The sequence below is a fragment of the Salvelinus namaycush genome, chromosome 28 (assembly GCF_016432855.1).
Source record: "Salvelinus namaycush isolate Seneca chromosome 28, SaNama_1.0, whole genome shotgun sequence".
NCBI lineage: Eukaryota > Metazoa > Chordata > Actinopteri > Salmoniformes > Salmonidae > Salvelinus > Salvelinus namaycush.
Genome location: NC_052334.1, coordinates 20,473,968 through 20,546,056, shown reverse-complemented (window position 1 = coordinate 20,546,056; position 72,089 = coordinate 20,473,968). Strand labels below are relative to the sequence as shown.

At 44.6% G+C, this 72,089-nt stretch overlaps 3 protein-coding genes across 3 annotated transcripts; 2 read left to right on the top strand and 1 right to left on the bottom strand.

The window, feature by feature from the left end:
* The first annotated feature begins 17,088 nt into the window (after nt 1-17,088).
* LOC120023255 lies at nt 17,089-24,829 on the top strand. The gene is made up of 3 exons (XM_038967299.1): nt 17,089-17,121; nt 18,080-18,562; nt 23,861-24,829. The coding sequence occupies exons 1-3, from the start codon at nt 17,089-17,091 to the stop codon at nt 24,827-24,829; spliced, it is 1,485 nt and encodes a 494-aa protein (XP_038823227.1).
* A 1,740-nt stretch (nt 24,830-26,569) lies between these two features.
* rrh (retinal pigment epithelium-derived rhodopsin homolog) lies at nt 26,570-30,956 on the top strand. Its single transcript, XM_038967109.1, has 7 exons — nt 26,570-26,675; nt 28,751-28,941; nt 29,610-29,709; nt 29,886-30,039; nt 30,145-30,313; nt 30,522-30,700; nt 30,851-30,956. The coding sequence occupies exons 1-7, from the start codon at nt 26,570-26,572 to the stop codon at nt 30,954-30,956; spliced, it is 1,005 nt and encodes a 334-aa protein (XP_038823037.1).
* Nucleotides 30,957-40,740: 9,784 nt separating this feature from the next.
* On the bottom strand, nt 40,741-71,856 carry LOC120023665 (glutamyl aminopeptidase). The gene is made up of 20 exons (XM_038967718.1): nt 70,872-71,856; nt 65,268-65,409; nt 64,540-64,674; nt 62,769-62,889; nt 62,502-62,656; nt 56,026-56,139; nt 55,781-55,915; nt 55,615-55,680; nt 55,324-55,389; nt 55,042-55,202; nt 54,839-54,921; nt 54,578-54,714; nt 54,414-54,469; nt 54,158-54,308; nt 42,569-42,642; nt 42,366-42,470; nt 42,015-42,188; nt 41,662-41,802; nt 41,388-41,469; nt 40,741-41,204 (listed from the first exon to the last, which is right to left on the bottom strand). Exons 1-20 carry the CDS (start codon nt 71,516-71,518, stop codon nt 41,055-41,057), a joined length of 2,895 nt encoding a protein of 964 aa, XP_038823646.1. The 5' UTR covers nt 71,519-71,856; the 3' UTR covers nt 40,741-41,054.
* Nucleotides 71,857-72,089: the final 233 nt, after the last annotated feature.

Here is a 72,089-nt window from a genome sequence, read left to right as displayed (position 1 = left end):
GAGGGGCTCTTGCTGTCTTGTCTTATCTCCACAGAGTTATAGCTTGGTCGGTTCAAACATAGGTTAATGATCCACTTAGTTTTCTTTAGGCACACACATACATTCCTTTCTTCCCATGTACATGCTACATAACCTCTTTCTTATGAACTAACATTATTTTATCAATATAGAAAAACAGGGTAGAATTCAATCAGTTATAGTTCTAGTTAAATGTATACATCGTTTAGTCATTTATTCATAAAATGCATAACAATCCATACTTTGACTAAATATTATACTCACAAGCACACATCTATTTTTATTAGATAACAATATCTATGGTTATACAAAATCAACCAAACAGATACCAACATCTGTATTTTCACCGACTGTTCTAGGTCTACTTCAGAATCATAACTCTTCTTATCAGGATTTTCGTTACAATCTTCATCAAAGAAACAGTCTAAACATCAAATCTGGAAACCTAAAACCTAAAAACCTAAAAAACCCTAAACATCAAAAATGGTCTCATCCAGCTTAGGCTCCTCGTATGTGAAGGAGCCGGATCCATCCTCTAGGTCTGGGGGCATGTATTCATCATTCCACTGGTCAGAGCTTGGGATCAGTCCGTATCTCACCATTTGTTGTGTCATCGATTTCTCCAGAGTCCTAGAAATGAGACCTCTCACGCACGGAATAAAGCAACAGCCGCACAAAACTAACACAGTCACACAGGTGAAGGTAGCCCACAACACAGTGATCATGACATTTTTCCATTTTCCAAACATATGGTCAAACCCATTAGTCAGAGAAGTATCCACCCCAGAATTTTCTGCCAATTCGTGAGCTAGGGTGGTTAAACCAGCTAGGGCCTTGGTCACTGATCCGTCTGGAGCTGTGTTATCGGGGATGAAAACCTCATACACCCCCCACCCTTTACAGTCAGTAACATATCCAAGGCTATTCTATTCTGACATCCCATCAACCTAGTTGCAGCTGTTATCACCAGAAGATGCTTGTTTCCAATCCTGCTAGTATCTGATTTCTAGCTTAGAACTCGTCTGCCCCCCCCCCCCCCCCCCCCCCGCCGTAGAACCCCAATGTTATCAATATATACTTTATCGTCAAAAGACCCGGATGGAGTACTTCTTTTCTCCCGTTTGGCCAACAAATGGATGAGGGTGAAGGGCATTCCCAAATGCACAAGAGCACATAGCCCTGTCCAATTTGTAGGTAAATTTGGCCATAATGTCATTCCCCCACACAACCACCAGATGTCAGCCCTACAATAATAATATCCTCCTGTAACTGTGAAAGGGGGAAGTCTGGATGTAATGGACACATGGGGTTACAGATAATGCAGATCACTGCAACTGTCATTGTCTGGCTTCCCTGCCTTCATGAACAGCTTTACCATATAGGCCATTCCCCTGGGTATATCAATTCCATCAAATGGAACGGGATTGGTTGTGTAGGAGTTATTACTTAGACATATATAGACAGATATCACACTATTGAGCAAAAGACAGGTGTACATTAGAATAAAGGAGGAGAAGGCAACACGTGAGTGCATTTGCCATTCTGGTAAAAACAGGAAACTAAGACATAACAGACATAATGGCCAAAGCCATTATAAGCATAAAGGGTAAAAAGGAAGATGTGACACTTAAAGTACATTGTCTATTGTCTAGGACAGGAAACTAAAGCAAGGCCATAAGTGCATAGAATAGCTGGACATACCGAGGTCAGAGAGACACACAAAAGAGGGTGCCAGCCAAATTACCAACAGATGGACTATAGGCATAATACATATTTATTTTAGGACACTGAGAGGGTCCTGGCACCATTATAATCTAATCAAGAGCGGATACAGGCGTTATTGGGCGTGAACAAGCAGGAAGCCTGAAAATGAAAGACAATGGTGACAGATGACGTATGAGAAGTAACTTAATGTGCATATGGGATGGACTCATTTTGATGTGGGTGTATAAGAACAGAGCCAGTGCTTATGGAAGTTGGTCTTTCCGCGGACTGACACGGCTTCTGATATTTTATATTAAAAGCCTATATTAAATTTACAAGTTCTTGTAAGAGTGTTATATTTCTGAGACGATTATCCACGACATATTTGGCGAGCTTTGCCAGGCGGGACAGGGACTACAGAGTGACGTTCCGGGCTGGTGATAGTTTCTTTGGACAATTTTGCAAACAATGTGGCCACACAACTATAAAAAGGTAAGCTTGTTCTTACGTAGTTGAAATGTTTGTATGGATTGCTTCAGAGATCCTGTCTCAGCGAGAAGGGCGTCACGTAGGTCTCTCTTTTAAATTTCCTAAAAACCCAGTAAATGCTAAGAACTTTTGAATTCAATGAAATTGCATGCATGTGAGATTTTGTGGGTTGTGAAATGTAAATATATATGTGCATGTGTAGGAACTAAGTGAGTAGGGGCTGTGAACCTTGCGGTGTCAGGCGTTTAGCGGAGGGGGCATGCACTCGTTCTGATCGGACCGTTCGAATGTGTGGCTTAACTGGTGCGGTTGTTTGCGCCCTCTGGCTGAGATGCCTGGCTATAATGTGGGACAGCCCATACCGTCAAAACCGATAAAGTAGGTAGAAAATCCTGTAATACCTCTTCCATAAAATTAGTAGAAGGAAAGCTTGGACAGGTTACTTATGAATACAGCTCTAAAAAGAATAGAGGACTGCATAAATAAGTAGTTAGAAAGTCCACGATACCGCCCTTTAAAAAGGAACATTTTAGAAAGGGGTCCGCTTGGGTGGCATAATTCACGGCTACCGCTCCTGTTGAAAAGAGGAGGACTGAACGGGTGAATATTTATAGGATGCGGAAGAAACACTGGCCTGATTGTGCTGGGTTCAACTGCAAAATAAATCCTGCGGATAAAAACCCTAGCTAAACGGGGGTCTGTAAATCGGTAGGTCACGCCACGATATTGCTCTAATACAGAATAGAGGCCAGTATGCCAGTATTGGGTGGGTGAATAGGGTATGAAGACAGGCTGACCCGGTTAGGCAGTAGTCTCGTCATATCGTGAAAAATCCTATAGTATAATTCCGGCTTATGTTGAGAAAATGAAATAAGTTAGTAGGAAAGAACTAGAGGTCGTTTTAGGTAAAACAAAGGGTATGCGTGAACAAATGAATGACAATTCTTTGTGATGAATGAGCAGATTAGAAAAAATAGGAAAATAGTGTGTGTGTGTGTGTGTCTGTGACCAACTGGTAGGAAGAGGAATGCGCAAGCCTCTCTGACAGTTAACTGAGTGTAATTTGAGAAGAAGAGTGCATTTAACTCTCACTGGGAAGAGGAACAAAATCGAAAAATATTGGGCAAAATAAGTTATAAATAAGGATAAAAAATGTACGTGATAATGTGTTAAAAGACCATTGTAAAAATACAATAGGTGTTAAAGAGGTATTAAACAAGGCACGAATAGTATATAGCAAAGTAGAAAGAAAAAAGTTAAAAAATAAACTGAAATTATACTATGAGGTTAAAATAAATCTAGGCTGTCTAGAATAAATAGTGACAAAAATACACAAGAAACACCATAACAGAAGTCTAGAACACATATTGAAGATATCACGAGCAGTGTAACGAAATGGGAGGAAAACAGCAGGAGACCAGCCACTCTGTGCCAACAGAGACTGCAGTCTAAAAATAGCCTGAAGAACAGGAGAGACATTGTTTCACTAAAACCGTGAATCAGGAATTAAACAGTAAAATGGGCTAAAAGACAATATAGCAAGCGGATAAATAAAGAGATAAGACAGTGTAGACATTATAAATAGCTGAATTAGAAGGAAAAATGTATTACATTGGATTTAATACACTGAATAAAGTTAAAGTGATAGAATAAGCAAAAAGGGAAAAACACAGCGATATTTGAGGTACTGTACTAGAATAAGACATTAAGTCATCTGTAGTATTCAGAAATATAGTACAGACATTATAAAGTAGGCTTTGATAGGAGAAATTAAGTGATGTGACTAATGAATTATTATCTGGGAAAGTGGGTAGCTCTACCTTGGAAAATAGTAAATAAAAGTTGTGTAATACGATGGGAGTGTTTAGGAAAAATAAATAAATAAATAGTGGCATGAAAACAAAAGGACTGTTTCTCCCTAGCATAGAGAGATGAGGGATTTAATAAAGCCATGGAGTCACTGAAAGAAGCGCACATTAATTCTACCGAATTCGGATTGAATATGAAAAAAAAAAATAATGGAGGACGCCATTACCCGGTAAACAGGATAAATAAAATAAACAATTCAGGGAGGCAATTGGGAGTTGGAACAGTCGCATGGGACCATAATGTGAAGCTCGATTTGCAGGCATTCTTATGTCAACATTCTATCATCAGAAAATACATTACGATGAAAGACAAATATGGTTCTGCTCGTCCTCGCAGACGTGCGGGTGGTTAGCAGAGCTATGGAGAATATCTAAAAGCATAAAGAAAATAGCTCCCTGTTTTGGATATGGGAATATCAGGTATGGGAAAAATGAGTGTAAGGTGACACTGGAACTTAGTGTGGTAGCAGGAAATGCCGCTATACAAGATTTTGCATCTTTGTCAAAAGAACAAAGAACTAATCGGTTTGAGGTTAGTAAGAATGGAATTTTCACTTGGCGGTGTATAGTCTCTGATCGATCAATGAGTGGTTCATAGAGATTACAGTTTATATGTGATGAAAAAAGTATTAGATCCCGTTTTACCTGACTTCTAGTAGAGTACCGATGGGATTTTAGTTGTGTTAGACATTCTATACCGTCATTCTCTGAAACTGCTAAGACGCCTATAGAATAAAATCTATGTATAAGTAATACTATTGGTTTGCTGATTAAAAGGTAACATTGTGAATATTAACGATATGTACACTTTCTTTTCCAGAAAAAGGGGGTTTAATCTTCTCTGGTCAAAATGTCATTGGAGACTGCGATACTGTGGAAAGCAGTTAGTTAAAGTCAGCCGCTTTAAAAAATAAAAATATCTGGATAAGGCTAAAAAATGGAGTTCCAGATAAGTGAGGCCAGTTCCTGTGTGTTCTTGGCCTATGGTTCACTAGTAAGAACACCCCATATTACTGGGAATGAATATGCGTTAGTTGATTTATTTTGGAAGGGCTTTTTTCAATTCAGTTTCAAATTGGGTATGCAAAAGGATGGAAATGTTTTTGAAAAATGTATTTAAGTTGTTTCTAAAGAAAGGGGAGTGGAAACATTATAATGGTGTCAAAATGCCCTGAATCCTAAGAATTTCCCGTGAAAGACTGATCACCTTCACTAGAAATTGTTGGAACAGGTGGGATTTAATTATAAAATGATTAAGAAACACCAGTCTCTATTCAAAGTGTATAATTACTTTGAAAATCTATTATTTCCCTGGGAAAATTATGAAGAGTTGTAACCTTAAATTGACTAAGTTATTCAAATAGGTTTATTTTTTTGATTTAACATGGGTTCATGGGTAAAATTATCAGTTCCCTGGGGTTATGGTCTTTGGGTAAATACACAAATGTGCTTTGTTCATTCTGCATATAAAAGGGAAATATATGTGAAAATGGGGTGATGAAAGTTACTCCAAAGGGTTTATTGGAATGTGGGTCTCTGCGAGGGTTATGTTGATAACTACATAATCTGTAATTCGTCTGAGAGATCACCAGTAGAATAAGGGAGTTATCATGGAAGGTGACGTCAGAATGCTTTAATGCATGGGAGACATTATCACCACAACAAGTGTGTGTGGAGCTCAAACCCACCCTAACCGACTGAATAGTGAGGGACAACTGTGTCTGATGACCTGTGAACTGTATCTAAAAATAGATATGCTGGAATGATATGTGCCAGGGAGGAGAAAGACTAAAGGGGATTGGGGTACTGACCTTTTATTACCAGGCCACTCATGACAGAAAAACAGAGACAAAAGGGCTATTTGGAAAATAGATATTACTGGTAATAAAAGTTTTTTGTATAAATGTTAATTAAAGGGATGATGTGTATTGAATAGATAAGGTCAAATTTGAGTTAAAGTAAACACTAAGGACTGTTATCCTGAATATTGGGTTGGAAAATGTATTTAAAAAAGAACGGTTTAGTTATGATTTGGATATAGAACTGTTTAAATTTACTAGGCCTAGGGAAGCTCTGGAAACTAATCCTGAGACAGGGTGGTTGACAAAACTTACAGAATATTAGATTAAAGGTTTTTTGTTTCTTTGTTTTATAATGTCATTGGAATTGTAATGATAAATTGTAATAATATAAGTAATTGAATAAAAGGTATAGTCTGTTGTGCGATGACACTCAAGGATAAAGGAGAAAGAGACCAACATAACATGGGCATAGAATGAAACGGATGGACGTTTTCCCCAGGTTTAATTACATTACAAATAGTTGTAATTTATTGCAAATGTGCAGTTATTATAATTTATTTTTCTCTTTTTCTTGTTTGGTCAATTTATTTTTGTTTTAAGGAACTTAAGTGTATATTGTTCCTGAGGAGGGAATGATATAAATGGATTAAAATTGATTTGAGAATGTTTAAGTATGTATCAAACTATGGAAGGAAATTAGGAGTAGTGACTCATGTGTTATGGGTTAGAAAAACTGTGACTACATTGGGGATATGAGGGGGCTCATAAATAAAGGTAATGGTAGTGAAGGGGTGTTATTTCTAGAAACTATGTATAATATTAGAGGAGATAACTCACAGAAAAGGAAAGACAGCTGGCCTTGTAAAATATAGGGACAATTCTAAAGTAAATAGAACATTACACATACCTAGATTATGGTAAAAGTAATAAGTGGTGGCATTTTGAACACTAGAGCAAAAGTTTAAGAAACTTATGACTTAGTTTTGTTAGGATTGGATATTCTTCCAACTGGAAGACACTTGACTGGTTACATGTTATTTTACAGCAGTTGCTGTAGGGACCATCATTTGGCTATCATTATGAATATTTCTGTGGCAGGAGGACAGGTATTTGAGACAGAATGTTTACATAGGGCTGTTATTTAAAAATTAAGAATTAGTGATCTTGCTATAAGAAGAAAGTCTGCTGTCAGGAAATAACCCATGTGTTAGTGTGTATGTCCTCAGGAAATAAGAGGCCAGATGGAAGGCCATGGGCTGAATTCTGGAGACTGAGTGTACATCAAGATACACCAGGCTGGGGGTATACTTCTTACAGCACCTGTTGTGGTAAAGATCGTCATGTCTCTCTTTGGTGGGTGCATAAGTCTCACAAGAAGTATGGTCCAGCTGAATAATGGGTGAGCTTGAAAACACCATGACAGAGGACGTGGAACCAGAGAGAGAGAGAGAGAGAAAGACTAGATTCCACTATAGACATACTGGGTTGAGTTTGGGGGCTACTTGTTTTATTTGTTAATGCATCATGTGAAAAAGGATAGATGTTAGGGTAATTGTACTCTAAACAAACATGTTGAAGGCATTGATGTGAAAGCATATACAGTGTTGAATTACTTCAAGAAGAGATAATGTTGATTAAGGTTATGCACATGATTATCAGTTGAAATGGAGCAGATGGGAAACTAAGTAAAAAATGACATGATTTGGGAACACCTCTCAGAACCTGGGGCCGAAAGGGGAAGACTGGGTGGAAGCATGAGGAAGCTTTTTAGGGCTTTTATTTTTTGTGGAGTCCAGCAGAAAAGTATCCTGGAGGCATAGAGTCAGGTGAAGAGAGAGTTGGAATTGTCATGGTCTCAGATTTCAGTTTTCATGAATATATTTATGCATAACACATAACATTGTCAATACTGTTATGTTTTGTCTTTTGTTTTCCAAGTCTTATGTTTAGGAAACCAGAAGGAGAGGGGTTCGCCAGCTTCAGCTGGAATGTCAGTTTGTTGTGTGATGAGTGATGGAAGTAAGAGGATGTATGGTGTAATTATAGAACAGAGGCCACAAGTCTCTAAGTCTGAATGCCTCACAGAAAGAAGGCAGAAACCTGAACCAGGACGAGAGGTTCCGCGTCTGATGATCCAAGGGGACCAGAAGGACCTCTCCCAGTGATACCAGGAGATCTAGTCTACGTTCGAGTGTTCCGGAGGAAGTGGGATCAACTGAGTCCCAACGGAGAGAAGGACACAACCATATAGAGATGAGGACACAGAGGATGCTGATTCACCAGGAGGGAGCCCGGAGGGAGCAGGAGCAGCGAAAACGATCGAGACCTCTTTGAAGGAAGCCCTCCACAGAGGGACCCCAAAGTACCACCTACAGAATGAGAACATCTCTTCCCTAAAATTGACACCCTTCCAGATGGAAGCCCAGTCCGGCCTGAGGAGGGAGCCTAAGGGGAAGAAAGAGGAAAAGTCCCGCAAGCTGAAGAAAATGGGGATTTCCCCACAATTGACTTTTCAACTCTTGAATGGTCCCCTTAACAGACAATTGAAGTTAGAATAACAAAATAATAATGACATTGACATAACAGAAGTAACAGTGAATGATAGTATAGAAACAACAGACTCATGCACAATCAAGATGTATGGTGGAAACAGGAAGAGAAGAGAGGAACCAGCCGAACAATCCAAAAAGACTGACAAGGTTAGAATCTCTGTTCCACCTCAACTCATAACAGAAGCAGGAGAACTGAAGTCTATCTCAATAATTAGGATCAAACCCTTACCGGAGATTGCATTCTGTGGATGGACACATCACCAAACAAAGGGAGAAGTCGGGACCCGACTTCGGACCCGAAAGGATGTGACCTGCCATTAATAATCAAAGAAAAAGACGAGTGGGTGCTCATCATGAACAAGATTGAACCAGTGGAAGGTGAAGAACATATAGTTGAAATAACAAGAACAACAGTGACCGAAGGGAGTAGCACCACGGTCATTAAGATTGATCCCACCCCTGCACCTGAACAGGAAGAACCTGTGACAACTAGAACAACGACAACAACAATGGTGGCAGCTGCTGTGAAGAATACAGTAGCTACCACTAAGATAACATCAACTGCCCTTACCAAGCAGTCCACTGTACCCACAAAGAAACCTGAGACAATAGAACCAGAAGGGTTTTTTACTGACATTTGGAACTTTCTGATAAACTCTAATGATCTACCTCAAGACAAAAACATTGTAAAAGCAACAGATATCTCAGAATCAGAACCACTCAAGGACAGCACACGAGAAGAAGTAGTGAAGAACGAGTGGTACGAATGGGCTAAGTATATGGCAAACAAACACAGAATGGACAATTGTATTTTGTTTAGAAAATCACCTTTGTCTGATCTTTTGATAGTACCTGAACTTGCATCATTTGTAGAATGTGTTAAATGTAAAATGTTCAATGTATTCAGAGAAAATACTACATTCTTTTGTGTAACATAGATGCATCTTGGCATTAGGTAACACTAAAGGCAGAAGTGAATAAATAAAAATATGTTGGGAAAATATGAATGTACAAAAATAAGAACTGAATTGAATGATCCTCATAATGATAGGTTTACTATTGTAAAAAGTGAATATGAATGTTTCTACAACTATGGAGATAATGGGATGGATGTGGGAAACACTATAGGTAATTTAATAAACTATTTGTGTGTTAGAAACTGCAGGAGGTAGTAAATTTGATAAAGGAATGATTGTGAATCACAAAGGTAAATGTGGTAATATAACTCAAGTAACATTATATCTTGAAATGTTAAAGAATCAGGATTAAGGAATAGCTGATAGTTTCTGGATGTGTGGACATACTACATGTTCATTGCTTCGTTAAAATATAATGGTTGATTATAAGTGTTTTTTATTTTTATACTAACTAGATCTTTTACTCCTATTTTATGTTATTAATTGGAGATGTTTGGTCTAGTTGGGTTTTGTAAGTGTATTATGTTTCAAATTGTATCTTTTACTCCTGTCTGTGTTGATCTATTGGAGATGTTTGGTCCAGGTGATTTGTAAGCTTTATTTTGATTATGTTTTAGTCAACTGTTGGTATTGATATCTACTCTCTATATGTCATTTTAGTGTAGTTTTTGAGGCTAATTACCCTCAAGAGGAGGGATTATGTAGGAGTTATTACTTAGACATATATAGACAGATATCACACTATTGAGCAAAAGACAGGTGTACATTAGAATAAAGGAGGAGAAGGCAACACGTGAGTGCATTTGCCATTCTGGTAAAAACAGGAAACTAAGACATAACAGACATAATGGCCAAAGCCATTATGAGCATAAAGGCTTAGGGTAAAAAGGAAGATGTGACACTTAAAGTACATTGTCTATTGTCTAGGACAGGAAACTAAAGCAAGGCCATAAGTGCATAGAATAGCTGGACATACCGAGGTCAGAGAGACACACAAAGAGGGTGCCAGCCAAATTACCAACAGATGGACTATAGGCATAATACATATTTATTTAGGACACTGAGAGGGTCCTGGCACCATTGTAATCTAATCAAGAGCGGATACAGGCGTTATTGGGCATGAACAAGCAGGAAGCCTGAAAATGAAAGACAATGGTGACAGATGACGTATGAGAAGTAACTTAATGTGCATATGGGATGGACTCATTTTGATGTGGGTGTATAAGAACAGAGCCAGTGCTTATGGAAGTTGGTCTTTCCGCGGACTGACACAGCTTCTGATATTTTATATTAAAAGCCTATATTGAATTTACAACTTCTTGTAAGAATGTTATATTTCTGAGACGATTATCCACGACAGTTGTCAACTGAGGTTAAGCTGTGACGCAGGCATAACCTTCTTCTTTCGCTACTGAACTGGCTGTATACTGAATCCATTCTAACCATAGGTTGGAATCCGCATAACCAGTTTCCACCTCAATCACTTCCTTAACCTGTTGAGGACAGAGGGCGCTGTTTTCACTTTGGGGGAAAATCGTGCCCAATTTAAACAGCCTCGTACTCAATTCTTGCTAGTACAATATGCATATTATTATTACTATTGGATAGAAAACACTCTCTAGTTTCTAAAACCGTTTGAATTATATCTGTGAGTAAAACAGAACTCATTTTGCAGCAAACTTCCTGACAGGAAGTGGAAAATCTGAAATTGATGCTCTGTTCTAGGGCCTGCCTATAAATGTCCTTGATATTTATTAGTATACATGCACTTCATACGTCTTCCACTAGATGTCGACAGGCAGTGAGAGAAGAAATGGAGTGTATAACTTGATCTGGGGTCGAATAAAAGCTCTTGGCATGACGTGTCACCAGTTTCCTGTTTTCTGGAGAGCGCGAGAAGGGACCTGGTATTGCCTTCTGAAAAGCTGTCGTTATAGACGACTAATATCTCCGGCTTTGATTTTATTTGATAAATGTGACAATATCATCGTAAAGTATGTTTTTTCAATATAGTTTTATTAGATTATTGAAATTTATTCGGGACGTTAGGCGTGTTGCGTTGTGTGCCTTTGTTCAGGAAGGAGAGCTTTGCGCTACTTTGCTAGGTTTCCGTGCTAATTGACTGGAGAAGAGGACATTCTAAAACCAAACAACGATTGTTCTGGACAAAGGACCCCTTGTACAACATTCTGATGGAAGATCATCAAAAGTAGGACCCATTTTATGATGCTATTTCATATATCTGTCGAACATGTGAAATAGTAGTTTGCGCCCAGATTTTGGGCACGCTCTCGCTATAACTAAGCTGGATGTCGTAATGAAGTTATTTTTAGAATTCTAACACGGCGATTGCATTAAGAACTAGTGTATCTATCATTTCCTATACAACATGTATTTTCTAGTAACGTTTATGAATAGTTATTTGGTCAGAATAGTTGAGTGTCATAAAAATATCCGCACATTCTGGGAAAAAGATGCTACGTTAGCACAATGTATAACCACTGATTTCAGCTCTAAATATGCACATTTTCGAACAAAACATAAGTGTATGTATAACCTGATGTTATAGGACTGTCATCTGATGAAGGTTTATGAAGGTTAGTGAAAATTAATATATTTTGCTGGTTTATTCGCTATCGCTAACGTGCCTATTGCTATCGCTAACGTGCCTTGATGAATGAATGCGGTAGTGTGGTAGGCTATTGTAGTAAGCTAATATAATGCTATATTGTGTTTTCGCTGTAAAACACTTAAAAAATCGGAAATATTGGCTGGATTCACAAGATGTTTGTCTTTAATTTGCTGTACACCATCGATTTTTCAGAAATGTTTTATGATGAGTATTTAGGTATTTGACGTTGGTGTCTGTAATTACTCTGGCTGCTTCGGTGCTATTTCTGACGGTAGCTGTGATGGTAGCTGCAATGTAAAACTGATTTATACCTCAAATATGCACATTTTTCGAACAAAACATAGATTTATTGTATAACATGTTATAAGACTGTCATCTGATGAAGTTGTTTCTTGGTTAGTTTGGTTGGTTCTTGGTTAGTTAGGTTGGCTTTGTGCATGCTACCTGTGCTGTGAAAAATGTCTGTCCTTTTTTGTATTTGGTGGTGAGCTAACATACATATATGTGGTGTTTTCGCTGTAAAACATTTTAAAAATCGGACATGTTGACTGGATTCACAAGATGTGTATCTTTCATTTGCTGTATTGGACTTGTTAATGTGTGAAAGTTAAATATTTCTCAAAAATATTTTTTGAATTTCGCGCTCTGCCTTTTCAGTGGAATGTGGGAGGAGTTCCGCTAGCGGAACCCCGGTGCCAGACAGGTTAAGATCTTGTTATGTATATCCGCACCGGTCCTTGGCTCTGGAATATTCTGCTGTCAGTATCTGTTTTGTCAGGGGCTCTGCTTGTATTCTAGCTGACTATAGAGCTATCACCTGCTCTAACCTCCTCTACCCGGAATGGCACTAGGGTATCAACCGAAACCTGGTCAAATCCAACATAACATAACCCTAGATCCTCCTTCATTACCTTTATGCAATACTTCTCTCGCTCCGGATTGCAGTCAAAAGCCCTCACCTTCACTATACTTCACCTCCGTCCATACTAAGTATGTGGATCTATATAGCCCTCTCTCTCTGTGTGTGAGCTATGACCTGTCTCCGTGAACTACACGGGGACCTGTACAGATATCTTCCATAATGGCTCATAGTCCTAAACTGCCAAGAAGTCAGAGACCCCATGTGGTCTACATAGAACTCCACTGAGACATCCTTCCCAATCTCCACTCTCACTTCCTGTTTATCCAGATCAAGTGATCCCACATGCTTGGTTAATACAAAATCCTCATCGTCTAAACTATGGGTCAAGTTACCACCTTCTGAATTCTCGAATGGGTCCTGGTGTATTAAGGAATATTGCTCCCACAATAAGACAGCTCAGACCAATCAGCACTCCTGTAAAGCTCCACCCCCTCCCAGAGAACACATCATCAGCCAGAGGCCAGCCCACACTTTCACTTCTATGAACGCTCACAGTGGGGAAAAGACTGGGTCAGAATCTTCATTAGAGAGATTACCCCCGAACCCTGTTGGTTTCGGTTCTCCTCTTTAACACTGTGATTGTTCGACAGTGTCAGTGTGTCTTACCCTTTTGCAGTGTGTGATATGAACCCAGGTAGCTCTTTCAGCTATTCTCACTGTGAAGGCTGTCACCAGGAGTACTTGGTATGGCCCCTCCCAACGGGGCTGCTTTCCACCTATTCTCCTCAGGGACTGGATTGAGTGAATCACCTTCTCCTGTAATTCACCTGTAGTGCATAAAATCTTGGACATACAGGTTTGGTTAACAAACAGTTTCGCATTTGTTCTATCTGATTATACTGTATCTTCAACTTCTATGCCTACTTGTTAGCTAGAATTTTTATTTTATTTTATTAGTTTATTATCCAATAGGCCACAAAGTGTCCTATCCTAGGTCCCCTTAGGCCCCGTCCTATCCTAGGCCACAACTTACCCATCCCCCCTTTGATACCTGGCTCCACCTAGGTAACAACATTGCCGCTTCTCTAAACAATGACTTAGGTAAGATTTCACAGACACTAGTCAATGCTACTATTTCGGTGTCACTCCTATCTTGCTCATTTCCTGGCCCCCCTTCTAAACCTTCTCCTCTCTGCTCTCAAACCTTCAAGGTCTCAGCAGTGCGGGGAGGGCTCCTCTCTCTGCCCTTTCCCCTATCTGTCTGTAGCTCTGTCTCATAACAGTCCGTAACAACTATGTGTTGTTTCCAAACATTAACTAAGTGTCTCACTGTTTGGCTTTATCTGAACTCATGGATTTTTTGAAAAAACATGTCTATGGTGGCAATTTCAAAAGTCCTTACATAACCTTAATTAACCTATCTCGATCCTATCAATAATCCTGAATCACCACAGATTTCATATATCCCCGTCCACTTTATACTATTTAAATAAAAATGGTCTAATGATCAAATGAGGCCAAAACGAATGCCAACCATGTCATATGCTTTCTGTACTAATGAAATCTCTCCTTCTGTCACGTTCTGACCTTAGTTCCTTTTTTATGTCTTTGTGTTAGGTTGGTCAGAGCGTGAGTTGGGGTGGGTAGTCTATGTTCTTTTTTCTATGTTATTGTATTTCTGTGTTTGGCCTGGTATGGTTCTCAATCAGAGGCAGCTGTCGATCATTGTCTCTGATTGAGAATCATACTTAGGTAGCCTGTTTTCCCCATTTTGGTTGCGGGTGTTTATTTTCTGTTTTAGTGTCTGTTCACCTTGCAGAACTGTTTCGTTTTCTCCTCGTTGTTATTTTTGTGTAGTGTTCAGTTTCAATTAAATTATGACGAACACTTACCACGCTGCATTTTGATCCTCTTCTCCTTCACCAGACGAGAATCGTTGCAGAAACACCCACCAACAAAGGACCAAGCAGCGTGGGAACATGGACTCCTGGACATGGGAGGAAATTTTGGACGGCAAAGGACCCTGGGCACAGCCGGGGGAGTATCGCCGTCCGAAAGAGGAGCTGGAGGCAGCTAGAGCGGAGCGGCGCCACTACGAGGAATTGGCGGGAGGTAACGGGCACGTGAGGCAGCCCCAGAATATTTTTTTGGGGGGGCACACGGGTAGATTGGCGGACTCAGGTAGGAGACCTGAGCCAACTCCCCGTGCTTACCGTGGCGAGAGAGTGACTGGGCAGGCACCGTGTTATGCGGAGAAGCGCAAGGTGTCCCCAGTGCGCACGCATAGCCCGGTGCGCTACATCACAGCTCCTCGAATCGGCCGGGCTAGAGTGGGCATCGAAACAGGAGGGATGATGCCGGCTCAGCGCATCTGGTCTCCAGTGCGTCTCCTCGGCCCGGGGTATACTGCACCAGCCCTACGCACAGTGTCTCCAGTTCGCCAGCACAGCCCAGTGCGGCCTGTTCCAACTCCCCAGGACGAGTGGTGCTAGCTCTGCGCTCGAGAACGCCAGTGCGCCTCCACGGTCCAGTGCATCCGGTGCCTCGGCCAAGGACAAGGCCTCCTGCATGTCTCCCCAGCCTGGTGAGTTCTGTGCCTGTGCTAAGCACTAACCCTCCTGCATGTCTCCCCAGCCTGGTGAGTCCTGTGCCTTCTCCCAGAGCCAGGCCTCTTGTGTGTCTCTCCATTCCAGTGATAATCCATGGCACGAAGCCTCCAGTGATAATCCATGGCACGAAGCCTCCAGTGATGATCCATGGCAAGAAGCCTCCAGTGATAATCCATGGCACGAAGCCTCCAGTGATGATCCATGGCACGAAGCCTCTTGTGAGGATCCATGGCACGAAGCCTCCAGTGGTGATCCATGGCACGAAGCCTCCAGTGGTGATCCATGGCACGAAGCCTCCAGTGATAATCCATGGCAAGAAGCCTCCAGTGATAATCCATGGCACGAAGCCTCCAGTGATGATCCATGGCACGAAGCCTCCAGTGATAATCCATGGCAAGAAGCCTCCAGTGATAATCCATGGCACGAAGCCTCCAGTGATGATCCATCGCCCTACAGGTCTCGAGCACCGAGCCTGCCCAACCCTACCTGGCTGAATACTCCCCGTAGCCAGGCCAGTGCGGCGAGGTGGAATAGCCCGCACTGGGCTGTGCTGGCGAACCGGGGACACCATGCGTAAGGCTGGTGCCATGTACACCGGCCCGAGGAGACGCACTGGATACCAGATGCGTAGAGCCGGCTTCATGGCACCTGGCTCGATGCCCACTCTAGCCCGGCCGATACGAGGCGCTGCTATGTACCGCACCGGGCTATGCACACGTACTGGAGACACCGTGCGCTCTTCCGCATAACACGGTGTCTGCCCGTACGCTCGCTCTCCACGGTAAGCACGGGGAGTTGGCTCAGGTCTCCTACCTGGCTTAGCCACACTCCCTGTGTGCCCCCTCCCAATACATTTTTGGGGCTGCCTCTCGGGCTTCCTTGCCAGCCGTGTTACCTCGTAACGCCGGTTCCCTGTTGTTGCTACCTCCCCTCTCCTGGCTGCCTCCACCTGTTCCCATGGCAGGCGATCCCTACCAGCCAGAATCTCCTCCCATGTGTAACATCCCTTGCCGTCTAGAATATCCTCCCATGTCCATTCCTCTCCAGATTTCGGCCGCTGCTGCTGCCCGTTACCACGCTGCTTGGTCCGGTTGTGGTGGGTGGTTCTGTAACAATCTTCGTCTGGAGAAAGAGAGGAGGACCAAAGCGCAGCGTGGTAAGTGTTCTTGATGAATCTTTAATAGAACAAACTGAACACTGAGATACAAAACAATAAAGTAAACTACTGAAAACCGAAACAGTTCCGTGTGGAACACAACGACACAGAAGACAACCACCCACAAAACACAAAAGAAAACAGGCTACCTAAATATGGTTCCCAATCAGAGACAATGACTAACACCTGCCTCTGATTGAGAACCATATCAGGCCAAATGAAAAACACAACATAGAAACACAAAACATAGATAACCCACCCAACTCACGCCCTGACCATACTAAAACAAAGAAAATACAAAAGAACTAAGGTCAGAACGTGACAATATCCCAATCCACGTGATCGAAGCAGTCTTGAAGCGTGGAATCAGATTGGTCGGACCAGCGTTGAACAGACCTGAGCGCTGGAGCTTCTTGTTTTAGTTTCTGTTTGTAGGCTGGAAGCAACAAAATGGAGTCGTGGTCAGCTTTTCCGAAAGGATGGCGGGGGAGTGCCTTATATGCGTCGCGGAAGTTAGAATAACAATGATCCAGGGTTTTACCAGCCCTGGTAGCACAATCGATATGCTGATAGAATTTAGGGAGTTTTGTTTTCAGATTAGCCTTGTTACAATCCCCACCTACGATGAATGCAGCCTCAGGGTGTGTGGTTTCCAGTTTACATAGAGTCAGATAAAGTTTGTTCAGGGCCATCGATGTGTCTGCTTGGGGGGAATATATACGGCTGTGATTATAATCGAAGAGAATTCCCTTGGTAGATAATGCGGTCGACATTTGATTGTGAGGAAGTCAGGTGAACAGAATGACTTGAGTTCCTGTATGTTGTTATGATCACACCACGTCTCGTTAATCATAAGGCATACCACCCCGCCCCTCTTCTTACCAGAAAGATGTTTGTTTCTGTTGGCGTGACGCGTGAAGAAACCAGCTGGCTGCACCGACTCCGTTAGCGTCTGTCGAGTGAGCCATGTTTCCGTGAAGCAAAGAACGTTACAGTCTCTGATGTCTCTCTGGAATGCTACCCTTGCTCGGATTTCATCAACCTTGTTGTCAAGAGACTGGACATTGGCGAGTAGTATGCTAGGGAGTGGAGCGCGATGTGCCCGTCTCCGAAGCCTGACCAGAAGACCGCTTCGTTTGCCCCTTTTACGGCGTCGTTGTTTAGGGTCGCCGGCTGGGATCAGATCCATTGTACTGGGTGGAAGGCAAAACACAGGATCCGCTTCGGGAGAGTCATATTCCTGGTCGTAATGATAGGGAGTTGACGTTGCTCTTATATTCAGTAGTTCCTTCCGACTGTATGTAATGAAACCTAAGATTACCTGGGGTACCAATGTAAGAAATAACACGTAAAAAAACAAAATACTGCATAGTTTCCTAGGAACGCGAAGCGAGGCGGCCGAGGCGAAGCGTTCCTAGGAAACTATGCAGTATTTTGAGAGGCGGCCATCTCTGTCGGCGCCGGAAGTAGTCCCAGGTGTGCAATTCAGGTTGGCGAGCCTTTAACCAAGCCCACAAGAACATGGACCAGATTTTCTTACACACACAAAATGTGCCAACCTACATCACGAGAACTGTACAGATACTTCTCCAGAATGATGATGTCCTTGTTAAAAGCCTTCTCCCTGATACATTAGATAGCATTGCCAACATATCAACCAGCTGTGTAGAACTGGCCAAATCTGTTGAAAGTAAGTTCCTTGATGTCACTGAATTGATTACAGAGCTTCTAGAGAGCTGCACATGCGCCAAACAGAAATATGGCAGTCACCTGAAAGAGGTTAGGGAGATGCTGGAGGACGAAAAATGCAAGAAAACCATGCTACAGGAGGAAAATAGACAAGCTGAAGAGGCATTTAAGAAACATGGCAAGGAGCTTGAAGAGGCTAATAAAAACTTCCAAAAGGCTATCGACTCCATGCCGTCAGGATGGGACATCATCGGAATGAACTTTGTAGAGGGATTCACCAATTATATTAACTCTTTAATTGGAGGAACAACAAATGCCACAATTGCAGCGGACAGTAGTGATACACATGCAAAATATGATACATCAGGAAGTCCAAAAGACATGTTTGCAACAAACAATATAGTTAGCAAGTGTAATGCCCGGGGTGTAGTGGAGGAAGGAGTCAGACGCAGGAGACAGAGAGTTCAGAGTAGCGTAACTTTAATCACCACAGAGGTGAACACGACGCCACTAAAACCAAATGCCCCAACACACAAGGGGAACTAAATTGTTCCGACAATATAACGTACACGAACCGTGACATACAAGCATGTACAAACAGTACACAAAACAATCCCGCACACCCAGCAGGCGGGCCTGGGTAATAAAGCCCCACTAATCAACCTAACAACAAACAGGTGTAACCAATAAACAAACAAGGAGGGGGAGGAAAAAAATCAGTGGCAGCTAGTAGGCCGGTGACGACGACCGCCGAGCGCCACCCAAACAGGAAGGGGAGCCACCTTCGGTAGGAGTCGTGACAGTACCCGCGCCGTGCGCCGACACCGGCCTCGAGGGCGACCCGGAGGGCGAGGCGCAGGGCGATCCGGATGGAGGCGATGGAAATCCCTCAACATTGACGGATCCAAAATGTCCCCCACCGGTAGCCAGCACCTCTCCTCCGGAACGTACCCCTCCCAGTCCACGAGGTACTGCAGGCCCCTCACCCGGGGACCCCTCGATGTCCAGAGGGGGAGGAGGGACCTCCGGCACCTCACCGTCCTGCAGGGGACCAGCTACCACCGGCCTGAGGAGAGACACATGAAACGAGGGGTTAATACGATAATAGGAAGGGAGTTGTAATCGATAACACACCTCGTTTATTCTCCTCAGGACTTTGAAGGGCCCTACAAACTGCGGCCCCAGCTTCCGGCAGGGCAAGCGGAGGGGTAGGTAGACGCTGTCCCCCGGTACTAACACGGGGGCCTCACTGCGGTGGCGGTCAGCACTCCTCTTCTGCCGTCCACTGGCTTGTTTGAGGGATTCCTGGACGGCCCTCCAGGTCTCCTTGGAGCGTTGCACCCACTCCTCCACCGCAGGAGCCTCGTTCTGACTCGGATGCCACGGTGCCAGGACCGGCTGGTAGCCCAACACACACTAGAACGGGGATAAGTTAGTCGAGTGAATTTTGGGCCAACTCCGCCCATGGGACGTACCTAGCCCACTCGCTGGGCCGGTCCTGGCAATACGACCGCAGAAACCTACCCACCTCCTGGTTCACTCTCTCCACCTGCCCATTACTCTCGGGGTGATAACCGGACGTCAAGCTGACCGAGACCCCCAGACGCTCCATGAACGCCCTCCATACCCGGGACGTGAACTGGGGACCCCGATCAGAGACGATGTCCTCAGGCACCCCGTAGTGCCGGAAGACGTGGGTAAATAACGCCTCCGCAGTCTGTAGGGCTGTAGGGAGACCGGGCAACGGGAGGAGACGGCAGGACTTAGAGAACCGATTCACAATCACCAAAACCGTAGTGTTCCCCTGAGACGGGGGAAGATCGGTCAGGAAATCTACGGATAGGTGAGACCATGGCCGTTGTGGAACGGGGAGGGGTTGTAACTTCCCTCTAGGAAGGTGCCAAGGAGCCTTACTCTGGGCGCACACCAAACAGGAAGAGACATAAACCCTAACATCCCTAGCAAAGGTGGGCCACCAATACTTCTCCCGGAGGCCCCGCACTGTCCTCGCCACCCCAGGGTGACCCGAAGAGGGTATGGTGTGAGCCCACCGAATCAGTTGGTCCCGAACACCAAGCGGCACGTACCTCCGCCCAGCCGGGCACTGAGGAGGCGCAGGCTCCGCCAGTAACGCCCGCTCGATGTCCAAGTCCACCTCCCATACCACTGGTGCCACCAGCCTCGAGGCGGGAAGGATGGGAGTAGGCTCGATGGCCCTATCCTCTGTGTCATAAAGGCAGAACAGTGCGTCAGCCTTTACATTCTGAGACCCTGGTCTATACGACAGAGTAAACCGGAATCGGGTGAAAAACATGGCCCACCTTGCCTGACGTGGATTCAGTCTCCTAGCTGCCCGAATATACTCCAGATTCTGGTGGTCGGTCCAGATGAGAAAAGGGTGCTTAGCCCCCTCAAGCCAGTGTCTCCACACCTTCAGAGCCCTGACCACCGCTAACAACTCCCTGTCCCCCACATCATAGTTACGCTCCGCTGGACTGAGCTTCCTCGAAAAGAAAGCGCAGGGACGGAGTTTTTGTGGCGTGCCCGAGCGCTGTGATAGCACGGCACCCACCCCAGCCTCGGACGCGTCCACCTCCAGTATGAATGCTAGAGTGGGGTCCGGGTGCGCCAAAACGGGTGCATCCGTGAACAGCGCCTTCAACCTATTGAAAGCTCTGTCCACCCCTGCCGACCACCGGAAACGCACCGGGCCGCCCTTCAGCAGTGAGGTAATGGGAGCCGCTACCTGGCCAAAACCCCGGATAAACTCCGGTTGTAATTGGCAAACCCCAAAAACCGCTGCACCTCCTTCACTGTGGTCGGAGTCGGCCAATTACGCACGGCCTTAATGCGGTCACACTCCATCACCACCCCCGAGGTGGAAATGCGATAACCCAGGAAGGAGACGGCTTGTTTGGAGAACACACACTTCTCAGCCTTGACGTATAGGTCATGCTCCAGCAGTCTCCCAAGCACCTTGCGTACCAGAGACACATGCGCGGCACGGGTGGCGGAATAGATCAGAATATCATCAATATAAACCACCACGCCCTGCCCGTGCAGGTCCCTGAGAATCTCGTCTACAAAGGATTGAAAGACGGCTGGAGCATTCTTTAACCCATACGGCATGACGAGGTACTCATAGTGGCCTGATGTGGTACTAAACGCGGTTTTCCACTCGTCTCCATCCCGAATACGCACCAAACTATTCTCGCTCCTGAGATCTAGTTTTGTAAAGAAATGTGCTCCGTGAAATGATTCCACCGCCGTAGCGATGAGAGGCAGTGGGTAACTAAACCCCACAGTGATAGTATTTAGACCTCTATAATCAATACACGGACGCAGACCTCCCTCCTTTTACTTCACAAAAAAGAAACTCGAGGAGACGGGTGAGATGGAGGGCCGAATGTACCCCTGTCCCAGAGACTCCGTGACATATGTCTCCATAGCCAACGTCTCCTCCTGGGACAATGGGTACACGGGACTCTTGGGAAGCGCAGCGTTTACCTGGAGATCTATCGCACAATCCCCTCCCGGTCGATGAGGTGGTAATTTAGTCGCTTTCTTTTTACTGAAAGCGATTGCCAAATCGGCATATTCGGGGGGGGATGCGCACCGTGGAACCCTGGTCTGGACTCTCCACCGACTTGGCACCGATGGAAACTCCCAGACACCTTCCAGAACACTCCTCTGACCAACCCTGGAGAACCCCCTGTTTCCACGAAATCGTAGGATTGTGACTAGCCAGCCAGGGAATCCCCAGCACCACTGGAAACGCAGGCGAATCGATAATGTAGAGACTTATACGCTCCCTGTGATTCCCTAGCGTCACCATGTCCAGTGGAACCGTGGCCTCCCTGACCAACCACTGACCCTAATGGCCGGCTATCTAGGGAGTGCACGGGGAAGGGAGAATCTATCGGCACAAGCGGAACACCTAGCTTGATGGCGAGTCCGCGATCCATAAAGTTCCCAGCTGCACCTGAATCGACTAGTGCCTTATGCTGGGAGGAGGGGAAAAACTCAAGGAAAAAAATCAAGACAAACATGTGACCAACAGGGGGTTCTGGGTGAGTCTGGTGCTTACTCACCTGGGGTGACCGAGAAATGTTCCGCCTGCCATCTCGACTCCCAGACGGACCCCCCCAGCACCGATCGGCTGTGTGTCCGACCACAGCTGGTGCAGGGGCAGCCTCCTCCTCCGGTACCCCTCGGCACGGTCCCTCCCAACTCCATCGGAATGGGAGCGGGGGTGCTGGGTGGTGGAACGCACAGGACCCTCTCCGAACGCCCGCGGGAAGCCAGCAGATTGTCCAGCCGGATGGACATATCAATAAGTTCATCTAGGGAGAGAGCGGTGTCCCGACACGCTAGCTCCCTGCGGACGTCCTCCTGGAGACTACACCGGTAGTGGTCTATAAAGGGCCCTGTCGTTCCACCCAGACCCCGCGGCCAAGGTCCGGAACTCCAAGTTATAGTCCTGGCCGCCCCTCTTCTCCTGCCTAAGGTGAAACAGTCGCTCTCCCGCCGCTCAGCCCTCTGGAGGATGGTCAAACACGGCACGAAAGCGACGGGTGAATTCCGGGTAGTGCTCCTTCGCTGAGTCTGGGCCATTCCAGACCGCGTTTGCCCACTCCAGAGCACGACCCGTCAGGCAGGAGACGAGGACACTCACCCTCTCCGCTCCCGAGGGAGTGGGTCTCACGGTCGCCAGGTACAGTTCTAGTTGCAGTAAGAAACCCTGACATCCCGCTGCCGCTCCATCATAATCCCTCGGGAGCGTAAGACGGAGAGCGCTGGAGCCGGGGATGGGGAGAGAGGAGAGGAGGAATCCTGAGCTGGAGAAACCGAAGGTGGAGAGAGGAGACCACTCCTCTCCCATCGGTCCATTCTCTCCATCATTTGGTCCATGGCGGAACCGATGCGATGGAGGACGGTGGTGTGGTGGAGGACACGTTCCTCCATAGATGGGAGGGGGTTGGCAGCTGCTCCTGCTGACTCCATTCTTGGTGGTGCGGGATTCTGTAATGCCCGGGGTGTAGTGGAGGAAGGAGTCAGACGCAGGAGACAGAGAGTTCAGAGTAGAGTAACTTTAAATCACCACAGAGGTGAACATGACGCCACTAAAACCAAATGCCCCAACACACAAGGGGAACTAAATAGTTCCGACAATATAACGTACACGAACCATGACATACAAGCATGTACAAACAGTACACACAACAAGCCCCACTAATCAACCTAACAACAAACAGGTGTAACCAATAAACAAACAAGGATGGGGAGGAAAAAAATCAGTGGCAGCTAGTAGGCCGGTGACGCCGAGCGCCACCCGAACAGGAAGGGGAGCCACCTTCGGTAGGAGTCGTGACAGCAAGTCTTCTATGCTTCTTGCTATTGCCCAATCCTTAGTTGGCCTTATTCAGAAGGACCAAATCGAATGGTCAAAGTTTTTAGATGAAAAGACAGGACAGTTGATTCCTGATTTGTTGAAGACACAAATCGAAGATGTGCTGTCAAACATAAAAGACGTAGACCAATGTCCCGCAAAACCTCAGGCAGAGAAAATTTGTGAACAGGGCATTACCATCTGCTCTCACCTGTGCATTGGCTCCTGAGGGCAAGCATGACGATGATGCCAAGAACAAAGAACTGATCCAGAGAATCAGGAAGCTAATGACCTCTGCACAGAAGTTTGATTCCTCAGGAAAAAAATACACAAAAACATCTGCCTTTTCTGTTAATCTGCCCGGAATGAGCAAAGCACGAAGCGCAAGTCAGACTGTGACAGAAAATGCCCGCTTCCGCATAGAGCAGATGAAAGCCCAGCTTGCAAGAGCCAGCGAGATGTATGAAAAATCCCTGGAAAAAATGGAGGAAAACAAAAGAGGGCTAGCCAAAACCCTCAACAAAATGAGAAACCTTCATGTCGAGGAGATTGACTTTGACACCACCATCAGGATGCTGGCTGAAGGTCTAAATGCAATGGGAGAGCTGCAGGAGAAATGGCAAAAGATGTTGCAATTCTTCCAGATGGTGTCAAACATCATTGACACCTGTCTGAAGACATCCCTGCAGGATTTTGTCAAAACAGCCAGGAATACACACCTGAAATATGACTCAAGTATATTCTTGAAGGATATGATATACCAACAGGCATTTCAAGCTTCCAACATTGCACACCTGGTGAATATGATTTCTGGAACCTACACTGAGGTCTCCAGCAAGTACTTGATGGACAGAGTCGGCAGCCTAGGAAGACTCATGGCTTTGGATCCCAAAGACCCACGTTTCAAAGATGAACGCCAAATATTGGCTGCATCTTGTGATGAAGCCGAAAATGAAATCAAAGCTCTTGTCCTGAAGAACAAGGAACTTTACAAGGCAAGGACCAAAGCAAGACTTGAGAAAATTGAATATGAGCTAAATGCAGTATTACCCCCACCATCTGAAAAGGAAACAAATAAACTGCGAGAGATAGTGGCCTCTGGATTCCAGGACAACCCCGAGGATATTGATCAGTTTGAATAAAGATTTATGGAGGTAGTTGAGTCTAATCAATCCCCCATCCCATGCCTTAAAGACTGTGTTCACACATGCAGTCCAATTCTGATGTTTTGCCCATTTATTGGCGAAAGAGCTGATCTGATTGGTCAAAAGACCAATTTGTGGAAAAATATCAGAATTGAGCTCTCTGTGTAAAATCCGTGCCTGGAACTGCTTTATGGAAACTAGCTCTGCCTTTGGCAAAAATCTGAATGTTTTATACATTTTTTGTTGTTGTTGCTGTTTGGATAACATTCAAGTAGGCTACTGTATATCTTCCTATACTAATAATAGCCAATGAGAATATGATTAAGGCAGGAGACTCCAACTATATGATTATTGGTAATAAACCCTTATTCAAAAATAAAACTTTATAAAATGCCAAACCAATGAAACGTGTGATGTAGATGCCCAGCCTTCACCTACCATGGCTTAGTCTCTTAGTTTGTTGTCAAAAGTTTTTTTTTTTAAATCATTAATTATTGTATTATTTCTACTGATAAATCCATTTTAGTCCAATATTTGTTTTTTATTTCAATGACAAAAAACACTTATTGTCTTATTAAAGTAAGATACATTTTGCATGTGTGTGTGTTAAATCAATTGTGATCTGTTGTTTGTGGGGAGGATGTAGTTAAAAAGATCAACAATGTCACTGATGTTGAAATGATTGCTTACTGCATGTTCAATAAGGTCAAGTGTTAAAGTTGTAATTGGTGATAAATTCTATTCCGACAGTATACTGGTTTGAGCCAAACTGCCAAACTGCCATGCTCATCCATCATGAAAGTGTCCCCGTCCTCTTCAGCTGTCATTGTTCTCATTGGACACTCAGCTATCCAGCGGCCTCAACCCTACTTAGCTATCACTGCAAGGCCAATATTGTTGATGGGGCACCTAGTCTATTGTAATGGTCATTCTTTAGTAATCAGTAACTGTGAGTTCAACCCTGTATCATCAGAACGTCAATATTGGTTCCCTGCTTTAAAAAGTCAGTCGTAACAACAAACAGTAATCATTGTGGCAGTAGTAACAATAGCCATAGCAATAGTGTTAGATACATGGTAGTGAATTCTGCATTATACTACGATATTTAGTCCCCACACATTTTTGATCTGCAAATACAATCCTGCTATATGTCACAGAGAAAGGGACTGGGGGTTGTTAAGCACAGAAACCGGTCAGGGCCAAAACTGAACCCACACATACAGCCATCCATTTAAGTAACTTTGCATAACAAGGCTCTTCAGACACAATATCACTCCACTGCATTCACAACTGGAATTGTTGCCTTATTTCTGTTCCCCTATGCAGCTCTAATGTTTAGTCAGGACTCACGTGGGTTTCAACTCCATTATGAAAAGCTTCCATGTGACTTGTAAGCCTCTCGTGTTCCCCTTACCCATGTTACGCACAAACAACAACCTCCCCAGTATCTGGTAAGAAGGGGGAGAAAGTTCGCTCTAATCCTTTAATACTCCCCAACACACACACACCATTCGGAGACTCAAAAACTTTCCAGAATTTCCCTCATTCTCTGTTTTTGGAGGAGAGTTAGCGTTAGTTTCAGCTTTCTTATTCACAGGCTCCCATCCTTTTGCATGGACCACGTTTTTACTGTGGACTCAAAAAGAATCTGCAAGGTATCTTGCTGGTGTAGAAGATTCCTATTATTTCACTGTTAGTTTATAGGGTGTTTTTCACTGAGGCAACTGAAACACTGGAATGGAGTCTGGAGTCAACACCACAGGGGAGGTCATTCCCTACGGAGGAAAGAGTGCCTTTTCACAATTGGAGCACAACATAGTGGCGGCATACCTTATCACTGCAGGTACAAATGCACTGCATAGCATCCACAACACTGTCAATCAACTGAATTACTTTAGGATAGGTAATGTCATTTTGTCGTTTGTTTGTCATGTTTTTCTGTGTGTTTGTGTTTCTCAGAATTATTTATAAGCTACTGTAACTGCTATTATAATTATTTTCCAACATAATTCATAATTGTTGTGATAAAACAGCTCCCTCTGTGATAGACTTTAGATGATGGATTGTTGATGTCTTCTTAGAATGATTTATACAGTACTGTAAACTCTTCATGCCTGACTGAATAATATACCTTTGTAGCGTCTCTCCCTTGGTGTGACAAGTTATGACAATATTAGTCATAAAATGTAATACTACTGTTATAATCTACAAAAGTGATTTAGAGTTACTTCAACATGGATTGATGATTGCTATAGCAGTGGTATCACTGGGAAACCAAAATGGGTATTTTTTTTGCAAAGGTGCAGCTGTCAAATAGATGCGTCCTCTCTTCCCTCTGTATGGTAAATCACCTGACATGACCTCTGCACTTCATCAGTGTGTGTGGGCCAAAGCTGTCTCTTCTCTCTGGGTGCTGTTAGCATTTCTCAATGAGGCCCACCCCACACAGTCCTTCTCATTCATAAGAGGCAAGTCTAGCTCTTACTGCTCAGGCGGCTGGTGTCATTATGTAACAAGTAGGCCTACCAAGCAAGTGTGGCATTTTGAAATAAGTTTTCCCCATGAGTTGGCATTAATTTACCTGTGAAACAGTCTTGCTCAACTATTGTTGGGCAAGCATCACTTGAATGGCTGCTGTGTCTGGTATAGCTAGGCCTGAGATTCTAGTCTGATTCACTAGAACAGAAGGTGCTTTTTATGGGGGGGACCAGAAGGGACAATTTTCGAGAATAATAAAGATGACACCAGAGCCATTCAATTGAGTAGGCTGAGTAGGCTAACACCCATTTATCAGAAACAGGTGGATTGGCCATCTGGCCATTCTGTCAGATGCCAGATGGGCTGGATCATTATTTTGTTGGGTGGGCTGGAAGTAAAAAATGGAAAATCAAAGCAGTGACTTGGCCAGCAGGCCATGGGCCTGTTAAGATAATTTTTTACGATTTTTGCTAAATTTCTCTGTTATAATAATATACAATGAGCTTTTGAATGATCCGTTTTCTGAGCTGAGGTCACACAAACTCACATTCGAAGTGAGACGCAGCATTAGCAAAGAGGCCTGCTCCGACTCTGTCATCAATTAGACAGCCAAGATAATGGATAATAAGAAACGGAAAGTTGATGCCGATAAACTTAGAAAGAGCACATTCTACATTGTCACCTCACTCAAAATGTCCTATTTTTGGTTAAAGTGCATTATCCTCATGATTCCTGTGATGAAAGTGTCTGCCCTGCCGCTGTGCCTGTTTTGCTGGGGCCTGCTGCTGTGATGAGTGAGGCACTCTCCACCTCCCATACGCCCGAGAAAAATGCGTTCTGATTGTATAACATTTCTAAATGCAATTGTGGGGGAAACACGGCTATGGAAGCTTCTCAACTTTCAATATTCAGCTCAATAGCAACTATTTTACAACCAAGATATTTGATTTGGCTTTGAGATATGGAGCTGCAAGCGTGCGCGAAATGCGCAATGGCTATTAGGAGGGCAGATAGGCTATTACCCGTGAGACCTACAACTGCAACGTTTTTTTAGGACATTACATTTACTGTTGGATGAATACATGGCTACTAGCAGTGGGTATTATATTTAGAGTTAGCAATCTAGTTAATGTGTTTTGAGTTTCTACTTCCTCAGCTGTTGAACCCCAAATTAATTAGCCTATGATTTAAATTAGTGCACATAAAGATGTATCTAATTCATCTCTATTGAACTAAAATAATCTGGAAATTCTGTAGTCCTATGTTGACAGGGAAACACATATGACAGGCCCTAATTTGGAAAATAGCCTAAATTGTTAGCTTGGTGGCTCACCCAGTGATGTGGGCTGGTTTGGATAAAATACCAGGGCCGAATTCTTGTTCCAGTTCGGCCCTGCTCAGAAAACATAAACATTTCAAGCTTAGGTTTCTCTTCACCAGGTGTCATCAGTTTGGCCAGCAACATTGTGGTACTGGTGATGTTTGCCAAGTTCAAGGAGCTGCGAAATGCCACCAATGCCATCATCATCAACCTGGCCTTCACTGACATTGGAGTGGCCGGCATCGGCTATCCCATGTCTGCTGCCTCTGACCTCCACGGGAGCTGGAAGTTTGGCTACACTGGATGTCAGGTTGGTGTAATGAGCACACTGTGCTAGTCAATGGTACTGTTTGAATGAACCTGCCATGTACGCTATGAAAATGTACGAAATAAAATCAGGCAAACTTCATATGCTTTATATTAACTCTATATCACATATTAACTCTATATCATGTGCAGGAAAATGGATTTAACGTTTGCTGGATTGGTTTGAACTGCCCCTCAGTGCAACAGTTTTTAACACCTCACGTGGCCAGGCCAAAAATATCATTTCTTACATTTTCTAGACTTCTCTAATGATCTGAGATTATGGTGTTTAGGAGGTGCTGTGTGAAATCAGGAATTCGGTGCCATGTGACACTAATCTGGGGCTGAAGCCTTGAGTTTGAGAACCACATATTGGACATGAGGTGGGCTGGTGAAATTGACAATGGCCTTCTGATTAGATATACTGACTGAGGCCCAAGTCCAGTCTGTGGTTATGTTGAGGGCTCCCAAGTTGTATCTCAATAGTGTAAACAGACTTCCTCTTAATCTCCTTTAGGAGATCTGAAAGACCTGGACAGGAGAAAGTCAAATCTGTGGGGGTATCCACTCAATTTCACCTGTTCTTTGTTTTCAGACCACGTAAAACCAATGTTTTAATCCTGCTAAACAGATTCTGAAATGAGGGATGCTGCTGACTGTTTTCCCCTCCAGATCTATGCAGCTCTGAACATCTTCTTTGGGATGGCCAGTATTGGACTGCTGACAGTGGTGGCCATTGACCGCTACCTAACCATCTGTAGACCTGACATAGGTATTTACAGTCTTCTATTACTTTCCATGGAGGTTTGTAGTTCATCTGTCTGTAGTCTCTTGGTAGTAGCTACTATTGACCTGGTAAAAGATAGGCTAATCTCTGTGAACTGACAAGAGCCTACAACATCTGCATGACCTCTAAGCCTTTTCCCTGCTTTTCCTACTGTTCTCCAGGGCAGAAGATGACCACCCGCTCATACACACTCCTCATTCTGGCTGCATGGCTCAACGCAGTGTTTTGGTCGTCCATGCCCGTGGTGGGTTGGGCCGGCTATGCCCCTGACCCAACTGGTGCCACCTGCACCATCAACTGGAGAAAAAATGATGCGTGAGTTGGGACGTACTTAAATTAACTGGGTAATTTCAAGGATTATATGGCATGAAGATAAAATGAATATTATGTCATTAATCATATACAGTGACTCTTTTCCAGGGGCTTTGTCTCCTACACCATGGCAGTAATCACTGTGAACTTCCTCATCCCTTTGTCAATGATGTTCTACTGCTACTACAGTGTGTCTGTCACCATGAAGAGATATAAAGCCAGCAACCGCTTGGACAGCATTAACATGGACTGGTCAGACCAGATGGATGTGACTAAGGTAAGCCAGTGTTTCTCCATACAGTCCGTGTGTTCACATGTTTCTTCTTCTAACCCAGCTTTGCCTCTCAATATGGACCATTTTAACCTCACAGTTTGACTGACACGCAGGATTCTAGGATTCTATGGTTATAACAATCTGCAGAAGGTTATGTACAGTATATTACATCTACATTAATCTTTCTCTCTGATCTGTCATTGCTGGCTAGATGTCGATAGTGATGATTGTCATGTTCCTGGTGGCGTGGTCGCCGTACTCCATAGTGTGCCTATGGGCGTCCTTTGGGGACCCCAGAAAGATTCCTACCCCCATGGCTATCATCGGTCCTCTCTTTGCCAAGTCCTCCACCTTCTACAACCCCTGCATCTACGTTATTGCCAACAAAAAGTAAGCTTTCGCCCCTTCTTCTTGTTGTTCCCACTTTATAGTAAGTGACCATAATACCTATGTGTATTTAAAGTGTAATTACAGTATAGGTACACACTGTATAGTAATTACAACCTATTACCGTCCTGTCCTTGTGGACTTTCTATTCAGGTTCAGAAGAGCGATCACAGGAATGCTCCGATGTCAAACCCGACAACGGATCACCATAAACAACCAGGTTCCCATGACGATTTCCCAGCTCCCTTTGACCCAATGAGGGAGGAATGCTAGATGTTACATTCTATGATGATTTTATTCCCCCAAACTCTTTGATTACACTTGTCATTGAGTATACTGTTAGAGGATGGGATACGTGTAAGCAAGTTTAAAAGATCCCACCCTACCAAGCTTTCTAGACCCTACCAGTGGTCATGAGAGAACTGGAAAATACTAAATTCAAGAGTACTGAGGTACATCCCAAGTCACCCATTATTTATAGGTACCTCAAAATATACGAAAGTCGTTTTATGTAATTAGAGACACATTAGACATCATCAACCTTACAGCTTTGCCCTACATTGCTGTACATCAATGAAGAGTCTGTCCAATACCAGTGTTTCTGGACCACGTGGGTAGGTGCTTCTATATTAACTGGATTATATTTTGATATGTTGGGGTTTACCATGTAAATTGCTCTTTTTATGACATTCTAGCCATTGTCGTCCTGATGCGTTTTACTTTAGTGTAATATTAGCATAAACAAACAATAAACTATGTTTGTGTACAACATTATGCTTTCTTTATTTTCTTTCCTGTGGCAACACTCATCCAGACTGCAGTATTCCCAGTAAGTGCATATACGCTCTTCTTTTTTTCTAATACAGTTGTACATTCTACAAAGTATATACATTTGTAAACTTTGCATTGTTTGAAACATTACTTAGAAATACATCTGTACATATAGATCAATATACCCGACCCAATATTAAAAGTAATCATGTCACGACTCCCACCAAAGGTGGCTCCCCTACCTATTCGGGCGGCGCTCGGCGGTCGTCGTCGCCGGTCTACTAGCTGCCACCGATCCCCTTTTCCTTTTCTGTTTGTTATGTCTTATTGGTTGCACCTGTCTCTTGTTTAGTTTTGATTCAGGACTATTTAAGCCTGTTAGGCCCGCCTGTTTTTGTGCGTGCTTGTTTTCTGTTAGTCGAGGTTGTTGCGTGTGGTGTTCCTGTCTGTTTGTGCCCTGTGTTGGGTTGGACATTTTTTTGATATTCGCCTGTTGTTTTGGGCGTTAGTGTTGGATGCCGCAATAAAGTCCGGTTTCCCCTATTATCCTCTGCTCTCTGCGCTTGACTCCGCACCCACCACTCCAGGCTCTGTGACAGAAGCCCGCAGCATCACTATGGAGTCAGCAGGAGCAGCTGCAACCCCTCTCCCATCCATGGAGGAGCAAGTCCTCCATCATACGGCCATTCTCCACCGAATCAGGTCAGCAATGGACCAAATGATGGAGAGAATGGACCGATGGGAGAGGAGTGGCCTCCTTACCTCACCCCCAGCTCCTCCTCCGCCAGCACCACCTACTCCTCCTACGGCGTCCGGATCCAGTGCTCTGCGTCTGGCGCTCCCCAGGGAGTACGATGGAACGGCGGCTGGGTGCCAGGGGTTCTTACTACAGCTTGAGCTGTACCGTTCGTCCGACTCCCTCGGGGGAGGAGAGCATGAGCGTCCTCGTCTCCTGTCTGACGGGTCGAGCCCTGGAGTGGGCCAACGCAGTGTGGAATGGCCCAGACTCGGCGAGGGACCACTACCCCGAGTTCACCCGCCGGTTCCGGGCCGTGTTCGATCACCCACCAGAAGGCCGAGCGGCGGGTGAACGGCTGTTTCACCTGCGACAGGAGACGAGGAGCGCGCAGGACTTTGCGCTGGAGTTCCGGACCTTGGCCGCTGGAGCGGGGTGGAACGACAGGGCCCTGATGGACCACTATCGTTGTAGCCTCCGGGAGGACGTCCGCAGGGAGCTAGCTTGTCGGGACGCCACCCTCTCCCTCGACGAACTCATTGACATGTCGATCCGACTGGACAACCTGCTGGCTGCCCGCCGGCGTCCAGAACGGGCCCTGTTAGTTCCACCTCCTGGCCCTCCCGCTTCAATCCCTATGGAGTTAGGGGGGGCCGCATCGAGGGGCACCGGAGGAGGAGGCTCCTCCTGCACCAGGTGTGGTCGGAGAGGACACACTGCCGATCAGTGCTGGAGGAGCTCGTCTGGGAGTCATGAGAGCAGGCAGAGCACTCCTCGTTCACCCTAGGTGAATCAGCACCAGACTCACCCAGAGCTCCCTGTTGGTCACATGTTCTTACTAATTTCTTTCTCTGAATTTTCTCCCTCTCTCCAGCATAAGGCGCTAGTCGATTCAGGCGCAGCTGGGAACTTTATGGATCGTGGACTCGCGTTAAGGCTAGGGATTCCACTGGTGCCGCAAGACCAACCCTTCCCCGTGCACTCCTTAGATAGCCGACCATTAGGCTCAGGGCTGGTCAGGGAGGCCACGGTTCCACTGGACATGGTAACGCAGGGGGATCATAAGGAGCGGATTAGTCTCTTCCTTATTGATTCACCTGCGTTTCCAGTGGTGCTGGGGATTCCCTGGCTGGCTAATCACAATCCTGAGATTTCATGGAAACGGGGGGCTCTCCGAGGGTGGTCAGATAGGTGCAGAGGAGTTTCCATCGGTGTGACGACGGTGGAGAGTCCAGACCAGGTTTCCACAGTGCGCATTCCCTCTGAATATGCCAATTTGGCTATCGCTTTCTGTAAAAAGAAGGCGACCCAATTACTACCTCATCGACGAGGGGATTACGCGATAAACCTCCTGGTAAACGCTGCACTTCCCAGGAGTCACGTGTACCCGTTGTCCCAGGAGGAGACAGTGGCTATGGAGACATACGTCACTGAATCTCTGGGACAGGGGTACATTCGGCCCTCCATGTCACCCATCTCCTCGAGTTTCTTTTTTGTGAAGAAAAAGGGAGGTCTGCGTCCGTGCATTGATTACAGAGGTCTAAATTCCATCACAGTAGGGTTTAGTTACCCGCTACCTCTCATCGCCACAGCGGTGGAATCATTTCACGGGGCGCGTTTCTTTCACAAAACTGGACCTTAGGAGTGTGTATCATTTGGTGCGTATCCGGGAGGGAGATGAGTGGAAGACCGCGTTTAGTACCACATCTGGCCATTATGAGTACCTCGTCATGCCGTATGGGTTGAAGAATGCTCCAGACGTTTTTCAATCTTTCGTAGACGAGATTCTCAGATACCTGCACAGGCAGGGTGTGGTGGTGTATATCGATGATATACTGATCTATTCTGCCACACGCACCGCGCATGTGTCTCTGGTGCGTAACGTACTTGGGCGACTGCTGGAGCATGACCTGTACGTCAAGGCTGAGAAATGTGTGTTCTCCAAACAAGCCGTTTCCTTCCTGGGTTATCGCATTTCCACCTCTGGGGTGGTGATGGAGTGTGACCGCGTTACAGCCGTGCGTAATTGGCTGACTCCGACCACGGTAAAGGAGGTGCAGCGGTTTTTAGGGTTTGCCAATTACTACCGGAGGTTTATCCGGGGTTTTGGTCAGGTGGCTGCTCCCATTACCTCACTGCTGAAGGGGGGTCCGGCACGCTTGCGGTGGTCAGCGGAAGCGGGCAGAGCATTCAGTCGTCTGAAGGAGCTGTTAACCGACGCTCCCGTGCTGGCTCATCCGGACCCCTCTTTGGCGTTCATAGTGGAGATGGACGCGTCCGAGGCTGGGGTTGGAGCCGTGCTGTCACAGCGCTCGGGCACGCCACCGAAGCTTCGCCCCTGCGCTTTCTTCTCGAGGAAGCTCTGTCCGGTGGAGCGGAACTATGACGTGGGGGACCGGGAGTTATTAGCTGTGGTCAAGGCTCTGAAGGTGTGGAGACATTGGCTTGAGGGGGCCAAGCACCCTTTCCTCATCTGGACTGACCATCGTAATCTCGAGTATATCCGGGCAGCGAGGAGATTGAATCAACGTCAGGCCTGGTGGGCCATGTTTTTTACCAGATTTCGGTTCACGATATCCTATAGGCCAGGCTCCCTTAATACTAAGGCTGACGCGCTGTCCCCTCTATGACACCGAGGAGCGGTCCATCGATCCTACTCCCATCCTTCCAACTTCATGTCTGGTAGCACCGGTGGTATGGGAGGTGGACGCGGAAATCGAGCGGGCGTTAAGGTTGGAACCTGCACCTCCTCAGTGTCCAGCGGGTGTTCAGTACGTGCCGCTTGGTGTTCGTGATCGTTTGATTCGATAGGCCCATACACTACCCTCTTCGGGTCATCCTGGTATTGAGAGGACAGCGCAGAGTCTTAGGGGGAGGTACTGGTGGCCCACTTTGGCCAAGGACGTGAGGTTTTATGTCTCCTCCTGCTCGGTGTGCGCTCAGAGCAAGGCTCCTCGACACCTGCCTAGAGGGAAGTTACAGCCCCTCCCCGTTCCACAACGGCCGTGGTCGCATTTGTCGGTGGATTTTCTCATCGACCTTCCCCCGTCTCAGGGAAACACCACAATCCTGGTCGTTGTGGATCGGTTTTCTAAGTCCTGCCGTCTCATCCCGTTGCCCGGTCTCCCTACGGCCCTACAGACTGCGGAGGCCCTGTTTACCCATGTCTTCCTGCACTACGGGGTGCCTGAGGACATCGTTTCTGATCGGGGTCCCCAGTTCACGTCCAGAGTTTGGAGGGCGTTCATGGAACGTCTGGGGGTCTCGATCAGCCTGACCTCGGGTTTTCACCCCGAGAGTAATGGGCAGGTGGAGAGAGTGAACCAGGATGTGGGTAGGTTTCTGCGGTCGTATTGCCAGGACCGGCCTGGTGAATGGGCGAGGTACGTCCCATGGGCGGAGGTGGCTCAGAATTCTCTCCGCCACTCCTCCACTAACATGTCACCGTACCAGTGTGTGTTGGGCTACCAGCCGGTCCTGGCCCCATGACATCAGAGCCAGACTGAAGCTCCTGCGGTGGAGGAGTGGGTGCAGCGCTCGAAAGGAGACCTGGAGAGCCGTCCAGGAATCACTGAAACAAGCTGGTGGACGGCAGAAGAGGAGCGCTGACCATCACCGCAGTGAGGCCCCCGTGTTCGCACCGGGGGACCGGGTCTGGCTCCCGACCCGGAACCTGCCCCTCCGCCTGCCCTGCCGGAAGCTGGGGCCGCAGTGTGTGGGGCCATTTAAAGTCCTGAGGAGGATTTTTTATTTTTTTCACCTTTATTTAACCAGATAGGCAAGTTGAGAACAAGTTCTCATTTACAATTGCGACCTGGCCAAGATAAAGCAAAGCAGTTTGACACATACAACAACACAGAGTTACACATGGAGTAAAACAAACATACAGTCAATAATACAGTAGAAAGATAAGTCTATATACAATGTGAGCAAGTGAGGTGAGATAAGTGAGGTGAAGGCAAAAAAAAGGCCATGGTGGCGAAGTAAATACAATATAGCAAGTAAAACACTGGAATGGTTGATTTGCAGTGGAAGAATGCGCAAAGTAGAGATAGAAATAATGGTGTGCAAAGGAGCAAAATAAATAAATAAATACAGTAGGGAAAGAGGTAGTTGTTTGGGCTAAATTATAGATGGGCTATGTACAGGTGCAGTAATCTGTGAGCTGCTCTGACAGCTGGTGCTTAAAGCTAGTGAGGGAGATAAATGTTTCCAGTTTCAGAAATTTTTGTAGTTCGTTCCAGTCATTGGAACGGCAGAGAAAGGAAGAATTGGTTTTGGGGGTGACCAGAGAGATATACCTGCTGGAGCGCGTGCTATGGGTGGGTGTTGCTATGGTGACCAGTGAGCTGAGATAAGGGGGGACTTTACCTAGCAGGGTCTTGTAGATGACCTGGAGCCAGTGGGTTTGGCGACTAGTATGAAGCGAGGGCCAGCCAACGAGAGCGTACAGGTCGTAGTGGTGGGTAGTATATGGGGCTTTGGTGACAAAACGGATGGCATTGTGATTGAGTAGGATATTGGAGGCTATTTTGTAAATGACATCGCCTAAGTCGAGGATTGGTAGGATGGTCAGTTTTACGAGGGTATGTTTGGCAGCATGAGTGAAGGATGCTTTGTTGCGGAATAGGAAGCAAATTCTAGATTTAACTTTGGATTGGAGTTGTTTGATGTGAGTCTGGAAGGAGAGTTTACAGTCTAACCTGACACCTAGGTATTTGTAGTTGTCCACATATTCTAAGTCAGAGCCGGCCAGAGTAGTGAGGTTGGACAGGCGGGCAGGTGCAGGCAGAGATCGGTTGAAGAGCATGCATTTAGTTTTACTTGTATTTAAGAGCAATTGTAGGCCACGGAAGGAGAGTTGTATGGCATTGAAGCTCGTCTGGAGGGTTGTTAACACAGTGTCCAAAGAAGGGCCAGAAGTATACAGAATGGTGTCGTCTGCGTAGAGGTGGATCAGAGACTCACCAGCAGCAAGAGCGACATCATTGATGTAAACAGAGAAGAGAGTCAGTCCAAGAATTGAACCCTGTGGCACCCCCATAGAGACTGCCAGAGGCCCGGACAACAGACCCTCCGATTTGACACACTGAACTCTATCAAAGAAGTAGTTGGTGAACCAGGCGAGGCAATCATTTGAGAAGCCAAGGCTATCGAGTCTGCCGATGAGGATGTGGTGATTGACAGAGTCGAAAGCCTTGGCCAGGTCAATGATTACGGCTGCACAGTATTGTTTCTTATCGATGGCGGTTAAGATATCGTTTAGGACCTTGAGCGTGGCTGAGGTACACCCATGACCAGCTCTGAAACCAGATTGCATAGCGGAGAAGGTATGGTGGGATTCGAAATGGTCGGTAATCTGTTTGTTGACTTGGCTTTCGAAGACCTTAGAAAGGCAGGGTAGGATAGATATAGGTCTGTAGCAGTTTGGGTCAAGAGTGTCCCCCCCTTTGAAGAGGGGGATGACCGCAGCTGCTTTCCAATCTTTGGGAATCTCAGACGACACGAAAGAGAGGTTGAACAGGCTAGTAATAGGGGTGGCAACAATTTCAGCAGATAATTTTAGAAAGAAAGTGTCCAGATTATCTAGCCCGGCTGATTTGTAGGGGTCCAGATTTTGCAGCTCTTTCAGAACATCAGCTGACTGGATTTGGGAGAAGGAGAAATGGGGAAGGCTGGGGCGAGTAGCTGTGGGGGGTGCAGTGCTGTTGACCGGGGTAGGGGTAGCCAGGTGGAAAGCATGGCCAGCCATAGAAAAATGCTTATTGAAATTCTCAATTATAGTGGATTTATCAGTGGTGACAGTGTTTCCTATCTTCAGTGCAGTGGGCAGCTGGGAGGAGGTGTTCTTATTCTCCATGGACTTTAGTGTCCCAGAACTTTTTTGAGTTTGTGTTGCAGGAAGCAAATTTCTGCTTGAAAAAGCTAGCCTTGGCTTTTCTAACTGCCTGTGTATATTGGTTTCTAGCTTCCCTGAAAAGTTGCATATCACGGGGGCTGTTCGATGCTAATGCAGAACGCCATAGGATGTTTTTGTGTTGGTTAAGGAAATTAGAAAGGCCTGCTCGCTGAAGTGTTTCAGGGAGCGTTTGACAGTGATGAGTGGAGGTCGTTTGACCGCTGACCCATTACGGATGCAGGCAATGAGGCAGTGATCGCTGAGATCTTGGTTGAAAACAGCAGAGGTGTATTTAGAGGGCAAGTTGGTTAGGATGATATCGATGAGGGTGCCCGTGTTTACGGCTTTGGGGTGGTACCTGGTAGGTTCATTGATCATTTGTGTGAGATTGAGGGCATCAAGCTTAGATTGTAGGATGGCTGGGGTGTTAAGCATGTTCCAGTTTAGGTCGCCTAGCAGCACGAGCTCTGAAGATAGATGGGGGGCAATCAGTTCACATATGGTGTCCAGAGCACAGCTGGGGGCAGAGGGTGGTCTATAGCAGGCGGCAACGGTGAGAGACTTGTTTTTAGAGAGGTGGATTTTTAAAAGTAGAAGTTCAAATTGTTTGGGTACAGACCTGGATAGTAGGACAGAACTCTGCAGGCTAACTTTGCAGTAGATGCAACACCGCCCCCTTTGGCCGTTCTATCTTGTCTGAAAATGTTGTAGCTAGGGATGAAAATGTCAGAATTTTTGGTGCTCTTCCTAAGCCAGGATTCAGACACGGCTAGAATATCCGGGTTGGCAGAGTGTGCTAAAGCAGTGAATAAAACAAACTTAGGGAGGAGGCTTCTAATGTTAACATGCATGAAACCAAGGTTATTACGGTTACAGAAGTCATCAAAAGAGAGCGCCTGGGGAATAGGAGTGGAGCTAGGCACTGCGGGGCCTGGATCCACCTCTACATCACCAGAGGAACAGAGGAGGAGTAGGATAAGAGTACGGCTAAAAGCTATGAGAATTGGTCGTCTAGAACGTCTGGAACAGAGAGTAAAAGGAGGTTTCTGGGGGCGATAAAATAGCTTCAAGGTATAATGTACAGACAAAGGTATGGTAGGATGTGAATACAGTGGAGGTAAACCTAGGTATTGAGTGATGATGAGAGATATTGTCTCTAGAAACATCATTGAAACCAGGTGATGTCATCGCATGTGTGGGTGGTGGAACTGAAATGTTGGATAAGGTATAGTGAGCAGGGCTAGAGGCTCTAAAGTGAAATAAGCCAATAAACACTAACCAGAACAGTAATGGACAAGGCATATTGAGATTAAGGAGAGGCATGCTTAGTCGAGTGATCATAAGGGTCCAGTGAGTAGAGGTTGGTTGGGGTCACGACGATTCAGACAGCTAGCCGGGCCATCGGTAGCAAGCTAGCATAGGATGGAGGTCTGTTTTTAGCCACCTCGTGCGTTTCCGTCGGTAGATTAGTGGGGTTCCGTGTGGTAGAGGGGATCAATCCAATTGGCAAAATAGATATAGTAATAATGACCCAAGAAAAAATTGTCCGATAGACTTATTCAGATAGCAGCCGATAAGACAGCTAATGATTAGCAGGCCGCAGATGGGCGTTCAGGTAACGTCGCGACGGAGGGGCCAGTTGGATAACTCCCTCGGGCAGATAACGTCGGTAGTCCAGTCATGAAGGCCCGGTGGAGCTCCGCATTGGCAGTAAAACGGGTCCGGATAGGTGATTTTAGCCCAGGAGTGGCTGATGGAACTCTTCGAGCTAAAGGAATAGCTGATGACCACAAACCGTGGTTAAACGATAAACGAGGTGTGTTATAGGTTACAGCTTCCTTCTTACTATCGTATTAACCCCTCGTTTCATGTGTCTCTCCTCAGGCCGGTGGTGGCTGGTCCCCTGCAGGAAGGTGAGGTGCCGGAGGTCCCTCCGCCCCCTCTGGACATCGAGGGGTCCCCGGCGTACACTGTACGTTCCATTCTGGACTCTAGACGGGTGAGGGGCCTACAGTACCTCGTGGACTGGGAGGGGTACGGTCCGGAGGAGAGGTTCTGGGTACCGGTGGTGGACATCTTGGATCCATCACTACTGAGGGAGTTCCACCGCCTCCATCCGGATCGCCCTGCGCCTCGCCCCCCGGGTCGCCCTCGAGGCCGGTGGCGGCGCGCTGCGGGAGCCGCGCGTCAGGGGGGGGGGTACTGTCCCACCGAAGGTGGCTCCCCTGCCTGTTCGGGCGGCGCTCGGCGGTTGTCGTCGCCGGTCTACTAGCTGCCACCGATCCCCTTTTCCTTTTGTTATGTCTTATTGGTTGCACCGGTCTCTTGTTTAGTTTTGATTCAGGACTATTTAAGCCTGTTAGGTCCGCCTGTTTTTGTGCGGGCTTGTTTTCTGTTAGTCGAGGTTGTTGCGTTCCTGTCTGTTTGTGCCCTGTGTTGGGTTGGACATTTTTTTGATATTCACCTGTTGTTTTGGGCGTTAGTGTTGGATGCCGCAATAAAGTCCGATTTCCCCCATTATCCTCTGCTCTCTGCGCTTGACTCCGCACCCACCACTCCAGGCTCTGTGACAAATCATGGTTATTTGAATATGACATCTCAAATTCTTTCCAAGCACTTAATAAGAAATGAAATATGTGTCAAAATGTTTATTTTATTTGTCCTTCCTTAATTTAACACAAATATACCGTAGGTAATGCAGGAAAGATACTAAGTACTGTAAATTGATTCCACTTGAGTAAAGATAAAGTGGCTCACTGAGTTACAATCACATCAGAAGTGTGTTTGATTTGCACAACAGCATATCCAGGACAGAGGGACTTGATACTTGATTTATAAAGGCAGTCCTGTGGCGTGCTTTCACTGCCGTTGAATTAATTAATGGAAACAGCATGAAGGTATTTTATTTGGATTAGGCATGGGTTCTTTAGTGTTATGTTGACCTGATGTCATCAGTAGGCGACGTTGCTCTCCAGCCAAGAGCTGATCTCTGCCTTGTTTCTCCTGACCCACTCGATGTTGTTCTTCACTGTCTCTAGAGCTTGCTGCCTAGGCATCTCCCCAGCCCCGGCATTAGGGTTCAGTTTGAAAAAGTGCGCCATCTAAAACCCAACCACACAGTCAACACAGTCAGTCATAAACCAAGTCACCATAAAAAGACACAATCCACAACATAGATCACGGTCAATCTTAAATTCAAGCACACCAGTGCTAGTCTCAATTTAAGTGGTATATTGTTTGATTTACTTATTCTAATTCTATGAGTTGAATGTCCCTGTTCTAACCTGCCACAGCTGTAGCTCTGTATTGTAGGTGGTGCTGATTCTGGTCAGCAGGCGCCCCAGGCTCCTGTCATTGATAGTGTATCTGTAACAAAACAAAAGGAAAGGAAATTGAAAACTGTCACAGTATTTACATGATTCATTCACTCTAGGCTCAGTTGATACTGATTCAGTAAATTGACTTACAGCATTCCATTTAGTCACTATCACTTCAATGACTCTGGACTCAGTAACTCAAAATTCAGACTCAGAGAAGTGACTCAGAGAATGGGCTCACCTGTTCACTAGGTAGTCCCAGTTGAGAGTGACCCAGTCCCAGGCCATGGTCTTGCCGTAGCGATTCAGAGAGACATATTGGACCACAGTGAACAGATCCTGAGTCCTCACAATACTCTCATCTTTGGAAACCTCCAGTAAGCTGAAAAACAACGCCATTCTAACAAGCAGCATTATCTCAAGTCATATCTAGCTAAATAAACTAAAATGTTTGCCAGAAACAATTTTGCACACTCTTGCCAACAAATGTACTGGGGTTCTAGTAATAACTTTTCACTGGATTATGTTTAAAAGCAATTTTGAATAATGCATGTAAAAATAATTTATAAAGATAATTCATGTTTTTTTATTTACTTGAACAGAAGAGTGATGTTCTCCACAGATGCCAATCCATACAGGAGCTTGTCCTTCTCTTGGGCCAAGGTCTCGGTTTTGTACCTCTCAAACATTAAGTTCCACTTCGCCTCAGTGCCTGAGTTCCTCATGCCATAGCGATACACCAACAGGCGCAGGTTCACCCCAACACTGCTGGAGGTCAAAGGTCATGTTATCATTAGGGCTTAGTGGGATAAACATGCTTTTAGGAATACTAATAAAGTAGTTAGTTGTGTCCATCAGTTTAGGCCTAACATTAGCATGTACTGCAGCTGGATTAGTAAGTAGATCATGTGTCATTTAATGATTTAATTCAAGACTAATATTTACCTGATGTTTCCTGAGATCCATTGGTCAAATAAAACAGATGCCTCATTTAGCACTTCCTGGTCGCCCATTTGGCAAGCAATTCCCTGGACTGTCTCACGCAACAGCCTATACAAAACCCATATAGACAATGCAGTTTACGATCAATATCCAGCAAATACACCCATGATCTATCAAATAAAGTAGATTGTCTCTCCTTGTTTTACCTATCTCTCTGGCTTCCCTTGTCATCCCATCCCAGCTGCCTGGAGATAGTCTGCACATGCTCACGGAATAATTTCTGTCGGGGAAATAAGCGACTAGACATGACTAGTCTATTCCTGAAACTTCCTTAGGGAGTTTCCCCCAAAACACCCCACCAGGGACATGGAGCTAAACAAGGGACATGTTTTAGACCTATTCTCTAGTTTGTATTATTATCTCATACGTACAGGTAACTGACAAAGTAACCCTTAAAAAAATATATGTTTGTTGAGGCAAACTTCCCGCAGGTTTGTGGCAAATTTGATGCAAACTAAATAGTCTGGCACAAAATGTTGCCAGAAGTTTGCAATGTTTGTCACTAGTGGTGAATCTGCTGCAAACCTTTGGCAACAATAATATTTATTGGCACTAGTGGCAAACAGTTCACCAGAGGTTTTTTTCTCTTTAAGATTCAACTTGAATTTATGGCAACAAGTTCCAAGACCAGTAACCGTTGATGACCAATCAGGGGGATTAGAAACATCTGTTGGAAAATGGAAACCAAGCTATCTAGCTAGGTAGCTACCAGTTGTCCGGTGAGTGTAACTTACGAATTAGACTTCCTAATGAACTTTAACATTTTATTAGCTAAATTATGCCTAGTTAGGAATGTCACGTTTTATGGGATAGAGTGAAACATTTTGTTGATACCAGTTTCAATCTGTCAGTGATACTGACTGGCTAGCGCTTAGCTAGCTAACGTTAGCTATCATATTTTTGCACAATTATTGTGATAGCTAGCTAGCTAATGATTTGCCTAAACACTTATTTTTAGGTAAATACGTTGCTGTCTTAAGACCAATACGCATGTCAATAAGCTAGTGTCAAGGTTCAGTAGCATGTTAGCTGTCACAACAGCTAAGGTAGCAACAATATGAGTTGATATGACATCAGTAAAACTTAACTTTTGCAGATGGATAGATACTCTTCCCCAACCCGTGGTGTTGGAAAAAGCTAGGAGCTGCAATCAGTAATAACACTTTCTTTTGTGATGAGTGTATTGTCTACAAGATTGATAAGGTGAGCAAATGCATGTATTCTCAAATGTAGCCCATTCATTCTTTGTAACAATTAGATTTGAATTGCTTTAAATTAATAGTAGCTAGCTCATCTTGATAATGTTGTTACTTCTCATTCTAGAAGCAATCAGTTACAAGGTAAAAATACAGATTGAGGCCTTCAATCAAACTGAGGACAGAGAAATGTGTGTGCACCAGAAAGGTCAAAGCTTCTTGCATGCATGGCTTTAAGATGTAAGTTACACAACAACAAAACATTCTGGGTTGTTTTGATGACCCAATTGTTGCATTGCAGGCATTGGGTCAATAGTTGGGTTATGTTTCACTATATTGGATAACTCCTATATATTGGTATCAATCCACGGCGGAGGGATACATCCGAGGTGAGGATTTACTCCTGTGTACACCTGTGTCACGGATGGGGTCCACCCCTATATATAGACCCCATGGCCGCGACACACGTTCTCTTTCATTTTCTCGGCGGACGTCCGTATGATTGGAGGTACAAACTTTCTGAAGTTCGCTTGGTAAATTACTGGTAAGTGTAATATCTTACGTGGAAGTATACTAACTGGCTGTTTGCAGCCTGGAGCAGCTGGCCACATGGCCAGCCCCTCCTCTTGAGTGCTCCACTCGCTGCGCGCGTTTGCTCTGTATCTTCCGCCTGTGGTTTGTCGTGTTTTTGTTTCGTTAGAGTTACACTACGACTCCGTGTGCATCCATAGGGGTACCGACTCTAATTCCGGTGCCGGCCTCCATCCTTCAGGGTCCTTTGTGTCACCACTGTGGCCGGCCCCCTGAAGAAGAAAACCCTGTGGCTGGAGATCTCCTCACTCCTGGACAAGGGTGCCATTCGCAGGATCAAGACATCAGAACGGTTAGGTGGGTTCTACTCCACTTATTTTATGGTCCCAAAAAGAGACGGAGGGTTTCGACCAATTCTGGACCTCCGCAACCTCAATGGGTACTTGAAGGTACTGAGGTTCCACATGCTGTCCCCGGCCTGCGTGATGCAGGCCGTCTCCCGGGACCAGTGGTTTGTGACACTGGACCTGAGGGATGCATACTTCCATGTTCCTGTTCACCCAGCTCATTGGCAAAACCTCTGATTGGCTTCGAAGGGAGGGCTTGCGAATTCATGGTTCTTCCCTTCGGCCTCTCCTTGGCACCCTGCACTTTCACAAAGTGCATGGACGCTGTCCTGGTACCTCTAACGTCCCGAGGGTCGTTGATCCTCAATTACCTGGACGATGATTTGTGCCCCGAACAGGACCCATGTCCTGTCAGACAGAGACATGCTCCTTACCCACATCGGCGGGCTGGGCATTACTGTAAACGACAAGAAGAGTTGTCTGACGCCCACCCAGAGGGTGGCCTTCATTGGCATGGAACTGGACTCAGTCCTCATGAGAGCACGCCTGCCCGCCAGAAGTGTTCAGGCGATCTTATCTTGCCTCGACCACTTTCGGCAGGGGTGAGTGGTATCCGCCCTAAACTGCCAACGCCTGTTGGGCTTGCTGATGGCGGCCTTGTTGTTGATTCCCCTGGGCCTGCTCCATCTCCGGCCTCTTCAACAGTGGTTCAACTCCCACCGGCTGCACCCGAAGCGCCACCGTCACCGCCAGCTGCGGGTGACCACACAGTGCCTCAGGGCATTGTTGAGGTGGCGCTGTTGCTCCTTTCTCTCAGGTGGGGTGGAGATGCTGAGGATATGCCGCTGGGAGCTGGTCAGCACAGACACCTCCCTGATCGGCTGGAGGGTGTGACCATGGGAAGGTCGGCCAGCAGCTGTTGGCTACCCACTTGGAGTGGCAGGCACATCAATACACTAGATGTCAGAGCTGTACTGCTGGCCCTGCAGTCTTTCCTTCCACATCTGAAGGGAAGACATGTCCTGGTGAGAACGGACAACACCACAGTGGTGGTTGATACATCAACCATCAAGGGGGACTGAGGTCCCACCGCATCCATCTTATGACACGGAAGCTCCTTCTCTAGGCTCAGGGAAGTCTAGCGTCTCTACACGCAGCGCACGTACCTGGTATCCTGAATATGGCAGCGGATATGCTCTCGAGGGAGGGCCCATCACCTTGGGACTGTAGCCTATATCCCCAGGTGGTGACGCACCTGTGGGACAAGTTCGGGAAGGCGCAGCTGGACCTGTTTGCCTCCCTGGACAATGCGCACTGCCCCCTGTGGTACTCCATGTCAGAGCCACCAGGGCCCCGGGGCTTGGATGCTCTGGCTCACAATTGGCCAGGCCTGGAGCTTTACGCATTCCCCCATTTTCTCCTGACCCAGGCTGTGCTGGACAGGACCAGGATGGCAGAGCATAATCTGCTTCTGGTGGCCTCATACTGGCCCAGACAACCCTGGTTCAGCCTTCTCCTGTCCCTGTTGTCTGGGACACCTTGGCAACTTCTCCTGAGACAGGACCTGCTGTCATGCTGTGCCCTCCGGCATGCTGTGCCCTGTGAGGGCACTGGCTGCCTATGTGGAGCGGACACAGTCAGTGAGAACAACAGATCAGCTCTTTGTCTGCTATGGTGAGAGAGTCCTGGGGGCTGGGCTATCAAAGCAGAGGCTCTATCACTGGATCGTGGACACGATTTCGACAGCACACCGCCTGGCTGGCAGGCCAGTGCTGGGATCTGTGGTGGCACATTCAACACGAGGGGTGGCTGCATCCTGGGCTCTACTGAGAAGAGTGCCCCTCGCTAATATCTGTGCTGCGGCCAGCTGGGCTTGGTTTTGCACCTTTGCTAGGTACTATCGGGTAAATGTGGCACCTCCCTCTGCGGTTGGTTCAGCGGTCCTGGGCATCGCCTCCCCTTCCGGGGACTGTGCCGGGACCCCCCTTCCACATTGACGGCCCCTGCGTCTTGGTCCTGCGCTGGGACTTCGCCGCTGGCTGGCCAGGTACCTCTAGCACCGACTAAGTCTGGTACCGGTATACCAATATATTGGAGTGATCCATTATAGTGAAACATAACGAAGGTTATGTATGTGAGCTATATGGATCACTCAAATCCGCTAGAGTGGATTGATGTACATCAAAAATGATGTAGAGAATGTGTGTCGCTGCCATGGGTTCTATATATAGTGGCGGACCCCAGCCGTGACACAGGTGTACACGGGAGTAAATCTGTAAATCCTCACCTCGGATGTATCGCGGAGTGATACCAATATATTGGAGTGATCCAAATAGCTCACATAACCGTGGTTACATACTTAACCTTCATTTTCTGTAAAAACAGCAAGGTTGGGATGTTGGTGCTGTGTTATTAAGGTTATATTATGGCAGTGCCATAATATTTTAGAATGTACTGTCATAACGTTGCCCTCTTTGGGTACAGTGAGCACTATCCCCCCTCCCTCTGCACCAGCCCTTTTCTATGCACCATCCCCCTACCTCTGTCTCCCACACCCAGGCTGCTGTGGTCAGAGAGGTCTTAAATTTCGAGAAGATCCTGCCTCATAGCCAGACAGTATAGAGCGAGTGAGTTTTCATAGAGAGAACAAAGGAATTTCTTCCATCTCACAGAACTGGAGGTCCGAACAGTATTTATGTTCTGGAGAATGTATAAAAGATCAGTGAAGAATCCAGCTACGAACTGGTCCGTTTGGTACCATTTTGTGAAACTCATGAGAGACAATACGGCCACATTACCATAACGCTGTTTATACAATAGCCTCAGTTATGAGGCTTACATCTAATTGTTGTATAAAATGAATGAGTGAGAATGGAACTGTTTGTGAAATGATGTAATGTGATTTTGGACTGTTTAATGAAGGAAATTCCAATTCCCTTTGGAGTTTAACTAAAATCAGAGGACCGCCCTTGAGCACAGTTATGGTCTGGTGTCATGGGACAGGCCCTTTTCTGCTCTTCCGAATAAAACCCCCACCCAGTACCTCTATCACAAAGGGAAATAAGGATAAGTAGATTGCTTAATCTTTTAACCATCCCACATGGTTAAACTCTTAGACTATCAATACCGACAGAATAAGAACAAGTCTTTGATATTAATTACTAGTTTGCAGCTAGGAATTCGGTATCATTGAACACGAAGACCGACAACCACCGAAACAACTATTCTATAACGACATGAATGTCACTCTGAACTATCCATTCTAACCACGACAGAGAGAGGGCGGACAAACAGAAACTAACAGAAACAGAAACTAACTTGTCAACAGAGATCCCGAAGACACACTGAGCGTAAATATATATATATATATTGATTGCAATTATTCCCGAATGAGTGAGCGTTCATGTGCAAAGGATTAGCATTTCAATTGTTATAATTATCACTCTGTCTAACAAGCCACCATGCCGGTTTAGCCCACTAGGGCACATCCCCCTATCATGTCTTTGTAACCATATCTACTTTGTTTGTGTGATGCATTTCTGTGAGTACTTAGTTAAAATAATTTATTTACTAAGACAATTGATGTATGGATGACTCAGTGAAGACTGGGTTCGTGTAGATAACCAACAATTTACGATGTTTGGAATGAGACTAATTAATTATTCTTTACCTCACGTTAATCAGAAGACTAAGTGATCAGATATTAAAATATCTGAAAGTTATATTAGGAAAATATAACTTTAATCTGAATATTTTCCTTGGTGCCGCGACTTCCTAGTTAATTACAGTTACATGATTAAGTAGTTTAATCACGTAATAATAATTACAGAGAATTTTTGATAAAGATTCATCTTCAGTTTAATGATGCCAAAGACACGACAGTAAAGTTGAAGTCGGAAGTTTAGATTACTCTTAGGTTGGTGTCATTAAAAGTTGTTTTTCAACCACTCCACAAATTTCTTGTTAACGAACTATAGTTTTGGCAAGTCGATTAGGACTTCTACTTTGTGCAAGACGCAAGTAATTATTCCAACAATTGTTTACAGACAGATTATTTCACTGTATCACAATTCCAGTGGGTCAGAAGTTTACATACACTAAGTTGACTGTGCCTTTAAACAGCTTGGAAAATTCCAGAAAATGGTGTCATGGCTTTAGAAGCTTCTGATAGGCTAATTGACATAATTTGAGACAATTGGAGTAGTACCTGTGGATGTATTTCAAGGCCTACCTTCGAACTCAGTGTCTCTTTGCCTGACATCATGGGAAAATCAAAAGAAATCAGCCAAGACCTCCACAAGTCTGGTTCATCCTTGGGAGCCATTTCCAAATTCCTGAAGGTACCACGTGCATCTCTACAAACAATAGTATGCAAGTATGAACACCATGGGACCACGCAGCTGTCATACCGCTCAGGAAGGAGACGCGTTCTGTCTCCTAGAAATGAACGTACTTTGGTGCCAAAAGTGCAAATCAATCCCAGAACAACAGCAAAAGACCTTGTGAAGATGCTGGAGGAAACATGTACAAAAGTATCTTTATCCACAGTAAAACAAGTCCTACATCGACATAACCTGAGAGGCCGCTCAGCAAGGAAGAAGCCACTGCTCCAGAACCGCCATAAAAAAGCCAGACTACGGTTTGCAACTGCACATGGGGACAAAGATGGTACTTTTTGGAGAAATGTCCTCTGGTCTGATGAAACAAAAATACAACTGTTTGGCCATAATGACCATCGTTATGTTTGGAGGAAAAAGGGGGAGACTTGCAAGCCGAAGAACACCATCCCAACCGTGAAGCACGGGGGTAGCAGCATCATGTTGTGGGGTTGCTTTGCTGTAGGAGGGACTGGTGCACTTCACAAAATAGATGGCATTATGAGGTAGGAAAATTATGTGGATATATTGAAGCAACATCTCAAGACATCAGTCAGGAAGTTAAAGCTTGGTCGCAAATGGGTCTTCCAAATGGACAATGACCCCAAGCATACTTCCAAAGTTGTGGCAAAATGGCTTAAGGACAACAAAGTCAAGGTATTGGAGTGGCCATCACAAAGCCCTGACCTCAATCCCATAGAACATTTGTGGGCAGAACTGAAAAAGTGTGTGCGAGCAAGGAGGCCTACAAACCTGACTCAGTTACACCAGCTCTGTCAGGAGGAATGGGCCAAAATTCACCCAACTTATTGTGGGAAGCTTGTGGAAGGCTACCTGAAACGTTTGATCCGAGTTAAACAATTTAAAGGCAATGCTACCAAATACTAATTTAGTGTATGTAAACTTCTGACACACTGGGAATGTGATGAAATAAATAAAAGCTGAAATTTATATTATTCTGGCATTTCACATTCTTAAAATAAAGTGGTGATCCTAACTGACCTGAGACAGGGAATGTTTACTAGGATTAAATGTCAGGAATTGTGAAAAACTGAGTAAATGTATTTGGCTAAGGTATGTATGTAAGACTTCAACTGTACCTATAAATAGTAAAACCAGAGAAACTGATAATTTTGCAGTAGTCTCTTCATTTTTTCCAGAGCTGTATATGTATATGTACAGTGCATTCTAAAAGTATTGACTCCTTTTTCTACATTTTGTTATGTTACAGACGTATTCAAAATGGATTAAATACATTTTTCCCCTCTTCAATCTACACCCAATACCCCATATAGACGAAGCGAAAACCGATTTTTAGAAATGTTTCCTAATTTATATAAAATAACTATCTTATTTACATAAGTATTCAGACCCTTTGCTATGAGACACGAAATTGAGCTCAGGTGCATCCTGTTTCCATTGATGATCCTTGAAATGTTTCTACAAACTTGAATGGAGTCCACCTGTGTTGAATTCAATTGATTTGACATGATTTGGAAAGGCACACATCTGTCTATATAAGGTCCCACAGTTTACAGTGCATGTCACAGTAAAAATCAAGCCATAAGGTCGAAGGAATTGTCCGTAGAGCTCCAAGACAGGATTTGTGTCGAGGCAAAGACCTGGGGAAGAATACCAATAAAAATTCTGCAGTATTCAAGGTCCCCAAGAACACAGTAGCCTCCATCATTCTTAAATGGAAGAGCTGGCCGCCCGGCTAAACTGAGCAATCAGGGGAGAAGGGCTTGTTAGTGAAGTGACCAAGAACCCGATGGTCATTCTGACAGAGCTCCAGAGTTCCTCTGTGGAGATGGGAAAACCTTCCAGAAGGAAAACCATCTCTGCAGCACTCCACCAATCAGGCCTTTATGGTAAAGTATCCAGACGTAAGCCACTCCTCAGTAAAAGGCACATGACAACCCGCTTGGACTAAAGGACTCTCAGACCATGAGAAACAAGATTCTTTGGACTGATGAAACCAAGATTGAACTCTTTAGCCTGAATGCCAAGCGTCACATCTGAAGGAAACCTGGCACCATCCCTACGGTGAAGCATGGTGGTGGCATCATCATGTTGTGGGGATATTTTTCAGCGGCAGGCACTGGGAGACTAGTCAGGATAGAGGGAAAGATGAACGGAGCAAAGTACAGAGAGATCCTTGAAGAAAACCAGCTCCAGAGCACTCAGGACCTGAGACTGGGTCAAAGGTTCACCTTTCAACAGGACAACGACCCTAAGCACACAGCCAAGAAAACGCAGGAGTGGCTTCGGGGCAAGTCTCTGAATGTCCTTGAGTGGCCCAGCCAGAGCCCGGACTTGAACCCAATCGAACATCTCTGGAGAGTCCCGAAAATAGCTGTGCAGCAACGCTCCCCATCCAACCTGACAGAGCTTGAGAGGATTTGCAGAAAAGAATGGGAGAAACTCCCCAAATACAGGTGTAACAAGCTTGTAGTGTCATATCCAAGAAGACTCGAGGCTGTAATCACTGCCAAAGGTGCTTCAACAAAGTACTGAGTAAAGGGTCTGAATAATTATGTAAATGTGATATTTTATTTTTTTATTTTTTTATAAATGTGCATAAACAATCTTAAACCTGTTTCTGGTTTGTCATTACAGGGTATTGTGTGTAGATTGAGGGAAAAACTAAATTTAATCAATTTTAGAATAAGGCTGTAATGTAACAAAGTGGAAAAAGTCATAGGGTCTGAATACTTTCAGAATGCTCTAACTATGATGGGCAGGCCATTATTTTGGCTACCATGGCCATGCCCCCATATGATGACAATGCCCCCATACACAGGGACGAGTGATCACTGAATGGTTTGATGAGCATGAAAACTATCTTAACCATATGCCATGGTCGTCTGTCACCAGATCTCAACCCAATTGAACACTTATGGGAGACTCTGGAGCGGTGTCTGAGACAGCGTTTTTCACCACCATCAACAAAACACCAAATTATGGAATTTCTCGTGGAAGAATTTACTTCCGGCGCCGACAGAGATGGCCGCCTCGCTTCGCGTTCCTAGGAAACTATGCAGTATTGTTTTTTTATGTGTTATCATACCCTACATTACTCATCTCATATGTATATGTATATACTGTACTCTATCATCTACTGCATCTTGCCATCTTTATGTAATACATGTATCACTAGCCACTTTAAACTATGCCACTTTATGTTTACATACCCTACATTACTCATCTCATATGTATAGACTGTACTCTATACCATCTACTGCATCTTGCCTATGCAGTTCTGTACCATCACTCATTCATATATCTTTATGTACATTTTCTTTATCCCTTTACACTTGTGTGTATAAGGTAGTAGTTGTGGAATTGTTAGGTTAGATTACTTGTTGGTTATTACTGCATTGTCGGAACTAGAAGCACAAGCATTTCGCTACACTCGCATTAACATCTGCTAACCATGTGTATGTGACAAATAAAATTTGATTTGATTTGATTTACATCCCTTCAATAGAGTGGCAGACACTTGTAGAATCTATGCCAAGGCACATTGAAACTGTTCGGTCTCGTGGTGCCCAATGCCCTATTTAGACACTTTTTATGTTGGTTTTTCCTTTATTTTGGCAGTTACCTGTATGTGCAAACTCCCAAGATTATTATTTTGTGTGTGTTCTAGTTGGCCAGCGGAGGGCATAATCCACCTGTAAAAAAATATATACAGTGGGGAGAACAAGTATTTGACACACTGCCGATTTTGCAGGTTTTCCTACTTACAAAGCATGTAGAGGTCTGTAATTTTTATCATAGGTACACTTCAACTGTGAGACGGAACTAAAACAAAAATCCAGAAAATCACATTGTATGTATTAAGTAATTAATTTGCATTTTATTGCATGACATAAGTATTTGATCACCTACCAACCAGTAAGAATTCCGGCTCTCACAGACCTGTTAGTTTTTCTTTAAGAAGCCCTCCTGTTCTCCACCCGTTACCTGTATAAAAGACACCTGTCCACACACTCAATCAAACAGACTCCAACCTCTCCACAATGGCCAAGACCTGAGAGCTGTGTAAGGACATCAGGGGTAAAATTGTAGACCTGCACAAGGCTGGGATGGGCTACAGGACAATAGGCAAGCAGCTTGGTGAGAAGGCAACAACTGTTGGCGCAATTATTAGAAAATGGAAGAAGTTCAAGATGACGGTCAATCACTCTCGGTCTGGGGCTCCATGCAAGATCTCACCTCGTGGTGCATCAATGATCATGAGGAAGGTGAGGGATCAGCCCAGAACTACACGGCAGGACCTGGTCAATGACCTGAAGAGAGCTGGGACCACAGTCTCAAAGAAAACCATTAGTAACACACTACGCCGTCATGGATTAAAATCCTGCAGCGCACGCAAGGTCCCCCTGCTCAAGCCAGCGCATGTCCAGGCCCGTCTGAAGTTTGCCAATGACCATCTGGATGATCCAGAGGAGGAATGGGAGAAGGTCATGTGGTCTGATGAGACAAAAAGAGCTTTTTGGTCTAAACTCCACTCGCCGTGTTTGGAGGAAGAAGAAGGATGAGTACAACCCCAAGAACACCATCCCAACCGTGAAGCATGGAGGTGGAAACATAATTCTTTGGGGATGCTTTTCTGCAAAGGGGACAGGACGACTGCACCGTATTGAGGGGAGGATGGATGGGGCCATGTATCGCGAGATCTTGGCCAACAACCTCCTTCCCTCAGTAAGAGCATTGAAGATGGGTCGTGGCTGGGTCTTCCAGCATGACAACGACCCAAAACACACAGCCAGGGCAACTAAGGAGTAAGAAGCATCTCAAGGTCCTGGAGTGGCCTAACCAGTCTCCAGACCTGAACCCAATAGAAAATCTTTGGAGGGAGCTGAAAGTCCGTATTGCCCAGCGACAGCCCCGAAACCTGAAGGATCTGGAGAAGGTCTGTATGGAGGAGTGGGCCAAAATCCCTGCTGCAGTGTGTGCAAACCTGGTCAAGAACTACAGGAAACGTATGATCTCTGTAATTGCAAACAAAGGTTTCTGTACCAAATATTAAGTTATGCTTTTCTGATGTATCAAATACTTATGTCATGCAATAAAATGCTAATTAATTACTTAAAAATCATACAATGTGATTTTCTGGATTTTTGTTTTAGATTCCGTCTCTCACAGTTGAAGTGTACCTATGATAAAAATTAGACCTCTACATGCTTTGTAAGTAGGAAAACCTGCAAAATCGGCAGTGTATCAAATACTTGTTCTCCCCACTGTCTATACAAAAATTAAGTGGAAAACAGACCCACCTGGAATTTAGGGTAAAGAACAGTGTCGTCAGACAACATGTCTCGCACATAGGCAATGGAAGAAGACACACGTTCCCAGACGATGTACTCAGTCTCATTGGTCAGGTATTTTGTCAGGTTGAATGCATTTCCATAATCGACAACATCTGCCCTGATGAGGCCGATAAGAACAAGACATTTCATAACAGTTTTCTAAAGCTCAGAGCAACTGAATTGACAGATGTACTTCAAGTGAATGTCGGTAATGTTGGTTTACCTTCCCAGAGCAAAGACATCATCAATGTAACTGCATCGGTCAGCAGCGTCAAACTCCTAGTAAAGAAAGTGTCCTGCCGATTAAGATAAGTGCAACCTATGAACTGGTAAGATTAAAACGTAATATTACCTCAAACTATAGTAGCAGTTTTTATTGATATTTACCTTGTGATTTGTTTGAAGCTGTTGACTAATGGTGCTCCACATGCTGTCATGGTGATTGACTCTGTAGAATCCGATATGGTCGTTATTGATCTTCAGGAGTCCATCCGTAGCAGGGAAATAGTCTGCTAAGACTTGCTCTAGATATTAGTGTGTGAGACAAACATGTATGACTTCAATTTAATGAAATACATGTTGTCACCAGAGGCTGGAACTGTAATTTTAAAAAGGTCAAGCAAAGTGTTTGGACAGAAGTATCTTTACCTGGACTCGACTTGTTGAACATGATGGACATATTCTTATTACTATCCACTGAGTGCCACTTAACAGGGATGGTCCACTTGTAGCTGAAAGAAAAGCATAGCCTTTTTAGGATTTACAGGTTTATCCTAAGAAATATAGCTGACTTCCATCGGGAAATCAACCAACGATCACAAAGGGACTTAATAGTGTGTTGAATCACTGACCTGAGTGGTGAGGGTGGCTGGGTGGTATCAGCATCGGGGTCCAACAGGAATCTGCGCTGGGTGAGTTTGGTCTGAGTACCGGCAGTAGACAGGTCCAATACCGGGTAGCCCATCTGTTTGGTCCATGTGTCCATCACATCTGCCACAGGCAACCCACTCACCTGCAACCCAAAAATTTTAGTATGTAACACACAAGTACACTAGATGTATTGAAATATTAACAATAATATCAACTTTGATATTTTGAAACTACTATGACTAAATTAGATATGACAAACATACGTTAGCAAGGGATGACCAGAAGTTGGCTGTTTTGGCATTCTGAAAATGGAAATCTTTCAAGTATTTCTGTTGAAGGGAGAGAAAAACAGGTTACCAACCATAGATTTTATGATAAATAAAATGCAAGCTACGTATCTGACAGTAATCATAATTTTCATTCAACAGGGAAGTAATTGCATGTCCCTAACACTCACTATTACCAAATGATTCTGCTATTGACTGAATAGGGATCAAGAGACTTGGTGTAGGGATACTTCTATCCACTTTACGTCAAATTAAATGGATTCTTACCCGACAACCATCTCGGAAGTTGTCTCGACCCAACCAGTCCTCCACCATCCTGAGAATTGATGCCCCCTACAGGAAGATGTTTGGACCAAATTTCAAGACAAATTTAATTGAAGTACATTTTATTTCATCCCATGTAGTAGAGTGAAACGTGGCGGATTTAGATTACCTTGTTGTAGGATATACCATCAAACACAGAGGTAATCTCAGCCGGAGTTGACACATCCACAATGATTGGATGGGAGGTGACGAGGGCGTCGTCCACCATGACAGGAAGTACATCACTGATGATCATGATGTCACGCTGGTAAAGACAGAGACCGAAGGAGATGTAGAATGTATTCATCACCAGAGTTGGGATTAAAACAATTCCATTTCAAATCACTCAATTCAGGATCTGTCAGATGGACTCACCATTCCCCAGAGAGGCTCAGCCTTCTCTACACCGATGTACTCAAAGAAACTGGCAAAGCCCTCATTTAGCCAAAGGTCATCCCACCAATCCATGGTCACAATGTTCCCAAACCACTGCAGGAAAATACAACATGCAAAGTTATCTTACAGCTGAATTTATTTCGAAACAAGTGTGTATGAGTGAGAGTTTGACAGGGTTGGGAAAATCTGGCGCCGGACATTTGCCATTTGAGAAATCTGCCAGAACCATATGCATTGGGTACGTAACCTGATTAGGGCATCCACCCACGGTGGCAAGATTTTTTAAATTTGGTCCCTTATTCCTAGTACGCAATGATTACATCAAGTGTGTGACTCTACAAACATATTTGGATACATTCGCTGTTTGTTTTGGTTTTGCTTCAGATTATTTTGTACCCAATAGAAATTAATGGTAAATAATGTATTGTGTCATTTTGGAGTCACTTCTATTGTAAATAAGAATATGTTTCTAAACACAATTACATTAATGTGGATGCTGCCATGGTTATGGATAGTCTTGAATGAATCGTGAATAATTATGAGTAAGAACGTTAGACAAACAAATATCATACCCCAAAGACATGCTAACCTCTCACCATTACAATAACAGGGGAGGTTAGCACTTTTGGGGGTATGATATTTATCCCTCTAACATTCTCACTCATCATTATTCACAATTCATTCAGGATTATCCATAGTGATGGACTACAGAGCCAAAACAAATAATTTGTCACTATCCAAGTACTTTTGGAGTTCACTGTAAATACATTTTCATGCACACAAAATATCAAGAGATTCAGTGTAACACTCTATAGCTCTGCATACAATATAAAACACAGAACAAAGCTACAGGCACAATATGAACAAATAAAACCCACAATTTCTACTGGTATTTAGTCAATTCAAGTCCTACCGAACAAGCTTTTTCACATTCACCTTAAACAATTACCTTATGACATATGGCTGCCTCTCCTTCCAGTTCTCTGCTGCCAATGACTGGAACGAACTACAAAAATCTCAAACTGGATACACTTATCTCCCTCACTAGCTTTAAGCACCAGCTGTCAGAGCAGCTCACAGATTACTGCACCTGTACATAGCCCATCTATAATTTAGCCCAAACAACTACCTCTTCCCCTACTGTATTTATTTAGCTCCTTTGCACCCCATTATTTCTACTTTGCACATTCTTCCACTGCAAATCTACCATTCCAGTGTTTTACTTGCTATATTGTATTTACTTTGCCACCATGGCCTTTTATTGCCTTTACCTCTCTTGTCTCACCTCATTTGCTCACATTGTATATAGACTTATTTTTCTACTGTATGTTTGTTTTACTCCATGTGTAACTGTTGTTGTATGTGTCGAAATGCTTTGCTTTATCTTGGCCTGGTCGCAATTGTAAATGAGAACTCGTTCTCAACTTGACTACCAGGTTAAATAAAGGTGAAAATGTTTATTTTTTATATATCCTTTTGTGTGGATTTACATGCTTGTTTTATTGCTACTGATTGAATATGACAGTGTTTTACATGTAGTTCAACTAGTAATTAAACAACATTTTACTGTAGCTTGGTACTAGCTGAACAAAATTCTAATCTTGTTAGGGTTTTCAGTAGTTAATTACTTGTTTTGCCATGTAGTGGTGTAGCTAACTACTGGAACTACACACTACTTGTTTTGCTAAAATAAAATATGGGGTGAAGTATAAGACAAGTATCAGACCTTCCTAATTCTCACTTGAAACATGTTTTCTGTGTTTATTGGGCTAAATTACACATTCTGTTAACATCTGACCCCAGATTGAAATTTTCTTGAAATTTGTAGTCTATGACATTTCAGATTTAGATATGATAATATTTCACTAAGTGGCTTGGATGTAGTGAACCATTTTTTCAAAATAGCTTTAGTTCAGTAAACTATATTTTTCTTAAGGGTAGCTTTAGTGTAGCTTAACTTCTTCCAGTGTGAAGTAATTGGTAAACTATGATTTCAGTAAAGCTTCCCCAACACTATTTATTACTTTATGATTTGATCACTGTCTGAACTGCACATTGTGATCCAGGTTGTTTAACCTGGTATCTGAGCATTTCGTATTATTCTGTACGTAACTCCGAGACACTCCATTTAGTATGTTATGTTAAGTTTCGTATGGTATGTATTAATTTGTGGATGTCCATCCCCAATTTCGTATGATATGTTACGAATTACAATTCATATGTTATGAATTTGAAAAACGTACAATATGTTCTGAATATGCAAAATGTGACGCCAAGAGATGGTCGCCTCGCTTCGAGTCCTTAGGAAACTATGTAGTATTTTGTTTTTTTAATGTATTATTTCTTGCATTGTTAGCCCAGAAAATCTTAAGAATTTTTACCTACAGCCATGAAGAATATTGTATACAAGAGTGACGTCAACTTACCAACATTATGACCAGGAATACGACTTTCCCGAAGCGGATCCTTTGTTCGGACCACCACCCATGACAGTGGATCTAATCCCAGAAGCCGACCCAAAACAACGTCGCCGCAGAAGAGGCAGACGGAGCGGCCTCCTGATCAGGCTCCGTAGGCGTGCACAACGCTTCAGAGTATACTACTCACCAATGTCCAGTCTCTTAACAACAAGGTAGACAAAATTAGAGCTAGGGTTGCCTTCCAGAGAGAAATCAGAGATTGTAACGTTCTCCGTTTCACGTAAACATGGCTCTCTCTGGATACGTTGTCGGACTCGGTTCAGCCACCGGGCTTCTTCATGCGTCACGCTGACAGCGATAAACACCTATCTGGGAAGAATGGCGGGGGTGTATGCTTCATGATTAACGACTCATGGTGTAATCATAACAACATACAGGAAATCAAGTCCTTCTGCTCACCCAACCTAGAATTCCTTACGGCCATATTATCTCCCAAAAGAATTCTTGTCAGTTATCGTCACAGCTGTGTATAAATACCCCCTCAAGCAGACACCACAACGGCCCTCAAGGAACTTTACTGGACTCTTTTTGTAAACTGGAAACCATATATCCTGAGGCTGCATTTATTCTAGCTGGGGATTTTAACAAAGCAAATTTGAGAACAAGGCTACCTAAATTCTATCAGCATATTGATTGCAGCACTCACGCGAGCAATACACTCGATCACTGCTACTCTAACTTCCGTGATGCATACAAGGCCCTCCCTCTACCCTCCCTTCGGGTAATCCGACCGCGACTTCATTTTGCTCCTACCGTCTTATAGGCAGAAAGTCAAACAGGATGTACCCGTGACTAGAACCATTCAACGCTGGTCTGACCAATCGGAATCCACGATTCAAGATTGTTTTGATCACGCGGACTGGGAAATGTCCGGGCAGCCTCAGAGAATAACATCGATCTATACGCTGACTCGGTGAGTGAGTTTATAAGGAAGTGCATTGGAGATGTTGTACCCACTGTGACTATTAAAACCTACCCTAACCAGAAACTGTGGATAGATGGCGGCATTCACGCAAAACTGAAAGCGCGAACCATCGTAACCATCCACATGGAAAGAGGAGTGGGAATATGAACTAATATAAAAAGTGTAGTTATTCCCTCCGCAAGGCAATCAAACAAGTGAAATGTCGGTACAGGGACAAAGTGGAGTCGCAATAAAAATGAGACGTATGTGGCAGGGTCTACAGGAAATCGCGGACTACAAAAGGAAAACCTGCCACGTCACGGACATCGACGTCTCGCTTCCAGACAAACTAAACACCTTTGCCCGCTTTGAGGATAATACAGTGCCATCGTCGCGGCCCGCTAACAAGGACTGCGCTCCCCCCCCCCCCTCCTTCGTGGCCGACGTGAGTAAGACATTTAAACATGTTAACCCTTGCAAGGCTGCTGGCCCATCCCTAGCCACGTCCTCAGAGCATGAGCAGACCAGCTGGCTGGTGTGTTTACAGACATTCAATCGCTCCCTATCCCAGTCTACTGTCCCCACATGCTTCAAGATGGCCACCATTGTTCCTGTACCCAAGAAGGCAAAGATAACTGAACAAAATGACTACTGCCCCATAGCACTCACTTCTGTCATCATGAAGTGCTTTGAGAAACTAGTCAAGGATCATATCACCTCCACCTTACCTGCCACCCTAGACCCACTTCAGTTTGCATACCGCCCCAACAGGTCCACAGACGATGCAATCGTCATCACACTGCACAATCCCATCAGGACAAGACGAATACCAATGTAAGAATGTTGTTCATTGTCTACAGCTCAACATTTAACACCATAGTACCCTCCAAGCTCATCATTAAGCTGGAGGCCATGGGTCTCAACCACGCCCTGTGCAATTGGGTCCTGGACTTTCTGATGGGCCGCCCCCAGATGGTGAAGGTAGGAAACAACATCTCCACTTCGCTGATCCTCAACACTGGGGCCCCACAACGATGCATGCTCAGCCCCCTCCTGTACTCCCTGTTCACCCATGACTGCGTGGCCAAGCAAGCCTCCAACTCAATCATCAAGTTTGCAGACGACACAACAGTAGTGGGCTTGATTACCAACAATTACGAGACAGCCTACAGGGAGGAGGTGAGGGCACTCAGAGTGTGGTGTAAGAAAAACAACCTCTCACTCAACGTCAACAAAACAAAGGAGATGATCGTGGACTTCAGGAAACAGCAGAGGGAGCACCCCCCATCCACATTGAAGGGACAGCAGTGGAAAGCTTCAAGTTCCTCGGCGTACACATCACAGACCACACAGACAGTGTGGTGAAGAAGGTGCAAAAGCGCCTCTTCGACCTCAGGAGGCTGAAGAAATTTGGCTTGTCACCTAAAACCCTGACAAACTTTTACAGATGCACAATCGAGAGCATCCTGTCGGGCTGTATCACCGCCTGGTACGGCAACTGCACCACCCTCAACCACAAGGCTATCCAGAGGGTTGTGCGGTCTGCACAACGCATCACCGGGGGCAAACTACCTGCTCTCCAAGACACCTACAGCACAAGATGTCACAGGAAGGCCAAAACGATATTCAAGGACAACAACCACCCGAGCCACTGCCTGTTTACCCCGCTACCATCCAGAAGGCGAGGTCAGTACAGGTGCATCAATGCTGTGACCGAGAGACTGATAAACAGCTTCTATCTCAAGGCCATCAGATAGGTAAACAGTAATCATTAACTCAGAGGCTGCTGCCTCCATAGAGACTCAAATCTCTAGCCACTTTAATAATGTTAACATATCTTACATTACTCATCTCATATGTATATACTGTACCTTATACCATCTATTGCACCTTGCCTATGCCGCTTGGCCATCGCTCATCCATATATTTTTCCATCCCTTTAGATTTGTGTGTATTAGGTTGTTGTTGGGGAATTGTTAGATATTACTGCACTGTCAGAACTAGCTCAGCTACACTCGCATTAACATCTGCTAACCATGTGTATGTGACCAATAACATTTGATTTGATATGAATTTGCAAAATGTATGATATGTTATGAATTCTAGCTAGCTTGCTAACGTTAGCTAGGCTAGGGATTAGGGTTAAATTTAGGAGTTAGGTTTGTTAAGTTTAGGGGAAGGGCTAGCTAAAAGGGTTAAGGTTAGGGGAACCTAACATGCTAAGTAGTTGCAAAGTAGCTAAAAAGTAGTAAGTAGTTTAAAAGTTGCTAATTAGCTATAATGCTGAAGTTGTCTGTGATAACATTTGAACTCGCAACCTTTTGGTTGCTAGACCTTGAAGTTTGGTATGTAACCATACCACATACTAGCTGGAGTGTCTCCGATTTACGTACAGAATAACATGAAATGCTCTGAGACCAGGTTGGGTTGTTCTAACTCTGTGGTTTGGTTGCAACTGTGCTGATATTCACCTTCCTGTAAACAGACTATGGAAACAAGGAAACAGCAGCCAGCTCTCACTTGCCCCTCAGTCCTTTAACTTTGGACAATTCATAAAACTTTATGGACAGCACCATCACTGTCTTATTGCTGAACAATAAAAAGAGATGATATCTTGGAAAAAGGCCTTAATGTGTTGCCGATCATAAAAGGTTTGATGGATAACTGGAGGGCTGACGTACTTCAATAGAACACTAGTATTTTCATGACCAAATTCAGGGTCAGTGTAAAACCTTTCCAAGCTATTGATTGGAACAAAGATATGGTGGTTCTCTTTTCTAAACATTGAGTTCTGCCGCTAATGGTTGCCTCATGACTTTACATCCTCATTTAGGCTTCATCATGGTGACACAATACCGTAATAAAAATCTTGGGTGATTGAGCTTTGGGTCCCTCTATGATTATAAATATTAAATCTGACTTTTGATTTTCCACTATAAGATGTGTTCCAGTAGTTTTCCACTGTAACATGACTAATGAAGAACTCCCTGAACTCTGGAATGTTCTTTAGTGAAAGTGTTTCTGTTGTGGTAGTGTTTCTGTTGTGGGAATGTTGGGGACATGTGTCTCACCTGGTGGACCAGCTCATGAGCGATGACACTGGCCACACGTTGTTTGTTGTACGACGAGGACTGGTTCTCATCATAGAGGAGGTTGGCCTCCCTGTAGGTGATCAGACCCCAGTTCTCCATGGCCCCCGTGCCAAAGTCAGGGATGGCAATCTTATCTGGTAGAAGAAAAAAACATTTTATGCAACCATGTGTGTGTATATAACGCATTATTAATTAATTTTATCCAGTGGTCACAACAGTTTACAGACAGAGGAGATCGCAAATTACCTAGCTTTGGGATGGAGTAATTCATGTTGAAATATTCCTCAAAGTAGTCAAAAATGACCTTGGTCGTGTCCGCAGCATACTCCGCAGTCCTGATTTGTGCAGGCTGTGCATAGATTCGCAACTGGAATAAAAGGATTTGAAAGCAGAGTTATTAAGTGTGTATACACTACAGAATATGTAAGTGTGTGTGTGTGTGTTTACATTTAATCAAGACAGTATAATTCTTTAGATTGTCCAGTAACTCAAACATTTGCATTGTAAAATGTCACTAACTGCTGAAAACTCAACACAAAAGACTAACAGCTGTGACGCAGATCAGAGACCAAAGTTAAATAAACTACACCATTTAAAACATTGTACTTACACTACATGACTAAAAGTATGTGGACACCTGCTTGTCAATCATCTCATTCTGAAATCATATGCATTAATATGGAGTTGGTCCCCCCATTGCTGCTATAACAGCCTCCACTCTTCTGAGAAGGCTTTCCAATAGATGTTGGAACATTGGGCTCCCGAGTGGCGCAGTGCAAGAGGCGTCACTACAGTCCCTGGTTCGAATCAAGGCTGTATCACATCCGGCCGTGATTGGGAGTCCCATAGGGCGGTGCAATATTAGTGTCGTCGTCCGGGTTTGGCCGGGGAATTTGTTCTTAATGGACTTGCCTAGTTAAATAAAGGTTAAATAAAAAAACATTGCTGCGGGGATTTGCTTCCATTCAGCCACAAGAGCATTAGTGAGGTAAGGCACTGCTGTTGGGCCATTAGGCCTGGCTCGCAGTCGGCATCCCAATTCATCCCAAAGGTGTTCAATGGGGTTGAGGTCAGGGCTCTGTGCAGGCCAGTCAAGTTTTTCCACACCGATCTTGACAAACCATTTCTATATGGACATCGTTTTGTGCACAGGGGCATTGTCATGCTGAAACAGGAAAAGCCCTTCCCCCAAGGGGCCTAGCCCAGACCATTATTCCTCAACCACCAAACTTTACAGTTGGCACTATGCATTGGGGCAGGTAGCATTCTCTTGGCATCTGCCAAACCCAGATTTGTCTGTCGGACTGTGTGATTCATCACTCAAGAGAACGCGTTTCCACTGCCGCAGAGTCCAATAGCGGTGAGCTTTACACCACTCCAGCTGATGCTTGGCATTGCGCATGGTGATCTATGGCTTGTGTGCGGCTGCTCGGCTATGGAATCTTTTCATGAAGCTCCTGACGAACAGTTCTTGTGCTGACGTTGCTTCCAGAGGCACTTGGCGGTCCCGTTCTGTGAGCTTGTGTGGCCTACCACTTCGCGGCTGAGCTGTTATTGCTCCCAGATGTTTCCACTTCACAATAACAGCACTTACTGTTGACCGGGGCAGCTTTAGTAGACCAGAAACTTGACGAACTGATTTGTTGGGAAGGTGGCATCCTATGAAGGTGCCATGTTGAAAGTCACTGAGCTCTTCAGTAAAGGACATTCTACTGCCAATGTTTGTCTATGGCGATTGCATGGCTGTGTGCTCGATTTTATACACCTGTCAGCAACGGGTGTGGCTGAAATAGCCAAATCCACTATTTTGAAGGGGTGTCCACATACTTTTGTGAATATGTAGTGTAGCTTTTCCACCATTTAAAACATTGAACTTCACAGGCTTAAAGTGTTACAACATTTACTCTCAACTGTAGACTACACAATACGATTTACAACACATGTTGTACAGTCAGTCTTTTCTTAGTTTAAGGTATGGAAGGACCAATGACTGCTGAGAAAAATAGCAAGTACTTACAGGAATTCCTCGAGACGAGTTCCTTTCCACAAACGTAAACTGGTGCACAGCAAAACATACCAAATAGGTACTCATTGGAACGGACCTCTGAAAGAACGTTTTGATCTTATTGCCAGGAAGCGTTTCTGGGGTGCCCTGGAAAGGAAGAGGTTCTGTGGTTTAATAAAGATGTCAGACAGCATCTCTTATAGTTGTGTTCTCAGTACCAAAGACCCGGAGCAGAAGATTGATGGCACCTGCTCTTGCATTCATGACACTCACTCTCCTCTCTCTCTGTGTGACTCCCATTGCAGTTTCAAGAAAACTAACCGGTAACACTATATGCCACCTGTTTTGTGATACATTAAATAAGTTGTGGATATATTATATGCATTTTTATAAACTGGGTGGCTCGAGCCCTGAATGCTGATTGGCTGACAGCCGTGGTATATCAGACCATATACCACGGTTATGAAAAAGCCTTTCTTTTTAGTGCTCTAATTACGTTGGTAACCAGTTTATAATAGCAATAAGGCACCTCGGGGGTTTGTGATATATGGCAAATATACCACGGCTAAGGTCTGTATACAGGCACTCCGCTTTGCATCGTGCTTAAGAACAGCCCTTAGCCATGGTATATTGGCCCTATACCACACCCCCTCGTGCCTTATTGCTTAAATATAGAATGTTATATAAGGAGCAATTTGTTGTACTTATGTGTTGCTATTTTTTTTATACATAGACTGTACCTCCATTGGCATATTGGCGAGGGCTCCATAGTCCTTGTCGTGGGTGATGGAAATATTGTAAGTGGCCTTTTTGTTCGGCTCATCAAAACAGGGGAAAGATTTGCGGGCGTCTGTTGGCTCATGGTCGGTGGCAGCAATTTTTCTTGGGAGAAAAAGAAACATAGCATGATTTCATGAACAACTAAGCCTCCCCGTTTTACTATTATGTTGTTTGCAATTAATGTTGAACTATGCAGTGTTTACTGGATTGTGGCTGTCTAAATGTACCTAACCTGTACCCCCCCACATTGACTCGGTACCAGTACCCCCTGTATATAGCCTCATTGTTATTTTATGTTACTTTTTTTAAATGATATATAGTGGGGAGAACAAGTATTTGATACACTGCAGGATTTTAATCCATGACGGCGTAGTGTGTTACTAATGGTTTTCTTTGAGACTGTGGTCCCAGCTCTCTTCAGGTCATTGACCAGGTCCTGCCGTGTAGTTCTGGGCTGATCCCTCACCTTCCTCATGATCATTGATGCTCCACGAGGTGAGATCTTGCATGGAGCCCCAGACCGAGGGTGATTGACCGTCATCTTGAACTTCTTACATTTTCTAATAATTGCGCCAACAGTTGTTGCCTTCTCACCAAGCTGCTTGCCTATTGTCCTGTAGCCCATCCCAGCCTTGTGCAGGTCTACAATTTTATCCCTGATGTCCTTACACAGCTCTCTGGTCTTGGCCATTGTGGAGAGGTTGGAGTCTGTTTGATTGAGTGTGTGGACAGGTGTCTTTTATACAGGTAACGAGTTCAAACAGGTGCAGTTAATACAGGTAATGAGTGGAGAACAGGAGGGCTTCTTAAAGAAAAACGAACAGGTCTGTGAGAGCCGGAATTCTTACTGGTTGGTAGGTGATCAAATACTTATGTCATGCAATAAAATGCAAATTAATTACTTAAAAATCATACAATGTGATTTTCTGGATTTTTGTTTTAGATTCCGTCTCTCACAGTTGAAGTGTACCTATGATATAAATTACAGACCTCTACATGCTTTGTAAGTAGGAAAACCTGCAAAATCGGCAGTGTATCAAATACTTGTTCTCCCCACATATATATATATATATATATTTTTTTTTAACTTTATTTAGTAAATATTTTCTTAACTGCATTTTTGGTTAAGGGCTTGTAATAAGCATTTCACAGTAAGGTCTACTACACCTGTTGTATTCTGCGCATGTGACATAAAATTTGATTTGAAATGTTTTTTTGTTTTTTTTAATTTAACCAGGTAGGCCAGTTGAGAACAAGTTAATTTACAACTGCGACCTGGCCAAAATGAAGCAAAGCAGAGCGACAAAAACAACAGAGTTACATATGGGATAAACAAACGTACAGTCAATAGCACAATAGAAAAGGTCTATGTACAATGTGTGCGAATGTAATAAGATTAGGGAGGTAAGGCAATAAATAGGCCATAGAGGCGAAATAATTACAATTTACCATTAACACTGGAGTGATAGATGTGCAAGTAGAGATACTGGGGTGCAATAGAGCAACAACAAAAATATAACTATATGGGGATGAGGTAGTTGGATGTGCCATTTACAGGGCTGTGTACAGGTACAGTGATCGGTAAGCTGCTCTGACAGCTGATGCTTAAAGTTAGAGGTAGATATAAGTCTCCAGCTTCAGTGATTTTTGTAATTTGTTCCAGTCATTGACAGCAGAGAACTGGAAGGAAAGGCGGCCAAAGGAGGTGTTGGCTTTGGGGATGACCAGTGAAATATACCTGCTGGAGCGCGTGCTACGGGTGGGTGTTGCTATGGTGACCAGTGAGCTGAGAAGGCAGAGCTTTACCTAGCAAAGACTTACAGATGACCTGGAGCCAGTGGGTTTGGCAACGAATATGTAGCGAGGTCTAGCCAACGAGAGCATAGAGGTCGCAGTGGTGGGTAGTATATGGGGCTTTGGTGACAAAATGGATGGCATTGTGCTAGACTGCATCCAATTTGCTGAGTAGAGTGTCGGAGGCTATTTTGTAAATGACATCATCGAAGTCGAGGATCGGAAGGATAGTCAGTTTTACGAGGTTATGTTTGGCAGCATGTATGAAGGATGCTTTGTTGCGAAATAGAAAGCCGATTCTAGATTTGGATTGGAGATGCTTAATGTGAGTCTGGAAGGAGAGTTTACAGTCTAACCAGACACCTAGGTATTTGTAGTTGTCCACATATTCTAAGTCAGAACCGTCCAGAGTAGTGATGCTAGTCGGGCGGGCAGCAATTGGTTGAAGAGTATGCATTTAGTTTTACTAGCATTTAAAAGCAGTTGGAGGCCATGGAAGGAGTGTTGTATAGCATTGAAGCTCGTTTGGAGGTTTGTTAACACAGTGTCCAAAGAAGGGCCAAATGTATACAGAATGGTGTCGTCTGCATGGAGGTGGATCAGAGAATCATCAGCAGCAAGAGTGACATCATTGATATATACAGAGAAAAGAGTCGGCCCGATAAATGAACCTTGTGGCACCCCCATAGAGACTGCCAGTGGTCCGGACAACAGGCCCTCTGATTTGACACATTTAAAAAGCAAAGAGAAAATGGACACATCATGGCCAATGCTGTAGCTCACTACACTTGTCCACCTTTCAAGTTTTACTTCCGAGACTAAGGTTCTATTTGCGCAATCGCAGTTTTTACATCCCAGATCTCAGAACTGTTTTGTAGTGAATTCTTCCTTCATAACCCATAAAGGTACCTCAAGTGCTGAGTATCAAAATCCGAAGACATTTGTAAATACATGTTTTTAGGGGGGTGCAATCGCAAATAGAACCTTATGGCTCTGAAATGTCAATCTGGGTTCCGCAATAAAGTTCTATCTGCCACAGAATGTTAAAATGATTGCAATTTCAATAGAAAAGTACAGACATTGAATGAAATAAAAGTGAATACCATTACTTCTTTCTAATCACATCATCAAATATACTGAACAAAAATCTAAAGGAAACATGGAACAATCTAAGATTTTACTGAGTTACAGTTCACAAGGATATCAGTCAATTTTAATTAATTAATTAGTTCATAATCTATGGATTTCACATGACTGGGAATACTGATATGCATCTATTGGTCACAGATACCTTAAAAAAAGGTAGGGGCATGGATCAGAAAGTCAGTCAGTATTTGGTATGACCACCATTTGCCTCAACTGTGCAACACATCTCCTTCGCAGAGAGTTGATCAGGCTGTTGATTGTGGCCTGTGGATTGTTGTACCACTCCTCTTCAATGGCTGTGCTAAGTTGCTGGATATTGGTGGGAACTGCAATATGCTGTCGTACACATGCGGTGATGGCGGCGGATAAATGGCCCGACAATGGGCCTCAGGATCTGGTCACGGTATCTCTATGCATTCAAATTGCCATCGATAAAATGCAATTGTGTTCATAGCTTATTCCTGCCCATACCATAACCCCACTGACACCACGGGGCACTCTGTTCACAACATTAACGTCAGCCATACTCGTGGATGTGAGGCTGGTTGTAAGTACTGCCAAATTCTCTAAAATGACATTGGAGGTGGCTTATGTTAGAGAAATGTACATTGAATTATCTGGCAACAGCTCTGGTGACATTCCTGCAGTCAACATGCCAATTGCACACTCCCTCAAAACAAAACATCTGTGGCATTGTGTTGTGTGACAAAACTGCACATATTAGAGTGGCCTTTTATTGTCCCCAACACAAGGTGCACCTGTGTAATGATCATGCTGTTTAATCAGCTTCTTGATATGCTACACATTTCAGGTGGATGGAGTATCTTGGCAAAGGATAATTGCTCACCAACAGGGATTTAAAGAAATGTATGCACAAAATTTGAGATAAGCTTTTTGTGCTTATGGAAAATTTCTGAGATCTTTTATTTCAGCTCATGAAACATGGGACCAACATTTTACATGTTACGTTTATATTTTTGTTTAGTGTATATTAATTCCTGTTCAACGTTAGATCAAATAGATAACTAGCAATATTGCTAAAGGTTAGCTCTGGATGAGTAAACTGATATTTTTTCTGGTCTCTGACACCCAAAGTCAGTAAACTCCTTGCTAGTTATCAATAAAATGTGGTAAGTTGGTAAGTGCACGTCCTTCCAAGGAGGTTTATGTATTAGTATAGAACAAGACAAAAACAGGAATGCTTCTCCTAAAGGTTTTAAACATGCTCTAATCATCTGTATTTATTTGTTTTTTACCATGAAGAGTTTACTTTATAGCCATTCTTCTGAAAAAGTGGTGGGAAAAAATTGAAGTAATTGAAAGAGGACCAGATCCAATGATATGAATAATCAAGGACTAGGGACTATCTGCAAAATGTATAGTTTTGAGATGAGTATAAATTCCAGATCGCAGAAGTGTTTTGTGACGTCTTCCTCTTTCATGACTCAATAAGAATCACCTTGCAGACAATTATTTTTGATTGACAACTCAGCATTGTGTGATTGGATTGCAGATAGAACCTTATAGCAAAGTTAAGATGTTTTTGCAGATAGAACTTTTCGATTTTTCATTTTCTACATCATAAATGGACTTTCTTTTCACATGTAAAAAGACCACCTAAAGAGCAACTCTGTGAATAACTGATTTATGACCAAAATGTCAGATATACTCCAAAGGACTATAAGGTTCTTATTGACACACTAAAAACTACACATCATAGACGCTATCATTTGAACTTTGAATAACAGCAATTTAACAGATAATCTGTAACAGGTAATTATGGATTTTCAGATACACTCTGACCGTATCAAGGTTTAACCATGTTCACATTAATGCTAAGAATCACTGCACTCCCTGGGAAAAATAGGTTAATTTTTCCCTCAGTGGTTTCATCCCATTACACCCATGTTTGGAGTAGGTCTGTAGTGTGATATAAAGTACTTACAGATGGTATTTTGCATACTTAACATTCTAAATAGCTTTTTCTTGCCACCTGTTCCAAGAATTTACTTGGAATACTGGGCAGCATATCTGCCAAGATGGAAATCCCCAATGAGGGATTGTTGTACATTCCCGTCAGAATCTGCACGTTGTTATACTACAACTAATAGTAGTCATGGTAGTAGTAGCAGCAGTTGTTACTAGAGTGAACAGTATTTCTGTCTAACATTAATGGCATTTTCCAGTGAGCTGCTGGGCCTCATGTGCACTCACACACATGCACGGACGCATAGACACACACTAACACTCAGCAACACTCAGTTGTCAACACTCAGATTACAACTTGTAAACTTGTTCCCAAAAGGAAATTGTCCTTGAAGGAATTTGGCTGAGGATCTGTCTAAAGTTGTGCAGTTTTTCATCCCTCTCCCACATTTTACATCGGAGTCATGGTTATAGATATATTAAAATGGGTACAAAGTAGCATATGCAGCACTCATAACACTGAGCATGAGGGATTTAGTTACATTGTAACCATTCTCATGCATTTATTAATTTCTGTCTTCATAAATATTGTCTTCCCCTAACTGGTGGATGGTTCAAAAAAAAGTATACATCAGAGTCATACAAAAACTGAAATACAACCAATCTATTACCAAACATTCATGCCTCCAATGACTTACTTGATGGCTCCGTTCTCTGTGTAGGTGACTCTGTAGAAGCCCACCAGAGATCCATTGAGCCAGCCTTGGAAGTCCAGGCTGAGAACGTACACCTCACTGAGCTTGGTGGCCACAAGCTCCTCTGCCACCTCGACTACCACGTACTCCTGTGGTTTGAACTCAAAGCAACCCTTGATGGCCACGGTGACCTCCCTCTGAGCCTGTGGGGTTTTCAGGACGAGCCTGGGGACTGCACTGATGAACGTCTCCCGGATGTGGAGCCACAGGTGCCTCGTGGGTCGGCTCACCTCCAGGTGCACGGACACACTCCCCGTGTAGAGGTCAGTGGTCAGGTCAGGCTCCAGATGGAGATCATAATGCACTGGCTTCACGTAGTCTGGCAGCCGGAAATTCTTCCAGTCCCCGTCAGTGTTGTTGGAGGGTTTGCAGGGCCCCCCGTCTGCTGGTGGGGGGGTGGGCTTGGGGGTGGGCTTGGGGGTTTCCTCTGTGGGGGCCGGGTCAGCCAGGGTACTGTCCGGCCGCGTGAGGCCCACCCCCAGCCCAACAGCAATGGCCGACACCACCACTACCGCACAGATGAGGGCCACATGCTTTCCGCGGATGGAGTAGCGCTTCTCCTCCTTTTCAAAGTCCATGCTTTCAACCATGGTGCCCGGCTTGGTGGTGCAAGACCATACGCTGTGGTCTCAGATATCCTCTGTATCCCCTACAGGAGGAATAACGTGGGTGAAAACAGCTGTTTCCAGATCAGATCAGAAGCAGAGCACAAAGCCAAACTGATTTAAAACTGACTGCAGATCAGTTTCTTGGAGAACTTGATTAGAGGACCCTAGAGTTCAAGCATATCTAAGAGGAAAAACTATTGGTCTGTTGATCCAAGCTCTGTCTGCCTGTCACCGAGCGCAGGGCAGCCTGTGGGAGGTGGAGAGGGGTTAACTGGAGTGGTAAAGAGGAAGAGGGTTGCGGAGGGGGAGTCTACAACACAGAGAAGGAATCCCACACACTGGAGGCAAGCCTTATACACTAGACAGAAAACTCAGTGCACCGCTATGCATACCCTGTTGGGGTTAAACATTATCATTCCCTGTTAATCAACAACTGGGAAGCTAAAGTCATGTTTCAGTTGGGTTTGTCTCTCTCCCCCTCTCCCCAAGAGGGTGCGTTTCTGGTGGGGGAAGACTTAAAAATCATTCTACCTCACTTTTAAAAACACGTCTC

Excerpts from the sequence above, each read along its gene's own strand:
- LOC120023665 (XM_038967718.1), bottom strand. The coding sequence starts at position 71,518 with ATGGTTGAAAGCATGGACTTTGAAAAGGAGGAGAAGCGCTACTCCATC. Across the intron at positions 62,890-64,539 it reads ACTCGTCTCGAGGAATTCCT|TTGCGAATCTATGCACAGCC; the intron begins GTAAGTACTTGC and ends CTTTTATTCCAG. Across the intron at positions 41,803-42,014 it reads AACATCACTCTTCTGTTCAA|CTTACTGGAGGTTTCCAAAG; the intron begins GTAAATAAAAAA and ends GTTGTTTTTCAG.
- rrh (XM_038967109.1), top strand. The coding sequence starts at position 26,570 with ATGGAGTCTGGAGTCAACACCACAGGGGAGGTCATTCCCTACGGAGGA. Across the intron at positions 28,942-29,609 it reads TTGGCTACACTGGATGTCAG|ATCTATGCAGCTCTGAACAT; the intron begins GTTGGTGTAATG and ends TTTCCCCTCCAG. Across the intron at positions 30,314-30,521 it reads ACCAGATGGATGTGACTAAG|ATGTCGATAGTGATGATTGT; the intron begins GTAAGCCAGTGT and ends ATTGCTGGCTAG.
- LOC120023255 (XM_038967299.1), top strand. The coding sequence starts at position 17,089 with ATGGCGGGGGAGTGCCTTATATGCGTCGCGGAA. Across the intron at positions 17,122-18,079 it reads GCCTTATATGCGTCGCGGAA|TCCCAGGTGTGCAATTCAGG; the intron begins GTTAGAATAACA and ends CGCCGGAAGTAG. Across the intron at positions 18,563-23,860 it reads ACATCATCGGAATGAACTTT|AGAAAATTTGTGAACAGGGC; the intron begins GTAGAGGGATTC and ends AACCTCAGGCAG.